The 52,386-nt window shown below is 48.6% G+C and overlaps 1 protein-coding gene and 1 long non-coding RNA gene across 2 annotated transcripts; one reads left to right on the top strand and one right to left on the bottom strand.

Annotated features, from left to right (window-relative positions):
• The first annotated feature begins 32,832 nt into the window (after nt 1–32,832).
• SPINK1 (serine peptidase inhibitor Kazal type 1) lies at nt 32,833–37,960 on the top strand. The gene is made up of 4 exons (XM_014278191.3): nt 32,833–32,930; nt 34,392–34,432; nt 35,030–35,142; nt 37,801–37,960. The coding sequence occupies exons 1-4, from the start codon at nt 32,876–32,878 to the stop codon at nt 37,880–37,882; spliced, it is 291 nt and encodes a 96-aa protein (XP_014133666.1). The 5' UTR covers nt 32,833–32,875; the 3' UTR covers nt 37,883–37,960.
• Nucleotides 37,961–38,859: 899 nt separating this feature from the next.
• On the bottom strand, nt 38,860–44,628 carry LOC129736670 (uncharacterized). The gene is made up of 3 exons (XR_008733623.1): nt 44,358–44,628; nt 39,593–40,282; nt 38,860–39,117 (listed from the first exon to the last, which is right to left on the bottom strand). It is a non-coding gene; the product is annotated as an uncharacterized LOC129736670 (long non-coding RNA).
• Nucleotides 44,629–52,386: the final 7,758 nt, after the last annotated feature.

The following is a 52,386-nucleotide window of genomic DNA, read 5'->3' as shown; positions in this document are numbered from 1 at the left end:
TCTCCTTGTCACATCTGTAATGCAATGACAGCAGTTTCCAGCACCCTGTGCTTGAACCAGAGCATGGGACTCACCTTTGCAACCCTTCCTAGGCCATGAGCCACCATGACATGTGGCTGACTGTCCTGGACAGGCCCTTTGCCACTGCTGACTTAGCTTGACAGTGCCAGGGAGGAGGGGGAAATTAATCAGGAAGTGAGCAACAGCAAGAGGTGTATGTCCAAAAGGCAGGGATGAGACCAGCTTTGGGAGATCACAATAACAGCATGCAACACATGCCATCTTCAAAGGATTAATGAAACTCTACAGGGTTCCCCTGTCATTATTTGCATTTCACAAATGGATACATTAAGATGCTGAAGGCCACGTTACCCTCTGGGTCACACCTATTTCAGTCTATTCATCCCTGGTCTCAATACTGGAACTCATCCCTGTGGTGCGAGACATCCTCCCACAAGTCAAAACAACACTGCTATCCCTCAGGCAGGCCTGGTACAGGAATCAATAGTATCCTCTATGGTCTGATTTGCAAAGCACACCAGACTGGCTGGTCCTATTGATCTCTCCTGGCCTTGAAAACTGATCAGCTCATCAATTCTTCTTCCCTTCCATCAGGCTGAAGGGTACAATACAAGCAGCTTACTGCTGGATTAGATTTCTTTAATACATACTTATCTTTTTCTAGATGTGAAATGTAAGACAGAGGAATCCAGGGGAGAGATCCAAGTGTCTAACACACCACCCAGTCTCATTCCACTCACCAGTCTCAGTCTGGCCATGGAAAGGTCCCACCTTCCAGCCAGGAGCCTCCCCACAGCTTAACGACATTTGTTCACAGAAGAATGAAGCTGCCCTGGGAAACTGCACTCGCTGGGAGAGCAAAGCTGCTCCCCAAGCCATAACCAATGCCATGTGGGGTTGGAAATGCTGGAACCAGCCTCTGCATTCAGAGGGAGATCCAGCATCGAAGAAATGAGCTCTCCCTGCCGGCTCTGAGGAAGCAGCCTGCCATTCCTACTGTCAACGCTTTCCAGGGCAGTATTAGCTCGTTGAAAACTGTTAGGCTGGAGATGGAGGGAGCTGGGTTTTGATCTACAAGGCCTCAGCAAGTAACATCTGCACAGTGAAAGGATTTCCCATGGCAAAGCACCACCACGTCCCATGGAGCTGCAAAGGACTTGCAGCCTCAGGAGGCCACCATGATTTGCGCTTTGATGGACCTTACCAGAGCTAGCCAATTTCACTGCCATTAACAGTATTTGTAGCTTAGATAAGGGTAATCAATAGCTCATCATTTAGGGCGTAAACTGATCGCCCGCAGGGGTTAGAAAGGAATTCCACTTCATGTGCAGCGTTGCACAACCACCTGGATTCACTGTGGGTATTTTCCAGCCTCTGCTGAGCACCAGCCATGGGCCACAGCGAGAGGCAAAGCGTGGCACACGGACTGAAAAGCCGGAGTCATCATGTGAAAGAAACATAGCCCCATTGTCTGGGAACAAAGCAGAAATTTTTTCTGACTCTGGCTTCAACTTGTGTATGGAAACGAGAGACAATGACTGTCACTGGGCTACTGAAACAGCAGAATTTCAACAGGGGAAGAAAAATCTGTCCTGTGATGATTTTCCTGTGGACAGCCAGAAGGAGTGCCTGGAGAGCCCATGGCCACAGTGCACTAAGGATTACACAGCACAAGATGACCCGCTTGGGTAACACTGCCCCATCCCACACTGCCAGCTGGACCCTGCAAGCGCCGCTCCAACGAGGGGTACCACAACCTGCCCCACAGTGAGGGCTGAGCCCTTCGTGTCACCCAGCCACCCTCAACACCCGCCATCCCCACCTGAACAACAAGGGACAGGAACATAGTGTTTTTCCCCTCTGCAAAATTACTATTTATGTTTTATCGGTCGCAAAGGCTCTATAGTGTCGGAACTGGCCGCAGGGTGTGGTGGCCTAAGTGCCAGTGACAGCAGGAGGCCAAAAACATGCCCCATGTGGGTGTTGGTTGCTCTTGTAGTATCACCCCGCCCCTCTCTGCTAATTGCACTGTGAAACTCTGATCTCTACCCTATCCCCACAGCCAGCCTGATGGCAGGTACCATTAGCCATGCATGCGATCCCTCAAGGCACCAGCCATTCCTCTGGAGGAACCTATGGGACGACTGGAGCCCAGATTTCTCTGTTTACCTTCTACAGGGCACAGAATAAGGCATTTCTGTGCATGTATCTGAAAGAAGACCACAGGGTTGTCACTAGAGGCATCTGCTGCCATGGATTAGGACTAGAACTGCAAGTGACTGGGACTAGTTGCCAAAGAAAACTATCAGCTTTTCACTAAAAAAAAAAAATAAAAAATAAGTAACTACAAATGAAAGCAGAATATGTTTGCATAAGAGCTATGGATTTTCCATAACCTTCTGTTTCTCCTTCCACATGCCCCAAATTTAGGGGTCAGCATACAACCGACAAATATTTGCATTTGGCCAACCCGCCCAATTTTTTAATTGAAAGCTATGGAACATCTTCAAGGCACCTGTAGCTATTACTTTCCAGCCACTGTACAACCTTTCCACAATGTGCTGATGATGTGGAAATTACCAGGGAAGAGGAGACTTGTCCCTTTATATGAGAGGTAAGACATTTTAAACATCTTTCTAAGGAAAGGGAGGCATGCTGTCAAACAGCATCGTTACCTTCAACAGCATCACTCTGGTAGCTAAAGGAACAGTTCAGCCTTGTCAAAGATAATGGCACAGCCCTTGATGTTTCAGAGGGGACAAGAGTCACCAGAAATACATCAGGATCAGAAGGAATTGCTTTAGGTCTAACACGCTTAAAGAAACCACCTCGATTCAGACCTCACTGCTCAGCTGTCTCCACTCAGGTACGAAACCCCAAGTTTCAGGCAGGCATTCAATGCGTAACCCTGGAGTCTGCTGCTCTGCACTGTGGCCAAATACTCCAGAATGCAAGTCTGCAGTCATCAAATGCCTTGCAAGTTTGTACCTGATTTTCAGATAATATACTTGCTACTGAACTAACAATCCCTATGCTCTGGCAGGAGAGTTTGCCAGGCCCTTTCTGGCAACAGTACTAGGACACCATGACAAATTCCAGCTAGCATGGCTTCCCTTACACACAAACAGAAGACTTCTGACATTAGTGTCCCACAGCAAAACCCTCTTTAGTGTCTGATGCCAGGACTTGTCTACACATCACCTTCCAGACAGACACCAGCAACTCTGCTCATGCTGAATTGAGAAGACACCACTCTGGCTGTGCTCTGAACTGCACAAAGGCTGAAGAAACCCCCCATCAAGCATCTGTCCACATGGCCCGTGAGCTGGCACACACCATGCCCAGATGCCCAGGAGAACATGCTCCAGGTCCTTCCCACCCCATGAGTGTGGCCCGCCTCTGGACTTCTTCCCTACAGACGTGGATCATGCCTCCCAAAGTGCTAAACCAGCCTCACTGGTCTGTGATCTGCTCAGCTAAAGGCACCTTCCAGCATCTCCAGCAGGCACGGCTGATTGCCATGGCAATCCCAGTCTTTTTTTCCAGCTTTTTTTCTAGAGAAGAGAGAAGGAAGGAGCAAGCCATCTTGCTTCTCTATATCACCAGCGACTGCACCTATGCTGTTGGCTCCCCTTTTTGTTTTGTATTTCACTGGACTCCCACTCAGCCTCTATCAAAGAGGGGGAAAGAACCTTTCCCAAGGAGTCTGTGGGTCTTTTGGTCTCTTTCACCCTGTTTGGTGCTGTCTGGAGCATTCCCTCATCCACTGCAAACTGTCCTCAGAGTTCTTTTGTCTGCTTCTCAAGCACTTCAATGCGCTTCATAGGAATTCAGCACACATTTAAGCCAACCTGTTTCCTCAAGGACTGTTATAAAACATGCCTTTTCTATAGGCACCCATGCACACACAGTGCTCTGTTATCCCTGCAGCAGGAATGTGCTCACCATGGGAAGCCCTGAGGTTTACCTGGTTACATTTAACTACCTGTGGCTTTTCACTTGCATTTAATAACAGTTTCCCACAACACACTAGCCTGTGCACCCACATCCAACTTAATAAGCATCCTGTTGCAGCCAGGTCACCAGTCTAATGGTGGAGCAGATCAGCTAACTAATACCTAATGACAGCAGTAGCAAGCAGATGTTCACCAGCAGTGATTGATTAGCAAATTGGCTAGTGGGAGTGGCACGTGGCAGACACCAGCAGCATCCCAGAACTGAAACGAGGCCAGGGAAAGACCCAAATCAGTGCTATTTCATTTTTTTTCCAAGGAACACACAGATCACAATCTAGCCCTTTTCATCACCAGTCAGTGCCTGGCAGAAGGGTAAAACCAATAAAACTTCAAATAGGCAGCGTGCAGCAAAGGAGCCCAGCTCCTGTTGGTGTTCACCTTGTCCTAAAGGATCTGACATCTGGGCTGTACATACTCCAAGTGTTTGTCCATGGTGGTGCAAGACCAAATACTGCCTTTGCTGGTGGACTGCTAGGATCTCCCAGCCTGTGCTCCCTACCGGGGCTGGGACTGTACTCACTCTTTGTTTTCCAGCTGAAAATATGGCAACAATCCAACACCTGGGCTACAGGAATGGAGCCTTCTGGATAGGATTTAGTAAGTTTGCATACACACTTGCATTTGAACCTTTTGTGGGAGCTGATCATGCTGTACACCAGCTGTTGCACACAAGTATGTCTGTACAACACACTTTACATACAGTGTGAGCCATAAAGGAGACCTGCCCTTTGCGGCACTGAAACAGGTTGCTCAGCGACAGACAGAGCCCTGGGGCTGGGGAGCAGGGACCAAGCTGGTGCCTCAGGTAGCCCCCCTTCATGTCAATTAGCCCTCGCTTGTAGCAAGGTAGGTCTCCTGCATTTGCAGAGTCCTTTTCCTTTCTCTCCCTTCTGAATCCATTACATGTGCACTTGATCTCAGCTGCCTTCACTCCAGAGGTTCATCCTTGTGTGAGTTACTGCCTGTCCAGAGGGTCTGTCCATCCATCACTGGCTCAGGACCAGATGCAGCATACAATTCTATCAGCGTCCAAATGCTATTTTCTTCTTGTATTCACCCTCGTGCATGTTTGGTCCCATGGGCTGACTTTAGGGGATACACTTTGCTTTGTTAGTCACAGTCATTGGAGATGCCATGGAGCTTGCTTCCAAAGGTGTAGGACAGCTAATACCTGTGATTCACTCTGGCATTAACACTCCACTATCTTCAAGGAACACAGAAGTGGAAAGGACCTCCTGGGTCATCAAGTTCATCTGCCTGTCGTCACTAGTAACCACATCAGTAGATCAATTAGGACATGTTTGATTGGCCTATCACAGTTAATGGGCTCCTCAGTCTGGCAGAGGAATAACAGGATCCAAAGGCTAGAAGCCACAACTAACTAACATCAGGCTGGAAACAAGGGGTGATCGTTTAACAGTGCCTGGGTCTGTGCAGGAGGAGAGCAGTCAAGGGCATTCCACATCACTGGCAAATTTTCAGTCTAGTCTGAATGTTTTGTCAAAACAATTTCATCCAGTGTATTTCTGCCCCAAATCCATGAGTCTCTGGGAATCTCTGGACTGCTGCTACATGGTTTGTGACAGGTAACAAAGAAAAGCAGTTTCTATCAGCTATGTAAAAAATATACTTGCTTGGATTTTTTTTTAAAGGAATTACACCTTCCCTGGGAGACATCCAGAGGAATCCAAAAGCAGAAAGAAAAAGGTTAAAGAAAACAATAAATCACTGCTCTCTCTGAGTGAAACAAAAATTAAGTCAAAACAATCCTCTGGCTGCAGCTAACTGGGTTAAATCCCACCCTAGGAGCTACACCCATCAGCAGGTTTACAAAAGGAAGCAGTTAAATTGAATTTATTATTTGTTTTTAAGGTATGGCATGAAATAAAAATTGAAAAATACCATATCCATATGCCCTAGGCTTTTTCCCCACATGCTTTTGAAGATGGTCTCCTAGAGATTAGACTGACTTCTAAGATAATTGGCATATCTTCAGGCTGGAGATTTAATTAATAACAAACAAATAATAAAGAGTCTCATTTACCAAGAAACCTGGATGACTTTTGTTATATTATCTTTTAACTGAACATGGATACACCACACCATTATTATAGTGGTGTTAGCACCAACTTTCTGCTCGCAATTCCAGGAAAAAAAAACAAAACCAAAGCACAAAAATTGAGGGGAGTTTAAAAATTTCAAGATAAGTAAGATATTTTGCTTCATTCTTGAGCTTTTCTATACTCCACATTTCACACACAAAAAAATCAAAACATCTCATTTCAAAATGATGCAAATCACTGCAATACCCCAAACACATTAAAAATGAACACTTGCTTTGCATGGGGTTATGTTTCAGGCTTGTATGGGATGTCTAGACTACATGATTTAGTGGAATTGCCCAGAATTCACAGCACATTCTACACAAGGTATCCTGAATTGGTGGCAAGAATCTAATGGAGGGGAGTTTGAATCACTGAGTGACAGAACATGAATTCGCCTTGCACCGAGCAACAGGACAAACATAAAAGTTTTGCTCAGGAATGGAAGACACCCCTGTAGCTTCTTGCTAGATATCTAGAAGACCTCTCAAAAAGCAAAAGCCTTGAAAAGTTGTAGAAATCCTAATTAAAAAATGTAAGTATTTACACCTGATTATGGTACTGTTCAAGGTAATTTACTCTGTCCTTGTGCAGTGGATGTCTGAAGACCCTTTTCAGATGATCACCCCATTCAGTTTATCTTAATGGGATCACAAGGCCTGAGCAAGGGATCAGCACGGAGGATTTGAGCTGCATCAGACTTGTTGCACGTGCACAGCTGGACAGCTTTGTGCACATGTGTTAAGCGATCTGCCTGTGACCAGCCCTAAGTCTGCACATTATGAAGAATACCCATGGACCTCAAAGAAAGCACCAAGCCTTGTACCAAAAACAACCAAACCAAAGGTCTGCTGGGTCCAGAGAGATAGCAGTGATGCATGCAAAAACAGTACAGAGCACTCATGCAGACCAGGATCTCCAAAAAAAAAAAAAACCAAAAAACACCACATACCACCAATCATCTGAGGAGGGAAATGTATTCTCTCATACTAAGAGTATCCCCCTAAAAACAGTGAATTCTGTCAATAGAATGAAAGAGGTTAGTGCAATGGAAACAGATGAGTGAGGACCAGAACATCAATTGCCTGCTGGATGCTAACAGGGTGGTCTCACATCTGGACTGCCCCCTACTCTGAGCTGGGGAAGAACTCATGGTGTGGTCCACATGGTCACCACCAACACAGGATGGAGAGAACAATCTTGAAGGCAAGATTTAGCTAGTAGCTGCCAGGCTGAAGGCCAGGACCAACTCAGTAACACACTCACAAACGTTTCTCCCAGTGCACTATAATGAAATCCAGAGTCATTGCAAGGTTCAGAGTATAGTGCCTTAAAGACAGGCTTGAATAGGTAGAGCCTATACAGTAACGATCCAAGTACTAAACCCAAATAAAAATAGTTCAAGGCTACTGGCACATAAAGAAGTTCTTTTAAACTAAATGTTGTAGGAAAGCCAACAGTTTGACAAGACATGTGGTTTGGAAAAATGCAGTCTCCAGTGGAGAAGTCATGAAGATTTTTTTTATCCTTGAATAAAAGGATAGGAGAGAAGCCAAAAACAGTCAGGGAGGAAACAGCAGACTGCAGCCCCAGCAGACATCCCTCAGGCCTGTGGAGAGAGGGAGAGAACAGAACAAGACACTATGTATGCATTTCTATCCAAGCACCAAGGGTCTAAAAAGCAAGGTGAATGAACAGCAGTGCCCTGGTTTCAGATGGGGCTATTAACAGAAGCAGCACCTCAGAAACCTGGTGGAGGGAAGATAAGCAGCAGGACATGGTAATGAGCAGGTACAAATTATACAGGAATGAAAGTAGGCTGTGCAGGTGGAGGAGCTGAGCATCAAGGAGCTGGGCATTAAGGCATACATTAATGAGAGCTTATCAAAAAGCACAACCAACTTAACTGTATCAACAAGTCCCACAGTCCCTAGGATTGCAGTCCCATGCCCAGACATTATAGTATTAGAGTTACTTCATCATCCACCCATCCAGAACAGGGCAAGGACTGCAAAACCTTAAGGGAGATGAGTGAGGCTGTGATGGATAAGAGGACACAAGCACAAGTGATGGAAGATGTTCATCTCCCTGTATAGATGGGATAACTGATAGGATGGAAGATGTCTACATTGAAGATGGGAAGCCACCACTCCCTCCAGAAGTACTCTCCGACCTCTGAAGCAGAGTTTTCTTAAGCACACACTGAGCAGCACCCAGGAACTATTGGATTTGATTTCAAGTATAGTGCCAGTGGCTCTTCACACCTTAAAACTGACAAACTTGAAAGCAGCCTTGCAGACCTGCTACCGTAAGTCTAACTTAAAGAGGCAGCTGCCTAACACCACAGACGCTTGTTCAAAGAAAATTAAAAAGTGAAAGCCAGTAAGGAGAAACACACCCAGGAGGTGGGAAGACCATTTGAAGAAATCATTAGAGTAAACGTGTATCTTTTAAGGGAACAAAATTAGAAAAAAGTCAGCATGGGACAATTAACAGTAAAATGAGGCTTTGTAAGTAGCAGCACTGTCCAAATAATGAAAATGTAAAAACAAAGTCTAAAATGTAAAATCTGCAACTGTGCCAAAATACACCAAGGACTCCGAGCAGAATTTTCCAAGTCACAGGCACTAACAAAACACATTGAAGAGCCCATGATCACAGGGCTAAGGGAACCTCCAAGGAACATTACACTATAGTAGAAAAGCTAAATTAACTCTTATTCACAATAATAAACTGATAAATCCTGGTAACAGAGCCACAGTCAGGGATTAAGTCCCCCCAGCAGCACCGAAGGGGCTCAAACATGCAATCACCCAGCTGAAGCTCGGTACTGTGCTTTTGGGTAATGAAGTAAACAGAGGCAGGTGACAGACGGGGGAAGACTCATCACAGGTTTCGGGGTGGCAAGTCCTGTCTCATCAGTCCATCAGAGTTCCCCCAAGCATGGGCAAGCAGCAGCACTGCTTGACACAATGAACTTTTGTTTCTAATGAACTCATTTCATGATCCCTCCTCTAAAGGCTTCTGAAGAACGTAAGGTAGCACGAAGAGCCGCTTCTTTGAGTTAGAAGTGGTTACAAGTGGAAACTGTAATAAAAGGTCAGCTCTCCCAGTGGAAGCGAGACCCAACAGGAATCTTCGCAGCTCAGCATTTTATAAATTACTCTGAAAAGGCAATTAGCAAAGGGACAAATGGAATGATTCAGAAGAGTTCAAAGCTTCGAGTGAACTGAGAGAAAAGTACAAGTCACTCATAACGCAGTGGCTGGACAAGAAAGTGGCAGGCAAGTGTAAGTATTGAAAAACGTAGACAGGGGAAAAGGCTAGCTATACTATACCTGCATATTACAGCTTTACATTAGCAACCACTGTCAGGGGGTGTATTATGGAGACATTGTGGGTAAGGTCACAAATAAATGTCATCTCATTGTTAAGCAGCAAATCAGAAAGGTTTAACGCCTGATAGGAACTGTTAAGAAATGGAGAGAGGATAAAAAAAAAGTTATTTCTATCATGCTGCTGCGCAGCTGCATCACTCTGCAAGCTGTGGCCTTCCTCGGCATCATCAGGACAGGGATGTAGGAGCTAGAGAGGGCACAAAGCACCCCTCTCCTGGCCATGGAGAGGAGCAGAAATAGGAAAGGTTTTTATCTAAACTCACAGCAACTCCTACAGTGGAAAACAAGCTACAGAGGGATGTATGGTTATGACAGTCCACAAAATCAGGAGTGACCCAGAGAAAATTAACAGTAGATGTAGTTCAGGATTACTCATAGTGCTAGAATTAAGGGATACTAAATAAACTATCATATAGTAGATTTAAACAAACAAAAGGAAGTTTGTTTTCCCCTCCCCATACAATCTAATTGCATTGTGGAACTCATCGCCCCAGGATGTTGTGGATGCCAAACACATCAAGGAGTCAAAAGTCAATTAAACAAATTCACAGACTGGTCCATCAGTGGTTATTAAACATGATTATGGAGATGCAGCCTCTGGCTGACAAGTCCATAAGCCACATGAAGCTTTATCACAGGAGAATTATTTTGTGCTTGCCCTGTTTATTCCCACTCAACATCCACAGCCAACCATGGTCAGATCCAGGACCCAGGTACAGGACTTATCCCAAGCTGGTGCAGGCTCTCAGAGCTGACATGGACATTCTCAGGTCTCAGCACATGCCAGTTCTGGTCTGGAGATCTGGACTGCCTCTTTGTGCCTGTCCTGAAGTGACACCAAACCTTCTTGAAAACAGGATGGATTGCAAACATATTGGGCTAAAATTTTGGGCTTTAACCCTGAGGAGATTCCTAGGACATGAAATCCAAAATCACACCCAGATGTCAGTCCTTTGTTTGGATGTCATGATTTATATTCTGAGTGATACTTCCTCTTCTGTCTCCCTAACAATGACAAAACAAAGAGCTATAAACAAATCCTGGCTCCAGATGTTCCTTTGCCCTCATTAGTGACCAGCTTGGCTAATGCTATTTCATCAGCCCTTTGTTTCAGGGTGGCAAGCCAACATCAGCAAGTTGAGGACACTTTGATGGGCTCCCCCCCTTGGGATGCGACAAATTCCCAGGACACTCCTGCCCAACACTCACTACAATAACAAGCATGGGGCTGAATTACTGCCCTCGACAATGTTTGGTACGTGGAAAAACTTGTGCTTGCTAATTACCATGATTGCTCCATAAAAATCACCCTCAGGCAGCCGCGTGCAATCCCAGTGAGCCACAGCCCTGCCCCTCGGCAGCCCGCAGCAGCAGCCCAGGTGGAGACAACATTTCCTCTCTTTGAAGAATCTCCCCAGCATTGGAGGTGTCCCACCCACTTGCCAGATCTATTCCTAGACATATCTGTTTCTATTTATTTTCCCACTGACTGTTACGCTAGTGTAAAGAGACAAGGTTGAGAATCGCTCAGACCAGACACATAAGCCGGCTACAAAACAAAGATTTCCTTCTTCCTTTGAAGCCTACCGTGCATTATTTTTGATAAGAGGTGCAGCAGATTTATTCCTCTGGTTTGAGCACTCCTAAGCCTCTTTACTAAGCCTGGCAGCGAGAACCTCAAAGCAGATACCAAAGCCTGCAATCTTTTTATGTGTGGTAGAAATAATCCCTTTGCCTGGTGCCTGGGAGAGCTGAACCCTGACATCCACATGAGCTGCTGATGGACCGGCACTTGGGAGCCAAGGCAGCACCAGTGACAGGGTCTCTTCTCCCCGCAGAGCTCCTTCTGTCTGCAGGCAATGAACCACCACATGCTTTGCTTGTCTGAGCTCCAGCCCGTCTTGCACCAAAGTTGGTAAGAGATATGCAGGTGTGACCCCAAAGCCCATCAGATCTCCCCATGCCAGGTCTCCACAGACAGACTTGAGCGGCTTCCTCCCCTCAAAGGACCCTTTACTTCCTGCAATGTCACTCCTACCTTTAGACATTTATGAACTGAAGCATGGAGCCCAAAGAAACCTGTGTGCAAGGGCAACGTGGCTCCCAAAGCCACCCGTACTTCCAGATAAACACGGACCAAGCTAACTAGGTCCTTTTGGCTGGCTGGCTGCCTTGAACTGATGCCGTCAAGCTACAGGAGTCACAACAGCACCGCCAACTCCCCAGTACCAGGGTAATTGCAGATATTTTGAACCAGAAGATGCTGCAAAGGCAGAGGGAAGCTAATCATTAGAGGGATAAATCAAGGGGAAATACTCGGCACTTCACTTTTGTCAGGGAGGGGCTGATCAGCTTTTACCGTGGCGGAATAACAAGTGAGAGGGGAGATCCACTTTCACTTCGCTCCCAGGATGCCCAAGGACTTTCACATCCCTGCACAGAGAACAGCTGCTGTAAGTCTTTGCATCTCATAATGATAGATTCCCTGTTTAAAAATAAATCGGTGCAGCCTGGGATGCACGCCAACACATTTCCCCCAGTTTTCCCACGTCCTACATTTTAAAAGGCAGCTGATGAGCTCCATCCTTGCTGATCCCTCATCCTTCCTTTAATAACTCCCCATGTTCCCATTAAAACCAATGCATTGCCCTCCTCACCTTTAAATTTCCCCAGAGCTGCGGCCCCCTGCTTTGGCTGCTCTTGTTCAGTTTTGCATCATATTGCGTTACTGCTTCAGCCGCAACAGGAACCTTTGAAGTTCTTTTGGTAACTTCTCCCACAGGCGTCACCACTGAACCCTTTGTGCACCAGGTCTAAAAAAACCACCTCTACCAAGTTTCTCCATCTCCAAAAATACAAGAAAATTAATAGCTCAGGGCCAACTGGAACCAACACTGTTATTCTTCACATCTTAATCTTGACCTTCAGGTTGATATTGCTCCCTAAAACTTACAAAAAGGGACCCGAGGTTTGCAAACAAGGTGCTCAAACACACAACGTTGTGCAACATGCAGGCTATCAAACCTGGGATCTCATTACACCCTCTGCCTCCCACTCTGGATTGTGTTCCCTTGTTACATCTTGTTTCAAATTAGACTGAAAGCTCGTCATGCCAGCGGCAGTGGCTCCCTGTGGCACCACTGCAGCAAAAGAATTAATAAGCAAGGCTAGAGACAGCTCTCAAAAGTATAAAAAAAATAAGAGGAAAACCAGAGAAATGTGGGAAAGTCCATGCCCCTGCCCTAAATAAAAAACAAGTCTTAAAATGCTCGAGTACCTTCAGGACATCCATGAACTTGACTTCTCTATCATGAGCTTCATTTTTCACTTCTAGCCTCAGCACTTCCCATATTAAGTGATAACTTCCCAAGTAAGTGAAAAGATGCTTTGCACAGTCTGAGATTTTTTTTTATGTTGTTTCATCAGCACAGCTCAGATCGAACTAGTCCATTCAAACTGGGTCATTTATGTTGTAGACAACAGGGCACACTCAGCAAGCAGGAGATATAGGGATTTTAGTGGCAAGAAAATAAGCCACCTGTGTTTTGTCAGCAGACTGCTCTGTCCTTGCCCAGGACCTCACATCCCCCAAAGCATGGTTTTGCTACTACCTTACTCCCTTGACTTCCATTTTAGGACTTACCTTGGGAATGAAGCGATCCCTCCCACAGTAACGGTTGGGGATGTGCTATCCGATCAACTTTCCTCCTAACTGCACCCAGAGCCCCAGCTGCTGCCCTTCCATTACAGCATACCTAGACCTGCCACTTGTGTAGCTGCCTATCACCTCCTAAGGGCTTACACCAATGGAATCATTTTTCCAACAGCCTGAGGAGGCTGACCTGGGAGTAGTGTCTGTTGCTTATCGGCTGGGTTATGGAGAAAGGAAAAATTTGCCACTCGCTGGGCACTGAACGAGCCAGAGGTTAGGGCAAGACACTCTTCACCTTCCCTGGAGCTGAGCCTGAGGTTCAGCCCACTGCACCCCATCATCTCCCTGAACTCACCTGCCAAGGTCTACAATAACAGCACTAAGGTTTGGGAGGTGAGGGAGAGCTTACATTGCGCAGCCATTTCACCCTGCTGCAGAGGCATTTTCATCCCTCTTCACCAAATGTAATTCCTGTTACAAGAAGCTTTCAATGATGGAAATTCCCAGGCCAAAAAGTATAATTCTAATACAGCTCAGATTGCACAACAGCAGATTAGATGTCACTGCTTCCCAGGAAGCCTTAAGTCCTTTCTGCCCCTGCCCACTCTCCCCAAGAGCATCATCTCTGCAGGTCCGGCTCTCCCGGGCCTAGAACGTGACCACTGGGTTTTGCTTCTACAGGACTTGCTGACACCAAAAATAAAGCCCAAGAAGTGGTTCTGGGGATTTTATCTAAGTAGGCATGGTGGGACTGCCCTAATGGCACTACCAGTTTCAGAGCAGCATATCCTTAGCCAGCATTGCCATCACTGGCACCATGGACCTCCAGAGAAGATGGCTCTCCAGGTTACAGAGGGAAAGTGCAGTGCCCACACGTGAGCACCCTTATTCACAGAAGGGACAGAAAGCAGAGCTGTCATTCCAGGGGAAATCCCCAATTTCAAACAGGATTCATTTTGCTCTCTTAATCACCCTCCATCCAACTGGTGCTCAGGACTTTAACCTCCCCCTCTTCCCCTTTGCTCGCAGCAGTAAAGGCCCACTAATGAGGCCACCATATTTGCATGCCATTTAACTTGGCACTACAGTTTTCCTGCTGGGAGGAAGCATTCCTCTGGCTGGGTGTGGTAGGGCTGTCCAGGAACAAAACCATTTTCTACAGAAAAGGAGGAAGGAGTTAGTTATCTCCTGCCACGTCCCAGAGTTTGGAGTGAAGGCACTTATGGCAACAGCAAACAAGTGCTCAGCAGCACTGCAGTGATGTGGTTTAAGAAAAAAAAAGAAAAAAAACTTTCTTGAGCATGGAGCCAAACAGGCCTCAGGCAGTGATGGGTACATGATGAATAATAAACCCATCTGAAGCAACAAGCATGAGTTAACCCAGATGAAGAGCTCCTCATAGTTCCCCCCTCCCCCCCGCCGCCTTTGGCTGTTCCTTGGAAAACCCATATGTGTTATGAGGGTGTCCATAAAACAAACATTTGGCTGCTTTCTTGAAGAAACCTTGGAGAGCCCAAACTGGCTGTGTGGGCTGAGTCCTCAGCAGGGTACAGTAACCAAAGCAAAAAGAAACCTCCTCAGGGGCTGCTATAGCATTTGGGATGGGGCAAGTGGAGCAGAAATCTTTGTACAAAAGCTATTTACATCTGTCTGACCCTTGTAAACCAGGTCCCCAGGCTCTTCCCCACTTGGAGGCATTTGGATGACAGGCTGCAGCAGCAGTTTGATCCTTCCCAGAGGAAAGGAGTGGTGCAGAGCAGCCACAGCTATACCCACCAAGCAGCATGCACCACCTGTGCCAAGGAGCAGGTGGCAGGCAAACAGCCCCACAAGGCAGGGATGGGGACCACAGCAGGCTCCCTACAAGGACCAGGGCACTGTCTGCAGTGCTGCCTCCTGGCTCGCAGTCCCACATTTGCAGAAGCAGCTAAGGAAAGTGAAAGATACCTGCACCCTCCTCCAGACTCCACCTTTCCACCCCAGCCTTCCCCAACAGGCTGCTCCTCCCTAGGAGGATCCCCATCATCTCCCACTCAAATCCCTTGATCTCCTTGCCAAAGCCCAGCCTGCTCCAGGAGGGTCTGGCTGCCCAGATACTGCCAAATGCTGCAGGGCTGCAGCTCAGCTCTGGGCTGCCACAGGGTCAGGTGGCTCTAGGTCTGGTCTTCCCTTGCTTGGTCCCAAACGCCCATTGGAGGTCCACAAGTTCAGCCATCCCAGTACCACATGCTGACCCCAGACCTTGGAAAGCCAGTCCCATGAGGTACAGAGAAGGAGAATCCCAGGTACTAAAATGAAGAGAGTCCAAGACAAACATTTCTGCTGTTGCTGACATGAGTGTGGATGCACAAAAGTGACCAACCCACCCAGCAGCCAGGCATAGCTCTGAGCAGCTCCTGATGCTGGTTTGAAGCCAGGCTCATACAGCTCACTGCCCCCGTGGCTGCCTCCATATTTGCTAGCCCAGCTTTCCCTACCCAGAGCCATCTCCAGTTCTCCCTGCATCATGAGAGGGACAAAATCAGAAGGACCATGAAGGTGGTCTGCTTGCTAGGGACCATGAACAATGGAGAAATGGGATGACAGAGGCCAGACTTGCACATTCCCACATCCAGCAGTCCCCCAGTAACTTTGTGCCATGGGAGGTAGACAAGAGGGTCCACAAACAGTAGCAGGTAAATGTTGACCCACCTCCGCATGCTCTGTCCTTCCAGAATGAAAGTCTGGTCTCATTTAGGACAGCACCGGGGGTGACAGCTTCTGTCACAGCTCCTCATCCTGCAGGACAAAGTCATGCCCTGTCCACTACTTCAGGAAGAGAAAATGGTTTTTGACACCCCATCTTCTTCCACTGTGGACACGCTGCAGTACATAGACAATGCACCACAACGCATGGCAGTGGAGGGCTCATCCTAAGAGCTGGCGCACAGACCCCAGGAGCACTCTGTCCCAAACCCAGAGCACTGGCCACCCCATGGCAGCTCCCCTTTCCCTATGGAGGGGGCATCCCATCACAGCCAGGACTCCCCACTGGGCTCAACTCCCAGCAGGTACCCAACACCATGAGCAGCCAAGCAAACATTGCCTCCTCCTTCTTCACCCTGTTGAGCAACCATCAGTGGGTGGACACACACCCAGGCTAAACACAGCTCCAGTAGCACCACCCCCACCCGCCATGGCTTATACCCAGGTCACCAAACACATTCTTGCTTAGGGTGTGCTAGTTCTCACGCTCACCCCCAGGAGGGAGCCTGCATTGCTCAACCCTCCTCTAGCTCTGGTCTCCCCTACGCTGAACCCGGAACCAGATTTCACTTGTCACAGAACACGCCAGTCCTTGCCCACACAGCTCTGTCCCAAGGAGGGGGAGGATGAGATGCTGCCACCACCACAGCGAGAGCTGACCTGCACCTTGGCAGCCTGTCCCTGCGAGCAGGGACACAGGCTGGCCCAGGACTTAATGGGAAGGGAAAGGTCTTGGTGTTGCAATTGCCATTCTCTCTAATCCCTGTGTTTGGCTGCTCTGAGCACAGGTCAACCTGTGAGGCACCTGACTTCTGAAGGACGGAGGATTTAAGGCTCACAGTGCCTCCTCAGCACAGCCTTTACCTCCACATGACACATCTAGCTTTTGCAATCCAGGTTAGCACTCATCTGCCCTATTTCAACTTCAAAGCACTTCACAAACATTAACCAATTAATCCTCTCACCACCCTCAGAGGGAGGTGAGCATCTTTATTTTTATCCATTTCCCCATCAGTGAGAAGGAGAGAGTTAAGTGCCTCTCCCAAGGCCATGCCTAGCTGACTCCCAGCTGACTGCACTTGACTCCCAGCCCCAGGCTGGGGCCACCAGAGGAATGCATGAGGTGCCACTCTGCAACGCTGCAGCAGCAGTCATAGCCACCTGAGCAGGGCTGTCACCCAGCACCTTTGTTTTTCTGCTTGCTCCATATGACTTGGCTTCTTGAGCCCTTTCTGTTCATCATCAGTCAATGACCTGGAAGGAAGATGATCCAAGACAAGCAAGACAGCAGGCCACCAACACAGCCACCAGGACCAGCTGGAAAACCAGGGGCACACGCAATAAGTGTTTAGCAGGCCCGTTAAAAGTCCTACATGTTGCAATAAAGAGCAGAGGCCAGCAGGGATGGTGCCAGAGTATGGGGGAAAAAATTTGATGTGACTGAAGCTAGACAGACAGAAGAAATAAGACATGAGCTACTGGCAGCACTTGGCTTTTGCCAAGGACTGAGGCAGAATATTCCAGCTCATTCTGCACTTGAAATCACACTTGTTCCCTCCAGCTTGCACAGAGCTTGGTTTAGGGCATGCCACAACCCTTGGAGGTATCAGTAAGGTCAAGGAGACAGTCTTCAACAGGGAGACTGCAGGAAGCCAGCATGGTGGCAGCTCACTCAAGGTGTCCCCCTCAGCCACCCTTTACATCAGTCAGGGCTCTCTCAAACTGCCAACAAACAGACAGCGGCCACATTCACCAGATCCATCATGTACCTCCAAGGTGTCACCAGCCAAAAAAGTATTTTGCCACCCAAAACGACTATTTCTTTGTGGAAGACACAGGCTGCGCTCCTCCCTCAGCCAGCAGGCAGGTGGGCAGAGCTCCCATGCAAGGGCACCCAGGTGTGCTCAGAGGGAGGGAAGGAAACACCCTGGTCCCTAACAGCCCAAAGACACAGCGAGCTGTGGAGAGGAAAAGCAGGGTCCACACCCGCACAAGGACAGGTTGCACACCAGACCCCACCATCAGCGGTGGCTGCGTTTGTTACAGCCTTTTCATGGATGAAACTACTCACTTGGGAGAAGGGACCATCTGAGGTGCAGGAGCACTCCCACTCTTCCCGTGATGGACCAGGCAGGACTGGGAGGTTGCTCCCAGCTCCCTTTCAGTTCAGTAGCAGCTTCTGTCCCCAGGGCTCCTCAGGGCACGCAAGTGAAAGTCCCTTTGCTTTTGCAACACCACTGACCCAGTGGGACTCCTGCTCCACCGCACCAGTGGCAGGGAGAACCCACAATTGCAGGGTTTACAAGGAAGCGTTGGTTCATTTTTCTCTTTTCCGATGGCTGTGGCTCAGCACTAACTGCTGACAGTTATTCATTACCATTCATCCTGAGGTCCCAATTTGCTCACTAAACCCTGTGAAGATTTAGAGATCCCAAAGCCTTTTGGATGGAAAGGGGCAGCCTTTAAACAACACTCTGCAACGTCAGATCGATACTGGCAAGAGCTGAAATCAGTCCAGCGTCTCATTGAAGCAGCAGGAGAATTTCAGGCAGATGAAATGCTATTCTCTAACTGCAGTTATTAGAGGCAGTGGGGGTAGAAGCCTTACTTCTATTACAGGTACAGTGCCATCCCAAGGGAAAGGCTTTTCTTAGCATCAAGAATCACTCTGAACACCTGTTTAAAATGGCACATATAATGTGCCTCGAATTTATTGCTAAGCACAGACCTTAAGTCACAGTAGAACCTTAAGAAGCCAGATTTGCCCACCCCTGCAAGGGTGTCCCACCTGTGCCTACAAGGTGGCTGGGAAGGGACCTGGGGAGGCAGTGGTGGGGCTCCCACAGGAGCACCCCAAGGTGCAGTGGAGCCCCAGGACTGTGACAGCAGACAGTGCCACCTGCTGACACCCAGTCCCCATCCTATCCCTCCTGCTGGGGCCCAGGGCACCCTCCCAGCTCACCAGTTATACCTCACATGCTAGTCAGACCCCAAAAGCAGCAGTAATTCTGTACAATATTCTTGACTGCTCATAGGGCCATTCCCCCATTCCATGTGGTTGTGTGGGACGGACACCAAGCTGCTGGCTAACCCACTCTCTGGCCGTGGCCATCAGTGCAGCATGGGGTTTGACACCACATGCCAAGACTATTCTTCAAGGCAAGGAGGAAGAGATAGTGACCTGCGCTGGAATACAGCAAGGAACAGTTTCTGTGTGCGCTTTGATCTTCCTCCCCAGCTGAAAACCTCTTTCTGGCATATCTTTCTTGAGCATTGCCATCATCTATTCCCCTCCTGAACATCTCACCACTTTTGGGGGGCATGGAAAGGAGCCCAAGCTGCTCAGAAACACCTTGGGATGAGCAGGAGGACCACCCCACCCTGTTCATATACCATAATTAGATGTGCATTTGAATACTGCAAACAGACTGCATGCCCAGAGACCCAAAAGGCCTCAGATAATGGCTGTGGGGTTTAGCTTGACTCCCTAGTGATGCAACTCCCTTGCAAATCCTCTATGAACCCCTCCAGGAAGGATTTGCAGCATGGCCCAAACCAGAATCAAAACACAAAGCAAAGCCACCAAGTTAATCAGGACTCTGGGGCCTTCAGGAACTGGGAATGCCCTTGACATTCATTGTAAGAAGTTTCTTAATGGATGGGTGAACTCTTTATCACATTCCCAAATCCATAAGCCTTTAACTTGCTCTTCTTCAGTTTAAAATGTTTGGAAGGTGGAGTCTTCCTCCTCAAGTAATCTACTTCCTAAACCATTTCCAAGCCTAAATTTCCTCTTCCATTAACTGACCACCAAGATCCTTAGGTCACGTCTTCGTTCCTTGACCAAAGAGAACTGAAAGAGAGGTCAAAGAATTCACTAGGCTGGATGCTTAACCCAGTTTACCAAGTGAAGTTCAAGTTAAAGGGAAAAATCTCCAGAAATAAGAGTGTTTGCATACTCTTTATATATGAACTGCTGTTATTACCAATTATTTACCCTGCAGCAGTCACTACAAGCCCCAGTGCCATTGTGCCAGGTACTAGATAATACGCACATGTTAAAAGGCAATATTCTTTTCTGTAGAAACTTTAAAGAGATAAAAGACAAAAAAGAGAGCATCGTTCTCACATGGAAGCAAACCCAGAAATTAATTGGCTAGCCTTTATACAATGAATGGCAATACTGAACTGTGCACACTAATTTGTGTATAAAACATGCTTATTAGATATATTAAAGGCCACAGGACACTGCTATCAGTCTGTATAAACAGCCCCAGCTCGTACTACTCAATTCTTACTTATAAAGCATAACCCCAAATCTTCCCTCCTCCTGCCCTGCCTTCCCCTTACAGAAACTCTATTCTAATTTTAGAACTAATTAAATTAAACCTCTGACTCACCACAGATCTCCTATTTAGGCTTACGTGATCTTTGCTAAAGACCTTTCCATGCTGTTATTTGGCAGCACTCCCCCAAACACACCCGACTTTACCTCTTCTGCAGTCTGGCAACGATCATCAGCTCACAGGAACACGCACAGGGCAAGAGCTAAAACCCAAGAAATCCTCTCAAAAAAACCCCAACAAAACCCCAACCAAAACCCACCACCTTATATACCCATGGTTGGTTTGCACGTAGCACAGCAGTGTTGCAGCGCCCTGACTCCATGGAAGGGATGCCCAAGGATTTAATTAAGATGCAGGCCTCACTCCAGAAATCAGGAAGACAGCATCCAAACCTTTCCACTGTTACCCAGTCATCTAACGTTCAGCCAGACCCTGGCTATGCCAGAGAAGGAATAAAACCTCTAAACAATACAGAGATTTAACAAAGTCAATTTGTAAAGAGGGAATGGAGCCCGTCGCCCACAAAGCCCCTTCTCAAAATCCTTTTCTAACAAAAATACTACCAACACAAAAAGTAAGAATGACCCGTTTCTAAAAAGCCCGCTCTGGCTCTCTTGCTGTGGGAGTTTTTTTGGCAAGTACAGAAAGCCATGCAGGTGCCAGCACAGCAGGGCTCCTCGTAAGCCCGGCACACACCAACAACCTGCCTGCCCCTGAGCAGAGGCAGATGCAGACACATCTCTGACGGGAGAGCTTGGTCCTCTGAGAGGTCCACCCTGGAGGGGGAACAGCCTATTAAAAAGTGACCTTTGCTGCCCATTCCTCCCAAACATACAGTTTTGAAACAGAAAAAAACCTATCATAAATCACACAGCAGCTTTCAAATAAAAAGCAGGGCAATCCCTGAGAGTATACTTAGCCCCCTGCTGCCCCAGGTCTCATCATTACCTGAAATTCGGCTCAGTATAAAAACTCCCATTCAGCCTGCAGATCCTTCAAAGCCCTATCACAGCAGGATCCTCTTCTTCCCAGTGCAGCACCCAAGGCACTTCCCAACACAATCCCACCACTGCTTACCCAGACCAACCAGCCTCCCCCCAGATCTGGGGGGGGCACTTATTTATCATATCAGGAGGAGTCACATGCCTTGGGTCAGCTGAGCTTGTTTCCCAGTCTTTTTATTTTCAATTTCCCTCCTTCAGTCAGAGTGCTAAGTGGCACAGGAGAACCAAATTCAATTAACAGGATTAATAGCAATTAAGCCCCTGTTGGAGTCAGGGTTGTGCTCTTTAGGCCTGGAAAGAAACTACATGTCACTGCAGCAAGATAAGCAGCAGGTGATGCCAGAAGCTTTATTCCCAAGGGGGAAAATGGGTTGTCTTTCTGCAAGCCTCCTCCTTCTCCTCCTTCCCCTCTCTGATCAGAATTTGGCCCAGATGGAGCCAATTTCTTTCCAGCCTGCCCCTGCCGCAGCCCTGCTCTTTGCACAAGGGAGAGCTCAGCTGCCTCTGAACACCAGTTATAGGGTCTGCATAAACCATCTTGAAGCAGCTCTTTTTCTATGCCTGTATAGAAAAAAACCCAACCGTCCTGCAGCATACACGGGAAAGAGCGGAGCACTTGTATCGGAAGCTGAAGTTCTCTTTAGCTGGGCTCGTGTGCAGGACCTGCCCATGGCAGCCTAGCCCCGGTGTGCAGGGAGGCTCTGCCAAGACCCATCCCAGCCATCAGCACCCTGGGATGTTCCCAGTCCTCTGCCCCAGCCTCCCCAGCAAGTGGCGGGGTCCCTGCTTGCAGCCAGGGAAGGAGCATCACCACCTCACTTCGTAACCGCAGCACTTCACGGTGGTTATTTTAGCTACAGAGCAGCTTTCTGGTGTCCTGTGTTGTCCCTTAGTGTTCTTCCTAACTGAGGGCTTTTAACATTAACAGCATTTAGCAGATGTTCTTCTTCCAGCTGAGGGGTGGGGAGGCACTGAATCTTTTATTTAAACTTCTTCTGTAAGCAGTAGAAAGATGACCCACAGCCTAAGCAGATGTCCCTCAAGTGATAAGCCTTTCCCTGCTCTGCCAGGGGCTCCTTTTAGCCACCAGTCCCATGAATTGTTGAATTTACCAGTCCATACATCATCCCCAAGCAAGAACCAGGGATCTCTGGCTGAGTATTTCCTCCAGGGCCAGACAAGGGGCTCCACGCAGTTTGGTAGGAGCTGGAGGCTCCCAGGTCCAGTGCTGGGCTGTCAGTGTCCTCTTCCCTGCTGTGGGTGAAATACTGGACAAAACCAGATGGGTATTCCCAGGGCTCCAGTCCATGGAGAAGTAGAGCATACGTCTGGCCAAGGAGCAGAGCAGCAGCAGCTGGGAGCTGCGGGGTCTCACCTTGGTGGGTCTTGCTGCACTACACCGAGAGGTGCATGCTGTGTGCAGCAGCCACTGTGCAAAACCAAAAGCGGGATAAAAGGGCAGCCAGTGGGACACGCTGAGGTTGGTGCCTGCAGTCCCTCTCCAGCAAGGGAGGGATCTGCACAGCAGAAAGCTGCCTGGGTCCTCAGAAGAGGGCTAGGATTTACTTTTGTCAAGGCCTTGAACGTTTAGAAGTCCAGAGAGAGGCAAGAAGCAGCGTGCTCCACCAGTGCCCCAGGGAAATTGCAACAGAGTCACCAGCAAAAGCATTCAAAGATCACAAACCAGACCCAGATGATCATGAATCACAGCTTAGAAACCGCAAACGGTTCTTAAGCCTCTTCAAAATAATGGCATTTACCAACAGGCTCGTTTGGGGTGGTTCACATTTTCCAGCCTTGCTCTGAACCCAAGGGACAGAACGGGCTAAAGCAAGAGCAGAGCTCCTCGTGCAGTGCCGGCGCCCCGGAGCTGGGGTGATAACAGGGAGCTGTTGTGACACACGGCACAAATTCATGCTTGAGGGTGGTGCTGGGGCTGTGGGAAGGGCTGTGTGGGAACCCCTGGTGCCAGTGAGGGTGGGCAAGGGGCTCATGACACGCCGCTGGGGCGCTGGCTATGGAGAGCAGGGAATCTCTAAGCTGGTTCCCAGCTCCCTGCAAGGGCTCACCTGACTGGAGGCACGGGTGAGGCCAGCCCCACACTTGGCCCTGGAAGTCTGAGGGATGTCAGAACAATTTCGATAGAGAATGCTTCCCCTGTTTTTTAGCAAAGAACACACATAGGCAACGTTAAGTACACGAACACAGTAAAACACTGTGTGTTCCTTGGCTCAAGGTGCATGGGCAATCCTGAGGCTTCAGTCAGAGCAAGACCTGCGTCCCAATAAAGTACACGCAGTAAATCTCCTAGGTGTCAGCAATGTTTTAATCCCCAATTTAAATATTAGTATAATTGAAGAGCATAAAAGCGGTATCCCTGAAAGCACAGTGTCACCTGGTCCATCACCCTGTCCTCAGAAGGGGCCCAGAGACCTCCTCCAAGATTTTTACTTCTCCAGTCCACTGCTGACTTTCTAAGTCTCATAATATTAATTCTAGTTTAAAATAATACAGCATCATAAGTACAAAGCTCGGCAACATGATAATTATTTATGACTTATGCTCTTGGCCGACGCTGAGTGTTTATGTAGAAGCTTTAATTATCATTTATGCATCCACATCCATAAAAATCCCAGGGCTCTGTATGGATGAAAGCTGAATTTATAGGATCCTAGAAATGGCAAAGCCTGGATCCAGTGAGAGAGGCTGCTCCTAACTGCCAAAATGCCAGATCCAGTGAAAGGACATGAATGTCAGCAGGGCACAAAATGCAAAAATGAGACAACAGGTGACAGTTCCAGCAGGTGGAACTGTGGTTCCCAGAGTAAAAAGGACTTGTAGCAGCTGCATCTGTGCCTGATCCGTGTCTGCACCTCGATGGAGATGAGCAGGGAGAGGTCTCTTGATCTGAGGCCCCAGCTGGGTAAGAGGCTGACACGGCAAGTGTGGCAGCACAGATACTTGGGCTCAGGGACGTGGGCACCTGGTGCACGCTCCCTCCTGTGCTCTGCAAGGCAGCTGCACCCCAGGCTGTCCAGCCCCTTTCCAGTAGCATCTGATCACCCTCCACATAATATTGGTGGGTACTTAGGGAGAGACTGACCTCTCACCACTACGCAGCTCTGCACCCAAGTTCTGTGGCTCTGCAGTTCAGCCTGAGTAGAAGAACAGCAAAGCATAAAGCTCAGGGATGTCTCAGCTAAACAGGCAGATGCAGAACAGCGTGATCAGCATCATCAGCTGCCTCCAACATGCCTGTCACTGTCTGCTCCTGGCAACCATCTCAGTGCTGGAGGAGAGCTTCCCCAAGTCCAGGCATTGCAAGGCTGCCTTGAGCTTGGAAGCAGGCTGGATTTCTTCTTCCAAAAAACACAGGGGAAAAAATTCAGGATGCAACATCTCTGAATATTTCCTACCGAAACCACAGAATAACATGGGAATATCAGCTGGTTTTTAGCAGGAAACCCAAGTTTCTTGCTAAGTGGGGTTTGAAACTATGGGCCAGGGGCTTCCAGAAGCTCAGAAAATGGGAAGGAATGAAGAAAAGAGGATCTTGGCAGGGATGAATAAGGATAAGAAGGAAAAGCATACTGCAGACAGCAGCCACAGGCTTTGGCAGCTATTTCCTCGGGGGGAAAAAAAAAAGAAAAAAAAAAAAAACCAAGCTAAAAGCTGCTTGGGGAAAGGAGGTTCGGCAATGGAATATTTCATCTCCATTACCAGAGCAAAAGGACGGCTCCTCATATCCCTGATGGGCCGGACAGTGCTTTAGCTGCAAAGCACCTCGCTTTCACAACCAGGCTGAAAACGTGCAAGGAATCAAAAATAACGTCACATTTATTAGGGAAGCGATTCAATTGCAAAGCTCACCAAGGGACATAGGGAGCTGACTACATGCAGAAATCAAAAGGAAAACCCTTGATTGAAAGGAGATGTTTAGCCACTATGTTCAAAGGCTCCCTAAATCAAAGACAAAATCCTTCTTTAATCAAGGCCATTGACCAAAGCTGAAAGCACACGGAGCTGCTGACAATGCCCTCAGCATCGCCTTTCACGGCAGCGCTGCTGGTGCCGATGCTCTTATACCCCAGCTTCCTTCCCCCAGCACTTCATGTCTGTTGTCCTGGCAGCGGCTCTCAGCGCTCAAAACGAAGCATGGTTTTGTAGGGACAATAAACATCAGCCATCAGCTAAGGCCAAAGCATCACAGTGTCCCTATTTTAACTGCCTTAAACTTTCAAGGTCTGTCCTTGAGCTTGAGCAGTCCTTAGGAAAGGCAGAAAGAGTTAATTGGGCCTTATCTAATCTCAGCCCAACCCAAGGGTCAACAGCAGTTAGCTGAAGTTTATCAGCAGTGTTTAACCATCATTTATCAGCTTTGGGGAGATTTTATTCAGACAGGTGTGTGGCATGTTGACACACAGGCGGAGTCAGGGAGTATTGCTTTTCCACACCGGAGAGCAGATACGAACAATTAACACAATGATAATAAGCATACATTTGTTATGGCTAAAGCAAGCAGGCGTAGCACTAGATGCTGGCAGGGTAAGAACTCGCCAAGAATAAATTTCAAATTTATGAATGAACTTCTGAACTAACATGGGTCTCATGGTGCTTCGTGGCAGCGCAGCTTCAAGGAAAATCCATCTCTGGAAATGGGCTCAGTGTTTCCAGTGACTGCTGAGCTTTTCTCTCCCCTTTTTGGTACATTCAGGATCAGAATCCAGCCACAGAAACATGACCAGCTCTAGCCCGTGTCCACTACCTTTTTTTTTTTTTCCTTTTTCCTCCCAAAAGCTCACTTCTATCGTTCTGGGAAAAAAGTACGTTTCTCATTTTAAAATCCCTGCATAGCTAACAGCAAGAAGAAATGTTGTTAGAAATGAAAGCCTGATTTCATAGTTTGCATTACTTTTCCCTTCCTTTCCACACCTTTCTGGTTTTTTTAATAGCCAGTTTTTCCAATGGAGCTAAGGAGGCTGAGAGCTCTCTGCTGGAAATGCCTCATCTCCTCTAATTGTCCAAAACGGTACAGTGGGATGGACATAAGCATTTCAGCCTCCTCTAGCCACATATTTCATTGAAATCAGAAGTACAATAGTGTTTTTCTGAGTCCAGGAGCAAACCATATATCAATAGCCCTTAGCAGTGCCAATGGAACTCACAGGAGTAGCTAGAAATGCCAAATCTCTCTGGGGTTGTGATGAAAGTAATTTACAATATTTTTTTTTTTGCTTGTTTATCAACTGCATTACAAAGCAATGGAAAGTATTATAAAAACTTGACAAAACCTCTGACAAAACATTTTCAAGAAATTAAGAAAAAATGTGAAAATATTCTGTGTTTCAGACCTCATCTTAAAAAGCTCCTAGTCTTGGGGACATCGGGTTAGTTGAGGACCACGGAGGGGACAGGCTGTTGCTTCTCTGCCCATTTCTGAAAGCTTCTGTGGAAAATATCAGCTCATTCAGTCATCTTATGACCCTCTGCAAGGACAAGGACTCCACAGCCTTTTTGGTCCAGCAACAGTGTTTGGCCATCTTCATGGTGAAAGTTTTTTCCTACTACCCAGTTGAGATGACCCTTCCTGCAGCTTCTCTCTGCTACCTCCCAACCTTCTGGGCAGCTCTGGGAGGACTCTGGTGACCCAGCCAGCTCTTCACCGGCTTGCAGCAGCTCTGCATCCAGGCCAACGTGCCCAGAGTTCACCTGGACGTCACCCAGCTTTCTAAAGAGTCAGTTTTCACGTATAATCACTTCAAATTCACCTGGGGGAAAGGGGACCCAAAGGCAATGATAGCTGTGGGCAGACAGGATCTTTTATGCAAACAGGACAGGGCAGTAGAGACCAAGGATCCTTATCAAGAGGGGTTAATACCTCTAAATTAGCTCTAAAACAGAGCTCTGTGTTCAGTTACCCACGCAGGCTCCAAAGCAAGGTCCAGTCCTGGACAAAAGATGTGGGTGGCCCTGGGGAGCAGGGACACAGCTGGCCTGAGCTATGCAGAGGGTCAGATTAAACCAGATCATCCTCCAGGAGCCTGTGACCTGAAAGGAAGGTATATACCATATGCTTCCCATCTTGTTCGGCTTTGTGAAAGAGAGAGTGGGCAGGGGGTGCTGCTTCTGGTTCAGAGAAAAGGTGAGAGCCTTGCTGGAGGAAACTGAAAATTGCTTGCCCAATTATCAGCCATAGCACTTAATCACTCTGCCCTGGATCAATCTGGCAGCCGCAGGGGCAGTCAGATGTGGAGGCGGGAGGCAGATAGGATTTAATAAAGAAGCAATTTTATGAAGGAATTCTTTGCTTTTGGCATTTTCTGTAGGAGTGGGAAAAACGATGCTTTTTCTCCGGTAATGCCAGGGAAGGCAAGAAGAGCACAGCTCCATGTTTCAGCTCCTGGGTGACAGACCCCACGTGCTGCCACTGCCTCTGCATCCCATGGAGATCCTGCGTGGGAGCCAAGAAGAGGGGCACAGGCCATCAGGGGAGAAAGTCTTGCCAGGAGCCAGCACCCCCTGCACTGTTCCTGACCTGGGACCACTCCTGGGTGGACGGTGGCAGCAGCTGTCCCATCTGCAAGCGACAGAGCCCTGAGGCCACCGCTGTGACCAGAGCTGACCACAGCCCAGAGGTATTCCCACCAGCCATGTGCCATCACCCAGTAAGCCACAGCAGGAGAAGGAAAGTTTTCCGTGGACTGGATCCATGTGGTTTGGTGTCACTGCAGTGGTGGGATAGCACAGGCAAATGGGTCAGGAGCTAGGCTGGGAACTTCACCCCACTCCAGGGAGCTGTGCAATTGCACCCCAGCCAATTTCAGCCAGTAATCCTTACAAGCACATCGCCTGTCCCCAGCATGTTCATCCTGCTCAGGAAGCATTTGGTTGGCATTCAGGCATGGCCTCTTCTGAACAACCCAACAAGCCATGATTTATGTGATGCCTTTGTCTTCAGACACTGTTGTCAGCAATACTCATCCTCAGGCAAAGCTGCTGATGCTTGCAGTTTTCCAAAGTTTGCTATCATGGATGCACGGCCCTTGCTGAAGGATAACAAACACAAGTTTTATTAAAGTAGAAATTATAATTTGTTAATTTTCCCCTGTAGCTACGTTCAGCCCCCTACCCAGAAATGAGGGACCCCAGCGGCAACATTTCCAGGACGGAAGAGAAAAACTGATATACTGTCCTGGGCTCCAAAGACTCTCCTATAGCTGGAGAAAATAAGTGATATTTTCACAGCAGTCACTCACAGAACCCTTTTTCCTAAACTGTCAGAGTGTTCAATATCTTCCATGCACCCAGAGCAACAAAATAGCTTTCTCAGCATTAATGGGAGAGAATTCAAGACAAAAATCACTATGGACCAAATTATGGTTGATTTTTTTTTACTGTAGGAAAAAAATCAGTGTTTGAGCAGTATCCCCTGGATACAAGAGCAGCTAATCACTGCACATCGGCTAGCTCTCACCTTGCTGATGCAAAATGGCTTGGTCTGTCTCCCATGCCAGAACGGATCCAGCTGCACCATCCCCCTTCCTCCAGGCGACTTGCAGTTCCCCCTGTGGGCTTCTGCATGTACAGTCTTCTCCTCTCCATGGGCACACCACTGCATGGGGCTTGCTCTTCTGCACTTTCTGTACAGACTGTTTTCAAAAGCATCTTGGATACCGTAAGCAAGATCCTCGGTACACCTACAAGCCCCAGGCCTAGCAAACCCAGCAGGTAACAGAACTTTAGAGATGTTTAGCTTTTAAATCCAACAGAAGCAGCTCTTTGGACCCTAGAGAGCTTTGAGCATCTTAGGAAATGTCTTTTGTGACACCCCTGGGCTTCATATTTGCATCAGCCTTTCTCCAAACTTCACTCATCCCACCCATTGCAGGGCAGCAGCAAACTCCCTACCTGCCTTGACCATCCTGAACACTGAGGGTCCTCCCGTAGGTCGCCAGAAGGTGCCTTCCCTTCATGTATCCCAAGGAATGTCCCCATGACCTCCACCAAGGGACCAAGGCTCAGGGATGCCACCAGCACAGAGCCGTGGTGTGGGTCTTGGCTGCGCAGCCACTCCTTGGCGGCAGCAATTGGGACACTGTTGGGAAGGGGCCAAGGGGTCACCCCTCACCTGCACTCCACAGCACTAGAGCTCCCACACAGCCCCAGCACCACCCTCAAGCATGAATTTGTGCCGTGTGTCACAACAGCTCCCTGTTATCACCCCAGCTCCGGGGCGCCGGCACTGCACGAGGAGCTCTGCTCTTGCTTTAGCCCGTTCTGTCCCTTGGGTTCAGAGCAAGGCTGGAAAATGTGAACCACCCCAAACGAGCCTGTTGGTAAATGCCATTATTTTGAAGAGGCTTAAGAACCGTTTGCGGTTTCTAAGCTGTGATTCATGATCATCTGGGTCTGGTTTGTGATCTTTGAATGCTTTTGCTGGTGACTCTGTTGCAATTTCCCTGGGGCACTGGTGGCTTTTCACTGTACATCAAGACTTCACAAAAACCAAATTCCAGCCGTGGTACAACAAGTGCTCTTCCAGCCTGTCATGGATGGGCCACCACAGGGAAGTAGGTAGGTTCGCAAATTTTTCTTTCTCCTGCAATGCAATTTTTTGATTCCTTTGCAACACTTAACTATTAAAAAAAAAAGTAACTTGAAAGTGCTCAGATTTGCTGAAAGATGATGCAGACATTCAACTTGCTGAAGGAGAATCACCTCTTCCTGCTGACCCACCTAGAGAAAGACCTGCTGGTTCAGCGTACCTCCTTACCCAACGCCCCTGCCCCACATTCCTTGTGTGGCACCAATTTCCCCACCAAGTGCCTTCCAAAAGCCAGAAGACACCATCAGTAATTGCCGAGGTCTTCCATCCCACACTGTGTGCGGTGGCCATCACCCAGCAAGGCAACCAAGGGGAAGCTATACCACACCAGCACCTGCTTTGGGGTCTGCATGTCCTCTCCATTTCTCCATGATGGGTGCCTTGCTCGGTGAGTTACACTGCACGGCTGGCAGAGCTGCCTGACTCATTTTTCTCTACTCCTCCAGCTGATGTGTTTGGAGGAACACACTGCTCTGACAAGGTGACACATCCTGAGAAAGCCTACACTGCTGAAGACATCTCCCTGCTCCTTCTACCAGGAGCACCCAGCGCAATAGCAGTTTGCAGCTCTTTTTCATTCCTTCCCAGTCACATAAGCCCCAAGCATTTCTGTTTGATTTTCCTGAAGGATATAGAAAAGATGTCAATCAGGAGAGAGGAGCCCTGAAATCCCACGTTTCTGAAGGCATGTCATAAACACACAGATGTCAGTAGAGGCACTTGGAAAGGAAAAGCAATTGCTAACAGAAAAACTGCATTTAAAACCTACTGTGACTGCTTTTCAGCTGCAGTAGCTAGCAGCCTATGTTGGATTCTTCTTTTGGCAGAGGCAACTGTTCTTGAATCAGTTGGTTTGGCTCAATTTGTTGTGGAATGATTAAGTTCAGTCCACTGTATTGCATAATCTGGAGTTTCTTCAACCTGCTTCAGTAGTGAAGTACTTAATCTCATACAGCTCTGGGAGGGGTTAGGAACACGAACTTAAATCCATGCAAATGTATCAGGAGCCTGAGCAATAAGAGGATGAAAAGAGAAGTGTCCAGGAGGCCGGAGGAGATCAGTGGCTTGTTTCTGCTTTGATGCCTCCAACTTGTGGAGGAATGAAAGGAGAAAACCATGGCATTATACACACTTGAAATGTCCCAGGAGCCAACCACAGTTCCCATCTTCAGAGCAGCTCTCGTAACCACTGAGGATTTACCCATCAAACTCAAGTTTGGAAATGTGCCTGGATGTTTCCAAGGAATCTGAGGAAAGACGTTTCTGTTTCTGGACAATCAAAAACTATCACATTTCCTGGCTACAGCAAGGACCTCTAAACTGAAAAATGTGCAAATAAATGTGTTTTACCAGGAGTGGGCACATCCCAAACAAGGGTAATCAGAGAAACTCTTGTCAGCACTGCTCTATTTATATGTGTTACAGATTGAAGAGGAAAATCTTTTCCACAGTTGCCCTGGTGCATAACCATCAGTGCCCTTGCTAAGTCCCCTTCCAGCTTTGGGAAGTGAGACCAAAGCACCTATTGGCACTTCTTGGCTTTACTCAGGCTGCAAACCTGGCACGTGTGTTAGAGGAGTAACAGGGAACAGTGCTGGATCAAGATTAACCTCCTTCAGCTATAAACGATCATACCTCCCTCCCTTGCTCCTCAGAGGGCAATAACACCACGTGAATCTTGGTGCCAGGCATGCTAAAGGATTTCTGCTTGCTCACAGAGGTCCAGCAACACCCAGCCCAGCTATGTACAGCTGCTGAGCGGGTTATACCGAAAGCTGGCTTTAGTCTCCGAGTTAATAAAACAACAGATGCCGTTAAGAGCAGTTCTTTCAGCCTCATGTTGCAGGTCACCCCAGGGAGAGCAGAGGGAAGCCCAGATGAGAGTGGGGAAACTTTCCATCACCACCAAAGCAAACTCACAAGGATGTGTTTATGGCAGGGATAAGCATCCTCCAGAGCCGCATTCAGACCGGGGTCTCCCTTGGACAGTGGAGCAGCTGCTGACTGAGCTGAGAGTTCTGTCTCACAAACAGCTCCTTGAATTGCTCTTGGCATTGACTTTTTCCTTTTCAGCTAATTAAAAATCTGACTTTGAGTCATAAGCCCCCATTAGTAATAATTTGCTTTGCACTTCTCCAGTGATTTATGGCTGAGATATCAAAGTGCTTTAGAAACATTAATTAATCCTTCTAATACCCAAGGGACTGATCCACTCTCCACAATGCACCATTGGTGGAGTAAACATAGAAAATCTCCAGGGTTTACTCCAAACCACAGCCGGGGAGAGGGGAAAGGAGCAGCATCCGACCCAACAAGCTCGTTTCAGCTGCCTGCCTGCAATCAGAGATGTGCAGTCAAAACAGCAGCACGGAATGTGCAGCCACAGGCGAGCCCAAGGCACATCCAAGCTCTCTGCTCTGCAGCAGCAGTTCTTGCTGCTGTCCCTAGCTGTCTGGGGAGGGAAGGGACGCTGTGACACCCCATCTCTGCAGATCATGCCAGGAAAGGCGTGTGCAGACTAAAGCCATCTTCACCCAGAGCCCTGCCAGAGGCAGTGGCAGGGTCATTAATCAAAGCCACACTACTCGTGCTAACACATGTATTTCCCTTGCTGTCCTGCCTATTTCTCCAATCTGCTTCTTGTACAAAGTCACTTTTTCCCCACTTGCAGTGCAGACCCAAGGCTGTTTCTCACACCTGAGATGCAGCTCCAGTCCTCGCCAGCGATAAGGATCATTACCTCCATTGGCTTCAGAAAGGCTTTCATCCTTGCGCACACCAATGAGCCATTTGCCACCTGGTGCTGTCCCTGTACTTTGAATGTTGTCATCACAAGACTATGGGGTGGAGCTGGCCACGCAACGTGGTGCCAGAGATGGGGAAAGCTATAAAGGTCCCAGCACAGACTGTCGGGAGACGGGAACTCTGAAAGCCTGAAAGTGTCCCGTTTCCTTCTTGCTGTCCCCAGTAAAGCATTACCTTGACCATGAAGGCAACTGGTGTTTTCCTGCTCCTCTCCCTGGCACACTGCTGCTACCAAGGTGAGTGCGACATTTTGCTTAGGAGCCATTTCTTCTCCTGGCTAAAGCTCCCAGGTCCGTTGCGGGGAAGGTAAGCCTGGGAAGAGGCCAGCTGGTGCTGGGACCTTGCTGTGGCCCTGGGCAGGGAATATCAGAGAATGCTGCAGGGGCCAGCGTGCATTAAACCAGTGGTCTGTGAGCAAGCCTAAAGCACAGGCTTTAAAAGGGTGCATGGCACCTGCTCCCAACAGCGAGCAGACTTGCTGGGCTGAGACTATCCCTTCAGGGCTAGGATTCAGGCTGGAGCTGGTGATTTCTAGGACGGTACGATTCTTTTAGAGTGCAGAGGTGCTATTCCAGTTTTAAAAAAGCAAACCCAAGGGGCAGGAAATGCATCTATGCAAGGGAAAATGCAGCTCGCCCCACCAAAGTCAATGTTTAAGCCAGCTGTGTTTTCAAAATCCCATATGGTGCAGAGGGATGAGAACATGAGCTGTTGCTGCTCTTCAGGTCCTGTTCCCCTGGGATTTCTGCACTAGTGGGTTCATTCCAAACAGGAGGGTGCTTCTGAAACAAGTTCTCCATCATCCCATTTACTGTGCGGCAGCTGCCATTGCAGAGCTGTCTGAGCACAAAATCTGGACTCATTTCAGATGAACTGAGCATGTATCGTGAGCTACAGTTCCTGGGTCTGGACCGGTGCTAATCCAAAGTAAAATCCCTGAAACATTAAACGGTGTGGCTATCAGGTCCTCAGCACCAAACCATTTCACTCTACAGACCCACTGCTTAGGGGCCACACTGGTTGTTAATGTAAGTGTAGTCTAAATCCTCTACGTAGATGACTTCTGGTTCTGTAAGCAACCCAAGGTCTTCCCAGTACTGCCTTTTGCCAAACAAATTCAGATTGTTTTTCAAAATATATCCACCTCATGTTCCATGCATGTGATCCCAGCTGTCAGCTCAGGGCCAGCTTCTTCATGCAGAAGCCCACCAAAGTCGCAGCTTGCTCCCACTTGGTGTGAGACCTCAGGGTCCAACCATTTCTCATTCTAGTAGAGACCTTCAGCAACTTATCTTTTCCTCTGCTTCCTTGTGGTACAAACCCACTGACATGAGAAAAATCACCCTGGATTTACCCCAGCACCAGTCCAGCATCGACAGGAGTTTCTCATTTACCTATGAATGGGTAATAAGAGATAACAACAGCCACCTTTGCTCCCCTGCAGCTGGCAGGGAAAGTCACTAGAAGTACATCTGGCCTTGACAGTGTTTCTGCTGGGGAAAAGGGACAGATGCAGCAGGGAGGGACCTGGCTGCGAAATGGGGGAGATCCAAGGGAAGAAATCATTTGCTGAGACAAAGGTGTTTGAGTGAAGATATACAGTCCTCAGCCTAAAGCATCGTTACTACGTCCCCCTTGAAACCAGCCCGAGTGATGGGTGCTAAGACTTTTTCTCTCTCCCTCCACTCTTTCTCTAGGAAGCGCTGAAGCGGATGGAGCTGCTGGCAAAGGAACAGAGGTGAAGGCTCCTGGTTATGTGTAGCACGGGGGTATGCCCAGCTTTAGTGAGACAGCCCTAGCCCATACGCTAGGGAGCCAGCATTGCTAGACACAGTGAAGCTGCTGGGTTGGCAGCCCAAAGGTGCCACTGCCTGGGAACCTCCTTGCACCTGCTGCACCACAGCAAAATCCAGTGACAATACTGGTTTCCCACTGCATTCCCCCACACTCAGGGGAGGAAAACTTAACAAAGAGCTGAATACTGCTGTTACCTGCCAAGGAGATGAAAGCTCCCCTTACTCTCTGGCTTAAAAATAAAAATATGGTGGCATAAAAATAAAAAGTAGGAAGAACATGATCAGGTACTGCCCGTGGAGCATTACTTAATTTTGTAACTCCTGAGGGTGCGCAGCAGTGCCAAGTAGAGTTCAGCTGGCCAAGGGACTGCATGGTGACAGGTGGTCCCAGTGTTTCTGAGAGTTCATAGCAGAGCCCTGAGCAAGCTGGGATGGGTTATCAAGATATATAAAATACATACCCCCCTGTGACTGCAAAGCACCTTTGGTAAATTGAAAGCATGTTTAACATTTTCAGCATTACCTTTTTGTGTCTCCAGGCAGCTTGTGGCAATTACGACCTAGGAAAAGGTTGTACAAAGATCTTTGACCCCGTCTGTGGCACAGACAACCTCCTATACGGCAATGAGTGCCTGTTGTGCTTTCAGAACCTGTGAGTATGGGGACCTCCTGCAAGTCTAAATATCACGCAGATGAGGGCTACTACATGTATCTGGGATTTCCTAGAAAGAAAGCTGTTTTGCGTGCAGCTGGATGGAGCATGGGCCGTGAGCCCAGGACATCTGGCATGAATCTGGCTTCCCGCACAGCTGCTGCAGCTGCTGCTCTGAGCATGTGGACTCTGTCTGCAAAATAGGTCCATTGTGTGCACAAACTGCCTACAAGCAGGGACTGCACGGCCAAAATCTCCCTACACCTGCAGCTGCCAAGCTGCAGCCATTGCTCGGACTATGCTGGCGGGTGTCCAGGAACTCAGACAAATGGCAAAGTCCTCAAAGTCTGCCCAGATCTAGCATGCAGGCAGAATAATATTTTTCCAGGTGACCTCAGATGTGTGGTAGCTGAGAAAAAACTACAGGTTTTCACTCCAGCAATTTATAGCTGAGCTCTGCTTTCTGTCTTCTCAGCATATGAGAGGATACAATTTGCTCTGGGTATTTTTAAGAACGAGCCTTATATTTAATCTATGCTGGTGCCAGATTGCACTGTCTTAGCAGAAGGCCAGGTCCAAATGCTAGAGACATCTCTGGCAAGACTTGATTCATTTCATCTGGCTTGGGCCCTAGGTAATTTCGAGTATATTTATACATTGGAAGCACTCTGTGTCACACAAGTGAAGGAATTACTTCCCACTCAATGCTATTAGGTAGTTCGAAAATCTCTGTTGGGAAGATTGAGTCTTATCTGTAGCCAGATGCCCCCATCTGTGGGGCTAAAGGAGCTTCACCCTTGGTTTCACCTGATGACAGCAGGGGCTTTGGGTGATCAGGCTCACATACCCATCTGCCATCCACAGAGACATCTCTAACAGAAGGTCAGATTCTAGCTTTTCTGTCCCTGGATGAATGGGCTTGTGGAGCCAAATCCTGCTTTTAGGAGCATTTCCTTCCGGCTAAATCTACAGTAACAAGGAACAAGAATCCAGACCACCAGGAAGAAGAGCCTGGACAAGAACTGTTGGTCTGGTTGTCACCTCTTTCCTTCATTAACCCAGACCACTGCCCTATATTCTGCTCCTGGCCTGCTCAAATGCTGGTTTTACGTTTTAAGGCTGAAGATGATGCAGTCAGGCAGAGACATGCTGAGTAGGATCTCCCGAACGAAGGCGCCATGGTTAATGACCCAGCACAGCATGGCAGGGTGGTAATGACCATGCTGGAAGCCAGCAGCCCAGCACCAGCTGTCGGCTATATTGTGCAACAGATGGGGGTGGGAGGTTCGTCAGACACAACATCGTTAGGGCTTTGGCCATGAACCAAGAGCAGGGTAAAGAGAGCGAGCAAGGCTTCAAAGCCAGCTGCGCAGGGAGCAAAGTGGCATCCAGGATGCTACATTCACCCCAGTGTGGAGCACGGCTTTGGAGGGGATGGAAGACCTCAGTGGTCACAAGAAGGAAAGCTTGGGGTAACAAAAAGAAGACTGAGCCAGTGGTGTATGCAGAGCCAGCCAGGAATCAAGGGAGGGAAGGGATGGATGAGAAGCTGGTGCTGGTATCCACCCTGCACTGACAGGCAATGCAATCCTGGACATCTTCAAACGCCCCTTCACCCAAGGTCTCAGCAGCTGCAACTGGAAACGTGCTGCTCCTGCGGGTCAAAGCCCTGAGCCTTGCAGCTTCCCTGTAGCATTCCCAAGCGAAGAAGTTTTGGGGTTAGGAACAACAGCCATTTGTTCTCCCGGTCAAGGCAATCTGGGCCAGGCATCAGGACGCTGGAAATGCCTGGTGCCAAATGGCTCAGGGGAGAGATAAACGGCATGTCCTCGTCTATAAAGCTTTGGTCCATGGGGAAAAGTCAGGTAGCCAAGAGGCAGGATGAAGTGTCATTTGCAGTTTTGTGTGTGTAACCAGTCTGACAAGAGCTGGAGGCCTGCAAGGAGTCTGGGAATAACTCCTGTGAGAGCATGTGGCAGGTCCTTGCGGCAGCAGTGTCTCACTTGTCACCCTTGGTCACCTCACTGTGACCAGCGTGCAAGACGCTTTTTGCAAAATGCAAAACAGCTTGAAAATAATTTTGCCAGCATTTCTCTATGCACCTGAGAAATGGGTTTGTCTTTCCAAAGATGAGAACATCACGATTCTATATGAAAATGGAACAATTTGGAGTAATTAAGTCCACTACTGGGCAAAAAATAATAACAATAATTTTCTGCAGGTGCCTTTTTAATATTTTCGTCGCTTTTGCTGCAGAAACAATCAGGAGGGGAGGCTGTGGGCACGTCCAAGCCCAAGCAAGACATGATGGCAGGCATTTGTCTGTAAAAAACATACAAAACAAAGTCATAACCTTTATCATCAGCAGCCAGACAGGCATTAGAGGTGTCTTGGTGCCGTCCTATAGCACAGAGGTGAATTATTCTGCCAAGAGGTGTCAGGAAGCAGCAGCTCTTGAGCTTATTGGAACTAATTAACACATGTCCATGATAACCCTGAACTCCCTGTCAGAATACATGGCCTTACTTACTGTGCATAACAGTTAAATGATGATTTAAGCAGTATTTTCCTTTCTTTCTTTCTTTGTCCTCTGAGCCAGGCTCTTCTATGTATCAGGGACCTGAGGGCATCCTCTAGCATTTTTAACATCTCTTCCAGGCAAAGAAACACTAACGTGCGCATAAAGAACAGGGGTATGTGCCAAAAGCCCTCTCCACGCTCCAACTCCGCTCAAAACTAAAAGGTGCAACCGTTCTGGAGAAGATAGCACAAATCCATTTGTCACCTATAGAAAATCCTAATAAAATGGAAGCATTGCCATGTCTTGCACTGGGATTTCTTACACACACAGCAGACCCCTTTCCCTGACATTTAAAATACCTTTCTGAAAAATATGGTTTGTTCTGGTGATGTCCTTAAAGAGCTGCGAGCGTATTACTGACAGAGCCCCGGGGACAAGGCTAGGACATGCCCAAGAGGCAGCCAGGCTCTGGCATAACAAGGCAGCTCTTTTTGCATTAGGAATTCTGTTTTCCTTCTCTAAACTTCCAGCCTCCAAGTAACAGAACTTAGCATTCCCATGACTTGTAATTACGTTCATTAAATACAGGGCATTAAAGCCCTTGCTCCAGGGCCTTTGCCAGGAGGAAGAGTCCAACAAGTCATCTCAACGCTGACCCATCTCCAGCCTGTCCATATGCCACTTCCCATCACACACGGTCCCCACACACCCAGAGCCACCAGCCTCACCCAGCGGGTCACAGCTACCCAGTGCCTCGGAAAAATAAAAAGAAAGCTCCGTTTCTCCAGACAATTTTTTTTTTCCGCTTCTAGCAAAGGTGAGCTTTGCTGCTGGCCCCCAGCCGTGCCCCGGCCCCGGGGCGGGCGGTGCGGCGCCCGGCGCAGCGGGATACAGCTGCGAGTCCCCGGCCGGATCCAGGAGGCGGTTTGGGCGCTGGAGGGCGCTGTTGCGCCGCCGCGGCGGGAGCGGAGCCCGCGGCGGCCCGGCCGGGCAGCGGGGAGGCGGCGCCGGGCGCCCCGAGCCCCCGGGGCAGCGCACTCCCGCAGCGGGGCTGGGAGCCGCGGGGGACGGTCAGCCCCGGCGCTCAGCGCCCCCCCCGGCCCCGGCCCTGACCCCCGCGGCGAGGCTTGCAGCGACCTCCTGCTCCGGCCGGGGGCTGCAGGGACACGGGGGGCCCCAGAGCCGCCGGAGGGATGTGTCTGCCTGGCCCTGCCGCCCCCCTCCCCGGGACGGGGGCTCCCCGCTGTGGTGCCCAGGGACTGTCATGGGGAACCTCAAACCAGCCGGGGACGGAGCGGCTGGGGCTGGGGGCTGAACCCTCCCGGTGCCCCCCGTGAATTGCAGCCCTTGGGTAAACGGCTGTTTGTATTTCGGGCAAACCTTTAGCAAATCCTGAACTTCACCGTAATTCAAAAGACGTGCTTGAGTTCTCTTTACGTTCCTTGAAGAAGTGGCTGAAACACCAAAAAAAATGCATGATCAAGGTGAGGGAAAGCACTGGCGCTTGCTTGAAGTTTCAAAAGCAACCAGATACAGCTGGGGGGGGGGGGGGGGGGGGGGGGAAGGGCGCAGGCAGCACAGCCCCCCCCCCCCCAGATCTGCCAGCAAATCTGTCTGCGGTCGAGGGACAGATGGAAAACTATTCATTTTGCCCATATATAAAATTAATGCACTACAGGTAGTAGCCCCAAATAGGCTTGGGACTGTAAAATTGCCTTGACATCTTTGTACCGGGGATCCTGGAAGTATGCTTCCCGCAGCTGGGATATTCCTGATTCTGCTGCAACACGAGAAACTGAGCACAGCTTTTACCTGGCGAGGTCTCTGCAGCTGGGGCTGGCAGGAGAGGAGGCTGAGCTTCCTCATACTGTTCACCCAGTGCTCTTGGACTTTGTGGTGTGGCAAAACCCAGCTTAGCTCCAAACTCACCCAAGCTGGTTTCTTCCACCCAGAAGAATGCTGGAGAGATTGCACTGAGGCCACTTTATGCCAAGCAGAACATCTTTCCTGCCCACGCCATTTCAGGGAAACATGACCTAGCATTAGCCAAGAGCATCTCATTGATGAAATGAGGTGCTGACTGAGCTTGCAAAACAGCAGGTCACGTCAGCTGGATGGTTGAGCGCAGGCTTCATCTCCCCAGGCACTGTTCTGATAAGAACTAGCATTCCTGCTAAATGTCAGCTACATCCGTCCCACAGCAAGGTCCCTGTCAGGCTTGAGATTACTGGAAGCAGCAGGTCAAGGGCCACCCTGTAGGTACTGTGCAGCAGACACACATGAAACAGAACCAGCAACAAGTTTCCAGGAGGGAACGGTTCCTGTCCATATTCCAGTTTTGGCTTGAACAAGTGCAAATCTGAGGAAGCTTTAGCAGGTGCGAAGGTGTTTTACTGACCCCTAGACTGGGTTTAGTTTTGTTCATGGGAAAATCATCCTCAAAAGTGAGTCTTCTGCCCCCATAAACATTCTTTCCTGAAGCTGAGGGGAGCACTTCATCTCAGCTGCTCCTCCGCTGTCTGATCGCCCGCAGTCATCTTGCCAGCAGCCAGCACGACTTTTCTGAGACACCAGCATCCTTCCCTGTGCCTATGTGATGCTTCTTCCAGTGCCGGAGATCTGGCAGGGATAGGGCAAAAGGGAAAGTGACAGCAGGAAGGATAATGGCTTCAATTCTTCTTTTCTTTGTCGAAATAGCTGCAGCCTTTCAGGCCATCTTCTAAGGGCAGCGCTTCTGGTGGTGGGTGTTTGGGAGAGCCCTGAACACATTTTAAATTACGCCACTGGGAAAAAACAGGACTTGCCAAAACACAGAAAGGGCTCAGCCATCCGCATCCCTCCTCCTTCCCTTCTGGCTCCTCTCCGAGGGATCAGCCAGGGTAGTGGGAAAGGCCAGGGGGTTTGCAGGCACATGGCAAGCGAGGAGGACCCCGAAGGATGGTACAGACAGTGGGGCTCAGCATTTACTGCCTGGGGAAGCACAGGCACGGAGGAACGTGATGCCTGCCCCCACCACCGCACTGCTCAGAATAACAAGTGTTTGAATGACAAGGGGGGAAATGCCAAAAATAACTGTGTTGATTGCAGCAGCCGGGGCTCCGCAGAGAGCAAGATACCCGCACGGCCCAGCCCCATGCCAGCTCCCAGCCCGCCTGCCCTGGGGAGCACCAGCACATCCATGGGACGTGCAGGCAGTTTGCAGCTGGCAATGCTTCCCCTCCTCTCCTTCCTCCGGCTATCCAGGGGGCATCTCTCCTGCACTCCTGTGCCAGGATATGCTGTTCGGGTGGAAGCTTGTCAAAGCGGGACTGCATCCTGCTCAGTGCCTCCAAAGCAGCCCTCACTACTGCCAAGCCTCAGGAATGTCACAAGGCTGATGAAAAACAGACAGCTAAGGACAGATGGCCCAGGGGAGCATTCTCTGATCAGAAAACCATGTTTCTTTCAAAATCGAGAGTTTCCTGCCAGTAAAAGTTCTGGTAAAATTCAGCCGGGGAAGCCCTTCCCCCTCCACCTCCTGGAACACTTTACTGAAGCTGCTGTCTGGGAGGGATTATCTGTTTCCATTGCTGGTGGCATTTGACTTTATAATGTCATGATAGCAGACTCCAAAGTCAGGATTAAAACTGGACCAAGGGGCTTTAGTGACATGAAGACCACCGCTGAGAAGCTCTGGATTTCTGGCAGTTTCAAGCATTCCTGTTCTCAAGCCTGTTCAGAAGACGCAGCACTGACACCACCTTTGCCCCATTGCAGCCTTGCCTGGCCTTGCTCCATTAAGGCAGCTTCTATTTGAGACATATTTTTCAACATCAGATTTGTTTTTCTAGTCTGAAAATAAGTAGAGCCTTCCTCAGATTTGCTGCAGCTGCCAGACAGCACTTTCCATGGGGCATGTTCAGTTCCAGGAGTCTTTTTTTTGGGGAGACCTGAATTAAACTCAGTCTGTCCAGTTGGCAGAGAGCGCTTCCCTTTGCAGCTACCCCATGGGAACCCGCCTGCTGCCAGCGAAACTCTCCGTGTGCACTATGATGCTGCCACGTGCCACCTCCTGGATCTGGCCTTGTGCCAAGGGTGCAGACAGCGGTGTCCCCATGCCCAGGGCACAGCAGAGATCCAGAGCCTGCTCTCCTTCATGGGTCAGACCTGCACACCAGACCGACATAACCACTTCAGCGCGGCTGTTGTGACAACCTCAACAAGAGATGTCATGAGTGGCAGCAAATGCAAACAGTTTTATCATCGCAGATCTCGAGACAGTTGCCCTGCACAGCACAGCAGCACCGCTATATTAGAGGTTTATGCTGCCAAGCTTGAGGCTGGAGAAAGAAATACCAATTGGTCCCATCTGAGTAGGAAATGATAGTGTTAAATCTCTGCAAAGCAAAAGTCTTGCTGGAATGGAAGGATGCTTTTAAACTGCAAATTTCCTTTCATCTAAACCAGAGCTCAGGCTACCTAGGGGAAAAGCTGTCCTTGGAAAATGTATGGGAATGAGCTGGAAGCGGCTCTGCACTGACACAGACAGACTGTCCATAGCGCTTAGCGGGGCTGCAGCAGGATCATTACTAAATAAGCGGACTCTTTCACTGGTGGGCTGAAAGCACCATGATAACCACAGACGTGAAGCAAATAGCCACAACAAGAGCTGCAAATTTGAAGCAAGATCTCAACTTTTGCTTTCTAATGTCTCTGAGCCATTATAGACAAGTCAAATGACAGTAATAGTTTGTATTTCTCTCTATCAAAAAAAGCAAGCTTCCAGAGAATCAGGAGCATCCAAAGCGCTCTGCAGCCAGCAAGGCAGCCCTGCCAATGTTTCTACAGTAGTTTTCTGGCCTTCATCCTGCATCAGGCACACTCCGCTTGAAGCAAGGGACAGGAGGGGCTGCAAGCGCCAGCTCCGCACGGTGCTGGCATGTGGACGCTGGATTCCTTGTGCTCTGCACACTGTCAGAGACCTCCTGGTGCTGCAGTCGGCACTAGTACTGCGGGTAGATGCGATGCTGACAAGTCCTGCTTCCTTCCAGCTAAGCAGCACAACTCCTGGAAAGCCCCCAGGCAGAGGTCCTGTCCTTCACCTATGCCAGAGCAACAACCTGTTGCTGTAGCACAGCTCAGTGAGGCTGGATTGCAGGGTCTTTCCAAAAACTTAAGAGATTTCCTAGTTGCAAAAGGATGCCACAAACAGAAAATCACATGTGCAGCTTAAAGTGCAATAGGGGCTGCTGGTCTCTGGGAGAAGGTCAGGTCTTTCCTGGCACACCCTGGCAGGAAAGCATGTGAAGATCCACCCCCGTACCTGCTTTGTGGGGTGCTGGGAAGCTCTCCTTTGCTGGCAGATGGTGCTAATGTGGCTTGAAGCCACAAAGACTGGTCAGCGCAAGTGTCCAGTTTGCAGGTGGCATCAGTCTCAGGGACTATAATCTGATGCGTTAATCAGAGTCCCTGTATCAGCCCTTTTTTCTGAAGCCAGCATCCATGCAGGGGAAGGGAAATGGCAGCCTTCCCTATACAACCTATAGCACACTCTGGGGCACCGTGTCCCCCACCAATGTCCTCACGGGCGCCGGAGGTGTACAAGTCCAGCAGCAGGATGCCAAGTCCTGAAAGCAAAAGCCAGGACACCTCAAGTTGGGCCCATCAGGGGGTGAAACACAGTGGGGAAGAAGGAGCTGAGGCAGGACTGAAGCAGTAGGCAAGGTATGACTGGAGCAGAGAAAGACATCCCACAGTCCTTGCACCAATGGCCATGTGCTGGCTCAAAGGCAGTGGATGAGCTAATGCATATGGTAGTGAAATGGCACAAACACCTGATTCAAAGTGTGCCAAAACCAGTGGGTACAGCGGGGCTTTGGATCCAGCCCCAGCAAGACACTAAAGGTAGCTGCAGCAGCATCGCTGCAGTGGCTATTGGGCTGAAAGCATTTCTGGCTGCTCTGATGCTTGGGCAGGAATTACTCCTCTTTCCTCACCCTGCTCCTGGTCACAAGCACCCAGGGATTTGTTAACCAAAGGGATTGTTCAGTGCACATTACCGAGAGTAAGGGGCTGGCCAGATGTTCCTCTCCTGACTGGTTTGGGACACTGCGCCTGCATCAACGCAGCCCTCTGCAGCAGGGCTCAGCTCCTTTCCTCCAGCTGGCAGCAGAACCCGAGCAGATGAAGCGCAGGGCAGGAGGGGAGTGTAGCTCTTGCCCTGCTACTATGGATGGGATGTTTTAGGGGACAGCACACATGTTCACCCTGTGTGGAAAGCTCCAGGGAGGCCAGGCTATCGTGTCTTAAGACAAACCAAGTAGAACAGCCTGGGGCAGAGCCCGATATTTCTGCCCCCTAACCCTTCCGTGGCCACTGAGCACCCCAATGCCCTGAGCTCAGCCACCCAGTTCAACAAGAGGTTCTCATTCTGGTGCTCAGAAACAGTCGCTAACAAGTCTGGGCTTTTCAGTTTGCCTGACAGTGCAAGAGGTGAGTACAGCAAATAAACTAAGATAGAGTTCAAGGCCAAGGTGTTTCTCTGGAAAAACTGTTTGAAAGATTAAGCATAAAGTGGTTCGGTCCCGATGAGTGCCCCGTTGTTTCTGCTGCTCCTTCTTACTCCAGAGCCACAAATATCCCCAAGTTCTTGGCAAAGGAAAGCAGCTACCTGGTTACAATTAACTTTCCAAAAAGCAATTAAAAAAAAGTTCACCTCTTTAGGCACCAGGGCAGACAGGCATCTTCTCGTTCCAGCGCTGACACATGTTCCCTATCCCAATCCAACTCCTTTTAAAGATAATTCGTGCCCTGGAGGCAGTTAATTGACTGCAAAGGCGGGTCCGTGCTTTTCCAGCTCTTACAGGCAAAGTGCGGGCTTTGGCCTAAATAAGACATCTGGACAAGGAAACATATATTTAGAGTTGCATAGTTGAACTGCCACTCTCAGAAATAGGGCTCATGAGAGCAAAGCAACCCCCAGCAACCAGTCCCAACAGCAGAAGCACTTTCCCATGCAAACCAGTTCCTGTTAATGCGGGAAGTAGGTATGTACAGCCACCACAAGTGACGCAATGCATCACTTTCAGGATCTTGCAGCTAATCTAAGCCCATAATTCTTAGTTGTTCCTGCAAAACACTGCCAGGATGACCCACTGAAATGCAAACAAAGGAAACGAGCTCCAGAGCCACATCTTGAAGTATTGCAGCTGGAGACTGCGTGTGCTGGAAACAGCGTGGTTACAATTCTGAAACCTATGGAGCCTTCCTCATCCGAAATCCTGAGCTGTATATATAATAGCATCTAATCTATATGTAATGGCCCGAAGGGTCCTAACCAAAGTGGAAGCTGGAAGCACCTTTGTCACATGAGCCTCAGATAGCCCAACCAACATGCTGTCATACACCTGTGGGGTCATTATACCAGCTTCCACACTCTCCTCTTTGCTGCTGCTATTCAAAGCATTTGAGTTTGCGGAATCCTTTGAGCAAGCCCTTGATTCCAGGTCACCAACCTGAGACACACTCTGCGCAAAAGTTTTTGCATGCACAATTCTGTGTCCTTGCTTGCTTTGCACACATTTGGCTGCACCATGACAAACGAGCCAGAAATCAGTCTGGGGCACAAAGAGTAGCCACACAAGCTGTTTTGCTTCAGCCAAGATAAGGCTAGAGACAAAAAGGAACCTCAGAGGAAAACTAAAAATATCACTGCAAACTTGCAGCCTGGCAATATGCCTAACTGGGCATTGCCCACATCAAGAGGAGACATACCTGTGAAAACCTGGTGCTGGGTAACTTGCTGGACAGGCCTGTAGATGGGACCTTGCACCACCACCTGCCTCTGGAGAGCCGGGAGGAGAAATGTAACAGGAAGCAGCGGGAGGTAAAGAAATGTAATTTTCTCTTTCTCCAGTTGAGCATGTTGAAGAATAACTTGCCCATGTTGAGACAGATTGTGAAAACCGCCTTGTCAATAAACAGAAATCATGAGGTTGTTGCACCAATCGGAGCAAGAGGTTTTATTTCTAGACCATCAAGGGGGAAATAATTCTTTAGAAAAATCAATGACATTTCAATGAATACATAGGAATGGCTGTTCTAGCCCCAAAGGTCCATCTAGCCAAGCACTGTGCTTCCAGCACAATATGGCCTTCATCTGAAGAGCGCAGCTCTGCAGATCGCAGGGGCACCATCAACATGAGAGGTGTGGATACGTGAACTGCCACACAAGGGACTGCTCTCCACTTGCATGCTGCCAGTTCCCTTGATCCGACCTCAAAATTAGGCTCCTGGGGTAGTTCTGGCAGATCTGAGGGCCTTGCACCGCCTGCACAGCCTCAGGTCCCACCTGAGGACTCAGGGGGACCATGTCCCCATCAGCAGAGCCAGGCAGGAGTTATCTCAGCAGGGAGCTGCTGTCTGGCGGTGGGTCACATCCCCATCTACATGGCTGGATACACAGGAGCTTAACTGACCCCGGCAACCCGTCTCGATCACATCAGGTGGGCTGGAGGTCTCGGTCACACTCTGCCACCCTTCCTGCACCTGGGAGTCAGAAAAATCCCTCTGTGCCGCTGGTTTTCCATGGGGAAACCAGTGAAGTGTCTGGTGTGCTCCTGCTCATTTACAGGGAACCTAATTAAACATCAAGAGTTACTTTTCTCTGTTCACAGTTTACGTTTTCTAATCCAAACTCGGCCACCAAAGCCTGTGGTCTCAGCTCAAGACTTTGCCCTTGGAGCTGGTTCTGGCAGCGTCTGACTCTGCAGCTCTGCAGTTGAATCCTTTCAAAATGCCATCAGCAGCTGTGCCATCTCTCTAATATCACGGTAATAACCACAAGTTAATGCACTCATAAAAATTAAAGCTTGAAGGAGCCTAAGGAGCTCAAAGCATAACCAGCTGGATCAGGTGTTTTTCCAGTTTCATTTCAAAGGTTTCCAGTAATGGAATTTCTACAACTTCCCCAGGAAACCATTTCCCAGCAACTGTGTCTTTCTGGTTTGGCTTATGCTCACGACATCTTCTCCTAGCCATGAGAGACAGAGAGAAAAAAGCATTTTCTTCCTCTTTTCAGTAGCTTTTTTTTACACATTTTAAGAGCTTCACGCTTACCCTGTTTTGCCTCAATCTTCAGTAAACAGTTTTCTTTCTTTCGATCTCTCCTGCTAGGTCAGATTTTCTCTGCTTCTCCCTGTTCCTACTGCTGTCCTCTATTCTTACCCTAATCCAAACCTGAAATATATGTCTGATGCTTAGGGTAAGCTCCACTGAGCCTTTTCTACCAGCTTTCTCATAGGAGACTTTGACCCACAAAGACCATGCATTATTCAGAGCAGTCCTTTGGCATTTCTGCTTCACTGCCACACAACACAGCACCGATCATTTCACCCTTATAGCTCCCAGCAAAGTCTGTCAAACCTTGGCCTCGCTCACAACTACTCCTTTAACATCCTGAAAGCCTTCAGAGCTCCTCAAAGACCTGGTGACTTCTTGCTCTTCCAGCCCTAATACAACACACACGTCAACTTCTAAGACTGCCAATATCTCCGCAAAGGAGATGTGAGAACTCGTTCGCCCTCCTGCGCTTTAATTGCTGTCCTTGCCACCCGCGGATCTGCGAAGTCACCGGCCGTGGTGAAATCCTGCCATTCTCGTCTCTGTAAATATTTTCTAAAATTTCATTTCCTTCTTAAGTTTTTAAAAACTAGGCCAGAAAGAACAACTGGGATATTTAAGAATCAGGTTTGCCTTTGGCTTTTTTGATCAAGAATGCTTTTAATGAGCTTAGCTGTCAACATCTCGACTGACTTAGTAATGAACATCTGACATTTCAGTCATCATTCAGAGTTTTTACCCTTTCCCTTCCTCCAGTGCCTGGATGTTTACTTAGAGATTCACTCACGCCAATGTTTCCATTGCGGGCCTGAGAGCCAAAACAGGGATGAAGCTTCTCGTTAGCACCCAGCAGTCTCCCCAGGTCACTCAGGAAGGCCAGGTGGCAGCAAGAGCAGAGGAGGTGAGGATGCCTAGGGAGGGCAGTGCTATGGGAACCTGCTAAGCAGAACCCAGCACAGCAGTCATGGCTTGCTAAAGCCTGGGCTGGCTGCCACACGTGGATTAGTGCTAGCGTGGTGCTCCATAGGAGGGAAGTGGGACAAGCTGGGCTTTGCTGGTGCAAGAGCCTTTGCCTTTCTTCACTTTTGTGGGCTCCTATACCAACGCACAGGGAGTTTACTGCTTCTTTTTGGACAAAGCAGTGAACCTGCTCTGCAGAAAAACTTGAGCTCAGGAGGAGTTGTCTGGCTTTTAGCAGAGCTCACCCAGGCCAGCTTCTCTGCAAGGTCCCGTGGCTACTGCAGCATCACTCCAGAGCGAGAGAGGGCAAGCAGGAGGGGATGGCTGCACCCCCAGTACCTCTGCATCACGAAGCATATCTGGGGGTGTCAAAACACATGGGAAGGGACAGCTGGTGCTGAGCCATTGGTTTTCATAAAGCACATAATAAACGTTCAGGTTTTTTAAACTTTCCTCTCTTACTAATAAGGGCCTGGCTCAATGAGTTCTGTGTTTGGGGGATTTTTTCCTTTTTATGTTGTATATGGCAGCCTAATTACAGTCATTACATAGCCTCAAACTATTTAAAAGAAGTTGCTACATATAATTATGTGCATGTAAGTGAGAATAATGCCACATCTAATACTGCGGGACTCGCACTTACACCGGAGGAAGCAGTTCATGCTTTCCCAGCACATATATGGAAGGGTTAACACCAAGGCTTGCACCCAGGCCAAAATGCAAGTTTCCAGCAGCATATTAGATCAGTTGCCCATCACGTCCACCCCACGATACGTGTGTCATGCCCTGAGTTGTTTGTTGTGTTTAGCAAAGCTAGACTGAGTTTTCCTGCAGTGTAATGCTAGCAGGTAATTGCCCACCCCACCAAAGCCACTGCAGGCTGATTTCCAGCAGACCTGCAGCATGCACTTATCCATTCAAGAGACAGCAAAGAGCTAAATTCCTGGAAGTGTTTATTACGATTGGCTCATCTTGCCAGTCTCGCTGCAGCCTAACAGGCTCCCACCTTTTCTAATGAAAGCAAAATTAAAATGCATGTTGGTGTAGCTCCCACCCAGCTGCTTCCTGGGGCAGCCCACACGGCGCTCAGCACCAGACATTTGCAGAGACATGTTTTCCTCGGGTCAGCCCATCACAGGTAGTTTGCTGTAACTTCAGCTTGTTTGTTTGGCTGATGGAGATCTGAAATCATCACATAAGGCTCCGGGTGCCCTTAAGTAAACACAGCACCACATCACACACACAAGGGAGATACGGGTCCTCAGAGGGGGATGCACAGCCTGTTTAAGGGTAGGGATGGCTGCGCACCCAGCTCCATCCATTTACCTCTGTGGCCAAGATCTTTTTCTTTATGCTAGACTCAAGCACCAAGCTCAGATCCAATTTTCATGGCCACGAGCACTGTCCCATCATCTTCCCACTCTGTTTCTTCATCTATTCAACAAATCGCAGCAGGGACTCACTGCCACCTCAGCCAGTTTGTTGCTGTATGCCCTGCTGAAAGCGTAAGCCAATTTGCTATGCAAAGGATAGTACAAAGAGCCCCTTCCATGCAGCAACAAGCAACACAAACCTCTAAACACAAACAAGTTTCTAAATGAGACCAGCCAAACCCAGAGGCAGACACCAGTGCAATCTACAGGGAGAGGCAAATTATTCCACTGCATGCTTGACTGCCAGGAGTAGTTTTACAAATGCATTAATGAAGTCTGGACTGCACTAAGGCGAGGATGTCAAAAATTAATTCCTGATGATCTCCAGTACAGAAGAAGCTCTTCATCTATCTTTCCATCCAAGTTCCTTGGGTTTGTTTCTTTTCTCTTTAGGAATTAAGTGAAAAAGTAATTACATGGACAGAAATAAAACTAGCAAAAAGAGAGTACGAGAGAAAATGCCTCCAGCTGACTGGTGAAAGTTGAGGCAAGCGACGGCTGTAAGGAGGCAGCAGTCTCGCACAGCCAGGACTCCCAGGGCAGAGTTTGGTCAATTAGAGCTTTACCAGCAGCAGACTGACTTAAAAATACAAACACCAGCTGGCCCTGAAGCTTCTGTTTTCCTCATCTACCTGTCACTGACAAACACCAGCCTTGGGAAAGCTCATGCTCTGCAAATCATCAGTTTATGCAATTACAGTTTTCCGTTGAACGTCAAAGGTCACTGCTGGGGATGGGAAAGGGGTTTCTGCTCTGAGAAAAGGCACAAAGATGTGCCACATTTACTGGAACAGGAGATATACTTGTCCTTTCACCAGCAGCACACGTGTCCTGGCCACGCATTACCTGCCTCTGGCTTTGCTTTGCTGTGAGCCCTCTCCCAGCCCCCACATGTCCTCTCACTGGGGTTCACACTGGGACTTCAAGTGAGAAATGCGATACAGTTGACAGAAGCTGCTGGTACAATAGGTCCACACACCTGGAAGCTGTTGAATAGCATCTCAGGTCCAGTGGCCCAAGCGTTAAACGGCAGTTGCTGGAAATGAACATGTGCCCTGGAAGCTTGGGGATCTTGGTAGCCCAGGCTGGAGCTGAAGGGTCAATGTACCTCCTTGGTTCCTTACCAACACTTTACACCAGCTTTGGATTAAAACGATCGGGGGGAAAAAAAAAATCAGGTCCTGCTCTGGAAAAACATCAAAATCAACTAAGCAATCAAAGATAAAAGTGTAACGACCAGTCCTTGGGAACCTGTTTCTCTAGCTCATCAGATGGGCGGGTGAGAACCTGTCTGGACTCCAGGCTTGGAGCACAGTGCCGAATCTTCCCTTCGTGCAAGGCACTGAGCAGGGTGAAGCCCAAGCCCAACAGCCAAGGAAGCACTGAGCAAGTACAGCTGCTTTAAAAGCTTTGCCTGGTGCTATACTTGAAACCTAGCCTTGGCCCACTCCTTGGTGGCATGTCCCACTGGGGCCATACCCCTTTTTCCTCTCATTTAGCCCTGCCAGTGCATCACAAACCAGGTAAAAGTCTTCCTGCACCGAGTGATTCAAACAAGCTGTGCCTAATAGACCATCTATCTCATTCCTATTTGTTTTGGCATCTTTGACTGTTTTAAATCCCACTTAAAGCTGTCTAACAACCAAGATTACACCAGCTACAACTGCCATAACAAACATATCTGTTGCTATCTGTACACTGGAAACATGGCTTTTTTTTTTTTTCCCCCGCCACTTTTGCTAGTACAACACTGGCAGCAAATCACACTGAGATAGGAGGGTGGGGTGTGACACTAATTATGTTGTCCAAGGTATGACACCAACATTGCCTGCTGGTGCTAGACACTGTGGAAACCTGTACAGGCTTGCAGCACACAGGCATACTGAGCAGGATCCACAGGTGCCCTGTTTAATAGCTATCGCTCAGCACTGCCATCCAATTCTCCTCCAAATAATCAGACAGGCTTGGCTGGTGCCAGGCAAAACAGACATCACCTCTAATATCAGACCCCGCTGCGAGCAGCTCCGGAGGCGCCCAGCCTTCCTGCACAAGGGCAGCATCCGAGCTACAAAGCAAAAGCGTCCGAAGGGATTTTGACAAAGTGACATTTAAAAAACGGCTGAAAATTCATCCAACCCACATTGCCTGGTTGCTGCTGCTTTCTGGCTGTTTCCAGTCTCCTGAATGCATGTACAAAGACACCCTGAATCTCCAAAAAGGGCAGGGAGGGTTTTTGGGGTGCAAAATGTAGGGCCATGATTTGTGTCAGTTCAGTTGACATGTGTCAATAAAAGCATCTCCTTCCAAGGGTCCCTCTGCCTGCTTCACGCACCCCTTCCTAGGAACTCCTCAGCTGCACAGCTTTCTGCAGGGAAAGCTGTTCTGTGAAACAGAATTTCTCTATAGAAATGTTTTGATTTTGAAGACTTTTCTTGAAATTTCTGATTTTCTTCTCCAGAAATTTGTTTGTAAAAGTGAATTTTCCCTATCAGTTTTCCATTTCAAAATTATTCTGCCATATATTTCACCAATCATACAAATTAAGATTTATCTTAGATGTAGATGAAAAGTTTTGAAACTCAAATAAAGAACAAAACATCCTAGATTCCTTTAAAGGAAATAGTTCCTTTGAATCAGCCAAGAGTTTGCAGGATTTTCTTTTCAAGGAATTCCCAGGAACTTTATAATGGGATGCTTCCTGCCATTTCACTGGACACATCCTAGACATCCTACCAGAAGGTGCTCCATCTCCTCCACTGCTCTGCCACAATACAGTCCTCACGAATGCTCTATTTCTAAACATTCCAGGACACTCTTGAAAGCATTTGCTCTGCACACACAAGGCAGCTCTTCAGGCACTCTAACCATCTGTGCGTGGCATTTCATGCTTCGTGAACTTGCATCGAAGAAGGTGGAACAACGAGATAATCCTCAAACCAGCTCTCACAGCCCTTTTTTGTGTGCCTTGCTCCAGATTCGTGCGGTTTGGCCTTGTTTGCATCTTAAGAGCCTTCAAGCAAACATTAGCTGAGAGGGAAAACAGATGGTGCAATCAAACACCAAAATTGTCCACCACAAGATGCACTGCCAAACCTCCCAAACCTTCCTAGGGTGGCTGAATGGGGAAGGCCAGAGCAAGACGGTTCTTTGCTGCCGCAGTGCTGTGCAAGGAATTGGGTGAAGGACCATTTCTAAAGCTACTAAGTTTCCTTAAGGCAGAAGATTTGAGAG

This window comes from Falco cherrug, chromosome 8, assembly GCF_023634085.1.
Source record: "Falco cherrug isolate bFalChe1 chromosome 8, bFalChe1.pri, whole genome shotgun sequence".
Lineage (NCBI taxonomy): Eukaryota > Metazoa > Chordata > Aves > Falconiformes > Falconidae > Falco > Falco cherrug.
This window is presented reverse-complemented; position numbering and strand designations above follow the sequence as displayed.

Excerpts from the sequence above, each read along its gene's own strand:
- SPINK1 (XM_014278191.3), top strand. The coding sequence starts at position 32,876 with ATGAAGGCAACTGGTGTTTTCCTGCTCCTCTCCCTGGCACACTGCTGC. Across the intron at positions 32,931-34,391 it reads GGCACACTGCTGCTACCAAG|GAAGCGCTGAAGCGGATGGA; the intron begins GTGAGTGCGACA and ends CTCTTTCTCTAG. Across the intron at positions 35,143-37,800 it reads CTGTTGTGCTTTCAGAACCT|GCAAAGAAACACTAACGTGC; the intron begins GTGAGTATGGGG and ends CATCTCTTCCAG.